This window comes from Myodes glareolus, chromosome X (assembly GCF_982192425.1).
Source record: "Myodes glareolus chromosome X, mMyoGla1.1, whole genome shotgun sequence".
Classification (NCBI taxonomy): Eukaryota; Metazoa; Chordata; class Mammalia; order Rodentia; family Cricetidae; genus Myodes; species Myodes glareolus.
In genome coordinates, this window is record NC_142053.1 from 121,725,220 (window position 1) to 121,797,308 (window position 72,089).

A 72,089-nucleotide genomic window follows, 5' to 3' on the forward strand; every position below is an offset into this window, starting at 1 on the left:
GTCAAATGCCTGGCTAGCACATAAATGCTCCAGAAGCATGAACAGTTACTATTTTAAAACCAGATGTATCCTTCCCAACCCATAACATGGTGTATCTAGTAAATTTAAGAATGAACAAATGGTTCGGTTTCCACATCTACCTCACCCCTGAACACTTCTTTATGATATTTTCAAATTTAAACCTTCCCATAAATCTTTACAAATGCCATAGGCTTTCATGAAATTCCTTTATCTGTTTTCCATCTGCCCTCTACCAACAATAAAACCTTGGGGAGAAAAGCAATGAGCAATCATATAAGCCAGCAGTGGTAGCACACACCTTTAATCTCAGCACTCAGGAGGCAGTGACAGGTGGATCTCTATGAGACTGAGACTAGCCTGGTCTACAGAGTGAGTTTCAGGACAACCAGGGCTAGATAAACCATCTTGGGAAAAAAATGTGTTAGACTTTGTTGAGTCCCCATGGGAAACCTTACCATCCCTGAGGAGTAGATTGGGTATTGGTTGGGGGGAATGGGGGGGGGGAGGGGAAGGTGGAAGGAATGGGAGGAGGGGATAGAGTAGGAACTATAATTCGTATGTAAAATGAGAAAAGATAGTTTTTTAAAAGTAAAAAAGAAAATAGTCAAAGAAACAATAAATAAACACATAGCATTTGTGGGATCTTAGACAACATACGGAAACCAGTCAGGCTTTCACTCAAAAGAACATGCCCAACTATATAAAAAAGACAATCGGCTGAAATGTTTAGCACACAGGGGCCATAAGTAACATGGTAGGCTCACAATTCACAGCATTGTAAGAGGATTTATTGTTTAATCATTCTATCACTCACTCAGCCCCATCCAGCCACTCATTCTGCTTTTCTGATCATTCTGAAAGCTGAATATAGTCCCCTTTATGAAAGATGAAAAGCCATACAAACATCAATACTTTACAGCATGGCTTTATTAGGCACTATGCCACTGTGCAGGAACTGCTGGTTTGCAGCAAGTGAAATTTTCCTAGGGCTCCACAGGGTAGTCCTTTTTCAAGGTCACTGGGACACTCATGGACTTGAAATGACGATGTCCATCTAAATACAACATGGACTCTGAAATACAAGAAAGAAACCTCTGGAGAAATGTGTAGCACCTTGGACAATCATACAGAAGAAGGACTACTTTGGAATACTGGGACAGCATTGCATGTGCAAAGCCAGCAACAGGATGCACAACTATCCTGAGAGAACAGATCCTGACTCCACCTTTTTTGTTGGCTGCATTAGTCTTTCATTATTAATGGCTGTTTGCAGTTCATACCAGGCCTGTGTACAACAGCCAAGCAAAGTAACAACAGCCATTTCTGGGGCCCAAAACGCATCTCTGGCTTTCAGGGCTACAGAACATCAAAAATCCACATCTCCCAAAGACATGCTCCTGGGCTAACAGGCTTGGGGACAGTGGTGAGGACAATTTAAAAGAAGAGTGATAGAAATCTAACTCAGTGGCAGAATACATGTTTAGCTCATGTGAATTCCTAGATTAAGGGATAATTTAAAAGATGGAAATATAGCTCAACGGCAGAGTAACTGCCTAACATATGAAAACCCCTGGGTTCAATCCCCTGCCATGGAAAAAAAAGAGAATTTCTTTCTTAAGAATTTCTTTCTTTCATTAGGAAGAAGCAGTCGTCATAACTTACCTCCATATGTTTTGGGGAAAACCAAGGGTACTTCTTTTTCTGACATGAATGTAAAATGAAATACATTGGTGGTCATATGTTCCTTACACTGAAGAGAGGACACTTCACTATGTACTCTGACTTGAATGTAATTGTCCTGAGTAAAGCATACCTAACAGATTATAGACATAAGATGTAATCAGTTGTTTTAGGAACAAGGGAAGAACCCAGTCATAAAAGAAACACAGAAAATAAAAACTTCTTTTCTAAACCCAAATGACAAAAAATACTTTTCACATTTCATGACACACCTACCTGTGAAGAAAGAAAGAGCAATGAGCCAACTTCAACGGGTTTCTGAAACATGATATCATCTACTGTTACCACAAATGGCCGGGAACCACTATTGGAGAAAGACCAAGATTCGCGTGAACTGCAAAATTGAGGTCTAAAATATTTCCCTTAACAATTTCCTGATGCAAAATAACAATGGTGAAAAAATAAATGTAAAGAAAGGGAATATTATCAAATGCAACTACTATGAGGGTGATATTCACTACAGTAAAAGTCTGGGGCTTGATTTGTGTATGACATTACCTAAGAATATATAATAAAAGTTTTTCATTAAAAAATTATCTGAGGCCTTTGACTTTGATTTCAGAATGTTAGCCCATTAATTAAAAAAATACAGCAATATGAAAAACAGAAAGCAAACTGATTTGAGATCTATATGGTCTCAGTGTCATCTTACATAATTTCCCCATTTGAAACTTGAAGATACACACACACACACACACACACAAACATGTGAACACAGCACACATAGATCTTATAAAAAGCATAATCCTATAGTGTAGTTCAGAGTGGTTTAAAATGTTTTCATTCAGTGGAATAAAATAAGTTGTTTCTCAGAAGTTAACTTAAGTCAAACTCACCCAAAGCTACAAGCAGTAGCCCAAGCAAGTTCATATGCTTTCCTCATTAGAAAACCACCAAAGATTCGATTGAAAATGTTCCGCTCCTGTTAAAAAAATGAGTATTAACAAATAGAAGTTTGTGGCTACCCTTTCGTGGGCCATTTAAAGGCGTGTCAGATTTTAGACAATTATCATGAATGCAATCCAGCACATTCAAACGATTGCTCACGAAGTTCTAGTACCTGAGGGTGACAAATATCCAAGCTCTTGAGTTTTGTATCCTCCATCCACACTGACTTAGGCGGCAATATTCGACTCTGAAAACTTATAGTCCTGTGCAAGGAGAGATGAATTAAACCTGGTTATTGTTATGCTTTCACTCTTGAGAAGAAACTGGTTCGAAACACTCTCCATTCAAGTGTGGCTCTGGAGAAGACCTTGGACTCAAATACTTTCTCAACTCGTAGTCTCACCATCTTAACTTACTTTGGATCCAGCGTGCTAAGAAACATCTCATGTATGGTATTCCTCTCCTCAGCACTGGGAGCCATTTTCAGTAATGAAGCAGAGCTAAAGGCAATCCTTCGTCCCTTGTTCACTGGAGTATGCAAGAACAAAGAGGTATGATCAGGAGGGTCATCTCACAGTATCTAGGCTGCCTTGCAGCAAACAATTTATGTCTAAGTTTCAAAGCCCACCAGAATATACACACACATGTATATATGTACATATGTATATGTATGTACATATATAGACATATGCATATGTATATATGTACATACACACACATACATTTATTCATCCACGAGAATGTTGCAGAGAGTGCAACAATTTCCAGAGATGGGACCAGGGACACAGTTCAGAGGTACAGCACTTTTCTTAAAGTACAAAGCACTGGGTTCCAAACTCAAACCACAAAAGAAACCTTGTTTTTCTAGTGAGTATTTTCTTTTATTTTTAAGACTTTTTTAGTCTTTTGTTTTGTTTTGTTTTCAGAGATAAGGTCTCTCTATGTAAACACCCTGGTTGTCCTGGAACTGACTCTATAACCAGGCTGACCTCAAACTCACAGAGATCTGCCTGCCTCTTAGTGATAGGATTAAAGGCATGCACCACCACTGCCCAGCAGAAGACTTTTTAAAATAGTGATTTAACTTATTTTTATTTTATGTGCATTGGGTTTGCATATATGTCTGTATGAGGGTGTCAAGTCCCCTAGAACTGGAGTTACAGACAGGTGTGAGTTGCCATCTGGGTGGTAGGAATTGAACCCGAGTCCTCTGGAAGAGCAGCCAGTGCTCTTAACTGCTGAGCCCATCTTTCTTGGAAATTATATCAGTTTAGCATGAGAACACTGGTTATCATACTGGTCTAGAACCCTGACATGTCTTGCATTTAAACCACTAAGATACACTTCCCATTTCATAAAAAAGAATAGCTACCCACGTTCCAGTAAATGGTCCTGCACCCATGCACATACTGGCAATATTAAGTGAACTCAGTTTTAAAAAGAGTATATAAAATTAAGAGGGAAAAGTGGGCAGTGTGTAGGAAAGGAAGGAAAAGGGGTAGGATTTGATAAAAATACACTATATGTATGTATGTAATTCTCAAGCAATAAGAAAATGAAAAGAAAAATTGCTTTATTTAATACTGTCTCATCAATAAAACTATTCAAAGCATTAACTCCATGGGACAAAATAAAGTATTTTTTATTATCAAAAAACACATCTGATTGATATAAGAATCATATAATCTTCAATAATCCCTTCTAAAGTAAAATTAAAATGGTTAAAATTTTTATTTTACTATGAACAAATTAACATACATTCTCCTTGTCTAAAGAGTTCTTCTTCTTCTGCAGTTTCAGGGATGAGTGGATTTACAAATGCCGGCCTAAACAAAAGAGAAAAACTTAGTTTAAGATGTGGCCTTGATGGGTGTAATCCTAAGATTAGGGATGCTGAGACAGGAGGATGTCAAGTTTAAGGCCTACCAAGTACAGAAAGTGTACGCTATTTATGCTATTATCTAATTAAGAATTAAGATGAGCAACTGCCTGCCAGTTTGAAAGTCTTCATCAGGGTTATGTCTCAGTGATGGGGTGCTGGCCTGGCATATGTAAGGCCTGAGGGCCAGCACTGTCAACATGAAAAGGTCTTCTTTTGCCATTTGTTTTAGGTAATACTTACTGACAGTCTCATACATTGACAGTGGAACAACTGAGCAAGCCCTCTCCTTATAGGCATAACTATGCACTAGAAACTTCACAGTGTACAGATACAGATGTTGGGCATGATGGCGCATGCCTGTAATCCTAGCATGTGAGAGATAGAGGAAGGAGGGATAGGGGTCCAGGGTCATCATAATAATGAGTTTGAGGTCAGCCTGACCTCCATAAGGCCTGTCTTGCAAAAAGAAAAGGCACAAAGAAAACAGGATATAAGTACTTGCCACAAAGTTAAACCTGATTCTACTCATTAGAACACAAATATGGGTTTAGAACATTCTGCAGGACAACTGACTTGAACTCTACAAAAATCTCAGTATCTTCAAAGGCAGAAGGCAGGAGGGGTACTTCTGTTAAACAAATACGATAACCAAATGAAATGCAGGGTCCTTTAGTGCAGCAGTTCTCAACCTGTGGATTTCAACCCCACAGAGTGTCACATCAGATATCCTGCATATCAGATTTAACATTATGATTCAAAACAATAGCAAAATTACAGTTATGAAGTAGCAATGAAAACAATTTTATGGTTGCGGGTCAGCACAACATAAAGAGCTGTATTAAAGGGTCACAGCATTAGGAAGGTTGAGAACCACTGCTTTAGTGAATACTGAATCTGGGCTGGGACTTCATAAGGATATTTTAGGGACATCTGGTGAAATCCAAATATGGACCATGTATTAGATAATATAATTGCTTCACTATTAAATAGGTTGGAAACATGATATAAAGGCATTGAAGTCATATATGAGAATTACGTTGTTCTTAAGAGACATACACTAAACTATGAAGAGTTGAAGTCAGCAAAAACATAAATTTAAATGATTCAGGGAAAAATTATCCCTGTGTGTAATTTCAGAGGGTAAGAGAGGAAGATGAATTAGGTACCATGTTGACCAGGGAATTTAGGTAAAAGGTATAGGAGGATTCAATGCATCTCTCAAAACTCTTCAAAAATAAAAATAAAACAAATAATTACAATAAATCAACAAAAATGATAAAATAAAATAAAAATTCTTTGAAATAAATAAGTTAATTTCTCATAATTAAAAAATAAGGATAAAAGAGTTCTTCACTGTAGCGAAAGAATTCAACATGTGTATCATTTGTGAATCTCAGGATTTCAAATGGAAACAAAATTATCTATCTATCTATCTATCTATCTATCTATCTAACTAACTAACTAACTAACTATCTTAGAAATGAGACTATTTTAGAAATGTAGAGGAAGGAAAGGGAAGAAAAAAGATGGTTGGGGTCAATGTGATTCAAGTCTATAATATACTTGCACAAAATGTCTTTATGAGATCCATCAATATGTAGAGTGAATACATACTGTGATGGTTAGCACTGTCAATTTGACAGAATCTGGTATTACATGGATGTTAGGTTCCTGCATGGACATGTGAGGAATTATCTAAATTACATTACTTTCTAAGTATGTCTATAAATGATTATCTTGACAACACTAATTGAGGTGGGAAGACCAGCCTACTATGGGTGACATTGTTTACTGGCTGGGCTCCCAGACTATAGCAAACAGAAAAAGTGAGCTGAACACTAGCGTTCTTTCACTGTTATCTGCTTCCTGATTGTGGATGCAATGTAACCCATTGCTTTAAGCTTCTGTTGCCTTGATTTCCCTACTATGACAGACTGTACTCTTGACCTGAAAGCTGCAAGAAATTTTTTCTCCCCTAAAATATTTGGTCAGGGTATTTTGTCATACCAACAGGAAAAGTACATATCCTAGCTCTATACACTGAGGCATAGAAACAAAGGAGAAAATAATACCAATATAGCTCCAGTACCCAGATTTTGGAGTAAGATATCAGTTCCCACTAAAAGGAGTCTCAGAATTTTATAGAAAAATGGCTGACTCCGGGGCTTCAGAAGAAAGGGTATTAAGATGAGAGAGAGAGAGAGTAGTAGGAAAGATGACTGGAATTACAGGACATTGCGGGGGGGGGGGCAGTCTATGTAAAAACCTAGTGCTGTGAAAACTCCCTGGAATCTATGAGACTGACCCCACTGAAGTCCCCTAGCAATGGGGGTACAGATCCCAAACCGTCAATCTTCTATAACCAGACAATGCTTCTAGCAGTGGGACTGGAACATCAACCCAGCCACAAAACCTTCGACCTACAATCTGTTCTGCCTATAAGATGTGCAGGGGTAATGGTGGTGCAGAACTTGTGGGAGTGGCCCACCAACGACTGGCTGCAACTTGAGGCCCACTCCACAAGAGGGAGTCTATGCCTGACACTGCCTAGATGGCCAAGAACCAGAGGTTACATATCCCGAGACCTAGGAGAGAACAAAGCACAACTGGCCAAAGAAAGTCAATGAAATGATTCCTAATGATATTCTGTAATACTCATAGACTGGTACCTAGCCCAATTGTCATCAGAGCAGCAGTATCTAGCAACTGATGGGAGCAGATGCAGAGACCTACAGCAAAACATTAGGCAGAGCTCAGAGAATCCTGCAGAAGAGATCAAGGAAGGATTGGAAGAGCCAGAGGGGTCAAGACACACCATGAGACCACAGGCCACAGAATCAACTAAGGGCTCATAGCAACTCACAGAGACTGAAGTGACAAACACAGACCCTGTATGGGTCTGAGCTAGGTTCTTTTCCTATATGTTACGGTTGTGTAGCTTGGTGTTCTTGTATGACTCCTAACAACTGAAGTTTTTTTTTTGGGGGGTGGGCATCTCTGACTCCTGCTTGCACTTGGGACCCTTTTGCCAAGTCTAGCTGTGATTTGAGGGTTTGTGCCCCATTTTCGTGTATCTTGTTAGGCCATGTTTGGTGCATATCCCTGTGAGGCCTGTTCTTTTTTGAAGGAAAACAGGAGGGAGAGGTCTAGGGGAGAGGGGAGGTGGGAGAAGGGTCTAGGAAAAGTGAAGGGAGGGGAAACTGCAGTTGGATGAAAAGTATGAAATAAAATGAAAGGGAAAGGAAATAAAATTCATTTTATTCATTAGTATTACTATAAAATAAAAGGGAAAAATGTGAGCCTAAACCATCTCATCAAACTAGAGGGCAGGAAGGTATAAGGGACTAATGGTGCAGATAAGTGTTCATCTTAGCCTTTTATGAATATGAACTGTCTTGTATCCAGAAGACAGTGTTTCACAGCATTCTTCCCAGTCTTCCTGCTCTTATATGTGTATCCTCATAGTTCCCAGAGCCTGGAATTACTGATAGAGAAACCTCATTTAGCGATGACTCAACAGTCATTTATTCTCTACACTATGAATGGTTATGAGTCTCTGCATTAACCGTTGATCTCTACACACAAACAGGATGTTATTGGTGTTAAAACACATAGATTAGTGGAAGAGAACAGAGATATTAGAAGTATAATAACATGTACATTATGTAGTACAAAGGTGAGTCTTCTCAACAAATGGTGATAGGAAAATCTGGTCTCTGTATACTGAAGAAAAAATGAGACTCATCTCTTAGCACTTACAAAAAACTGAACTAGCCTGGTGGCAGGGGCACACGCCTGTAATTCTAACAATTGGAAAGCAGAGGCATGCAGATCTCTTAAGTTGGAGGGCAGCTTGGTCTACAGAGTGAGTTCCAGGACAGCCAGAGCTATGCAAAGAAATCTTGTCTCAAAAAAACAAAACGAAACAAAAGAATGAACTAAACACTCAAATCTAAGATCTGAAACTATTACAAAAAATATCAATGTAATGATGTCTAATGATATTCTGGTATACCCATTAACTGGTGCCTAGCCCAACCGTTATCTGAAAGGCTTCATCCAGCAACTGATAAAAAGAGATGCAGAGACCCCATAGCCAAATATTACACTGAGTTTGGGGTATCCTGCAGAAGAAGGGGAAAAAGAGAGTAAAAGCCATAGGGGGTCAAGAACACTACAAGAAAACTCACAGAATCAACTAACCTGGGTGTGGAGCCCCAAAAATGTAAGCCTATTGCCATCCTGACAGATGGTCAAGATATGCAAGCATACTTTTGCTCTGTCTTTTGTAAATGGAGGTTACCTGGGGAAGGGCTGCCTTCAGGATACTTGGTCTAGAGTGGTTTCACTTCCTACAACAGAATGTTAATGACTTGATGCCTCTAAGTGTTAAAGCAATTAACTGTTCTTTGAGTTGTCCTTTGTATCATGTTAAAGAAGTCTTCTGTTGCCTTCCTCCCCCTTTTGTATTTTAGGGGTATAAAAGCGTATGGAAAATTAAACCTGGACAATTTCTGTTTTCACTGGTATGCCCTCCTGGTACTATTCTATAGTTTCTGTTTTATTATTTTCAAATGCATCTTCATATTCTTTACTTATATTTCTAAATCTCCACACCCCTATGCTGGCAAGAGGTGCTTTTGTTGAGACTGGTCCTGCTAACAAAGATATGGAGGAAGAGGAATGTAAATGGTCTTAGAAGAAATGTAAATTAGTACTGACATCACAGAGAACTTTTTTTAAGAAACAGATGTGCCATATGGCCCATTTATCTCTCTTCTATATAGATTCAAAAAAATTAATTTAGCATACTAGAGATACCTATATACCTTATGCATTGTAGCACTATTAGCATTCACTGAGATAATTGAGCCAGCTTAGGTATCTATCAACTAATAAATGGAAAAATTAAAATGAAATACATATATACAATAGAGTATTATTAAGCTGCTTAGAATAAAGGTGTTATCTGCAGAAAAATATACTGAACTAGAGTGCACTATGTTAAGTGCAATGAGCTGAACGTGGTAAAACAAGCACCACTAGTTCTCTCCAGTCTGCAGCAGCTAAACACAAGTCAACCTGAAAGGAAAATGGTGACTACTGCAGCGAGGAGTATGGAAGAGGAGTTTAATCAGGAAATAGTGTATGCAGTTAATAAATAAAATAAAATATCTACATTCGTAAAAAGATTCTTACATCATTGTAAGGTAAAATGCCATCGTGTATGAGATTTCTTTTTAAAATATTATACATCTCCTTTAGAGAAAAAATATGAATTTGGCAAACATGTTCAATTAAGTCTGTTATATTCAGGTCATGGGCATATGGAAATTCATTAGTTTTTCTCTGAAGTCTTGCATATTTTTGAAAATTTTCAAATTAAGGAATTATGAAAAAGCAACAATTACCCTTTATTTTCAGAATCTCGAGCTACCATGACAAAGGTTGCATCCAAAACAGGCCAATATTCCTCATTCTTTTGTAGCTAAAGAACAAAGAAAAGAAAAATAAAGTTATAAGGAATGCATTTATTGAGAAGACTGACCACAGTTCTGATGGTATTTATTATTGTTATTCTTTTAGGTTATTATATAGTATAGTCAACACCATATGTGTGAATATGGCTAAAATGTCATATTCCCATGAACTAAAAGTATTCTAGGTCTAGGTGTTATCCAAATGTCAAAATTAGAACCCACTACTACCTCTGAAGACTAAAAATGCTGACTGGGTATGATAACATAGGCCTGTAATCATAACAACTGGGGAGGCTGAGGCAGAAAAGTGCCTGTGAGTCTGGGGCTAGCCTTGGGGGTTTCAGGCTACCTTGTGTGATTATAGTCTTGTGTGACTGTCATCCTGTCATATACATACATATATCCTCTTAGCTTTGTGTGTGTGTGTGTGTGTGTGTGTGTGTGTGTGTAGTGTGTGTGTGTTATAGTTGTTATCTGCAGAAAAATATACTGAACTAGAATGCACTACAATAAGTGAAATATATATATATATATTTATATATATATATATGTAAGAGGACAGCTGGTATTTTGATCTATGCATTTCAAGGTCAACCAAGACCCAATGGTAAACAGAAGCACTCTAAAAGGGCCCTAAAACTCCAGTCCTGATCAGAAAGGCCATAGGGGATCCAGAGGTTAGGCACTAAGCAGTACATATCCTGTAGAGTGAAGAGACACTGGACAGGGAAACTCTTAAGGGTGGAAGAATTGCTAACATTAAACTGAACTAAATAGACAAGGTTCTGAGTTCTATGCTAGTTATAAGGATCTACTCAAATGGTCAAATGGATAACATTAAACATACTGTTCAAAAAAACCCCAACAAATTCTAATGGTCTCTGACCAAATCTGTGGTGCTTTAATCAGTTACAAAAAGTCCAGATTCTCTGTCCTACTATTTCTGTGCATAATATATGCTCCAGGCCCTCCTGTCTTGATCCTAAAACTTTCTCTTTTTTGCCTATTTAATGTAATTTATTTCTTTTTATCATACATTTATTTATTTTACTGTAACATGAGGACCGGTTTGTTGGGGTATCTGTCCCGCCTGGTACCCCACAACTGGCATGCCCCAAAGAGAAAATCAATCACACAGAGATCTCTATAAGTTATAAAGCTGATTGGCCCATTAGGTCAGGCTACTTATTAGCTCTTATAACTTATGTTACCCCATTATCCTTATCTACGTTAGCACATGGCTCAGTACCTTTTCCAGTGGGGCAGCTTACATCTTTCCTCTCTGGTGGTCTGGGCAGAACTGGCAGAGGGAGCTTCCTAGAATACTCCCAGTCTCTTTGCTCCACCTCTACTTCCTGTCTGGCTTTCCTGCCTATACTGCCTGCCTGGCCAATCAGCGTTTTATTAAAATATGATTGACAGAATACAGACAATTCTCCCACACCATTTTACATCCCAGCCAAAGTTTCCCCTCCCTCCTCTCCTCCCAGTACGTCCCCCCCCATTACCCCGCCTGTTCCTATCCCCCAATCCACTCTTCCTCCATTTCTGTTTAAGAAAGGGCAGGTCTCCCATAAATATCAACATAACATAGCATATAAAGTTGCTGTAAGACTAAGCAGCTCCTCACGTATTAAGGTTGGACAAAGCAACTCAGTATGAGGAGCAGGGTCCCAAAAGCCAACAAAAGAGTCAGAGACAGCTCCTGTACCCACTGATAGGAATTCCACAAGAGGACCAAGCTACACAATTGTAACACATACGCATAATGCCTCTCTCAAACAGTAGAGAAACACTTAAGAAGCTGTTCGACATCCTAAAACTTTCTTATCACCACACTCTCCTTTTCCTGTTTTAATTGCTTCCTGTATATATCTTCAGAAAGTCTACAGATCACAACCAAAACATCCAGTTCAAGCATAGAACTCAGCCTCATAAATTTAGAAGCAAAATTTAGCCTGCTACAATTATATTTTACAAAAACAAATTCTATCCTCCGAACATGGCGTGGCCGCTGTATCCAGGAACTCAAAGAAGAGCTGGTGAACAACACAAGACTGTACCCATCAACATTCCACCAGGAACAGGGGAGGGTCTTATGAGGCCCACCTCTCCATGAGGGGCTACTGGCAGTTAATGATTGCTGTAGAAGGTGCAGTCACATTTTTCCATGGCATAGCCATGGCTAAGCTGTCCATGTTCCAGGAACCCCCCGCCCCGTGCTTATGCATGCAAACCTAATTACACCCAGTGGGTCATGTAAAACTCACATGAAAGGAGGAGGATGACTTGAGAAGAAGAAAGGAGGGAAAGGAGAGGAAAATGGGTGGGGTGGTGAATATGTTTGAATTATATGATTGTTTATAAAACTGTGAAACAATAAATATAATTTTATGATCATATATTTATTTAAAAGGCTCTACAGGATCCTAAACAAGATTGGTACTTGGGCCAAGTTTGCTCCTAAACACTTAAAGACAGCCACCTAGGAGACAGACTTCAGCCCATTTCAAAGGGTGTACTATAACAGCTGCCATCTCCAAAGAATTACTGACAGGGTTTACCTGTGAAGAAGAAAGTCCAATTTTCCAGTAAGGGTTTAAGGTGAGACACAGGGACCCTACCGAAACAGTTAAACAACCAATCGAGGGCTTGTATTTCTCTTCAAAATGGACTAGAGGGGACCAGTTAAGATGATCTGAGGACCTGGGTTTCATAGTTCCTGCTTTTGGAGCTGTTATTATTATTAATTAATTGTGTTCACCATTACCTGTGCTCCATCAGGTAGATCCTTTTTCTAACTGCCATCAAAATTCTTAGACATTATATTCTTTTATCTAAACGTGTGTTGAGGTGGGATGATGCACCTGGTTCTTTATTTCCTGATTGCCCTGCCTTGTCTGATACTCTGGCTTTACAAAGATTCCTAAACGTTCACTCTAGTCTCAATGACCTGGGATTTTTTTAGGCTACCTTATGCAAAGAGAAGTGATTTTCCAGTTCTCCAGTAATGAAAATAAGTCCTTTTTCCACTAGATTGATGCTGTCATGTATTTTGTCACAGTAACAAGAAAAGTAACTGGGGCTGGAGAAAGGGCGCCATGGTTAAGGGTCACTTGCTGCTCTGGCAGCCATATGGTGGCTCAAAACCATCTATCCACAACGTCAGTTTCATGATAGTCAACAGGCATGCACATGGTGCATATATATGCTCAAAGGCAAAAATTATAAGCATTCATGTACATAAAATCAAACAAAAATTCTAAAAAATAACAATAGAAGTAACTAATACAAAAAAATCTGGTATCAAGAAGAAAGACAGTTGTGACAACCCAGACTATGTTGTTCTTGGGCCTTTGGAAATAGTTTATAGAAAGAACTGAGAAAGTTGAGAGCATCGGGATAGTTTAATGAACCATTCTGGTGGGAGTTCAGCAGACCAGAATGTTATTAAAACTATGGATAGTAAAACTATGCTCATGGAGCTTCAGATGGAAATAAAGATCCTATCAGAACCTGGACTAGAGGCCATTCATGTTACATTCTGGCAAAGAAGAATCAGACTCTGTGTGTGTGTGTGTGTGTGTGTGTGTGTGTGTCCCCTGCAATTTGAATGAGCCTAGATTCAATAGTAACGAGATAAAGACAGGAACAATGGCATACACCTTTAATCCCAGCACTCAGCAGGCAGAGGGAGATAGGTCTCCATGAGTTCAGGGCCAGCCTGTTCTACATAGAAAATTCCAGGACAACCAAGGAGACATAGATATTGTCTCAAAAAAGCAAAACAACAACAAAAATTAATGAAGTCCAGACCTATTCAGGGTATCTGTCCATCACCCAACCCAAGGAACACAGCATAAGAAAGGACAAAAAGAATGTAAGAGCCAAAGGGCAGGAAGGAATGCTGTAAAATGATTGACATGTCAGAGCTGTTGCATCTGTGAATTCACAACAGCTGTGGTTACCTCTACACCACTGACTATCCACACTGGCAATCATTGATAGGGAGGAGCTAATGGCAGTTAATAGCCACTGGCCGGGAAGGAACCATTATTTCCAGGGGTATATTCACTAGTATGCTGCCTATGCTCCAGTAAATAACCTCCCATCTATGCTCATGCAAGCAACTCGGATTAAACACTGGATCATAAAGGATGGGAACTTGTTTAAAAAAAAGGGTTCAAGAAATAAAAGCCAGGAAAACAAGGTGAAAGTGATCAAAATACATTAGATACAAATATAAGGTGTACAATGATGCCACCATGCCTCAGGCACTAGACATGAAGCTACAGAGTTTAATGGTTGGTCTGCTGGGTTTCAGTCTTGTTACCTTCTGTTCTTCTCTTTTGAAATTTGAAATGGGAATGCTTAGCATGTACCATTTATAATAGAAGTATTGTTGCTTTATGATTTTACAAAAGCACACAGATAAATGTTTGCCCTGAGTTTCAATAAAAACTTCGGAATTTTAAAAAAAGATTTAATTGTGTGTTTGTGTTCATGTGTGTCTACCAGAGGCATTAGATACTTCTGGAGTGTTCTCTCTCTCTCTCTCTCTCTCTCTCTCTCTCTCTCTCTCTCTCTGTGTGTGTGTGTGTGTGTGTGTGTGTGTGTGTGTGTGTGAGAGAGAGAGAGAGAGAGAGAGAGAGAGAGAGAGAGAAAAAGAATGTGTACATATGACCGCTGATGCTAGCAGAGTCCAGAGGCATCAGATCTTCTATTGTGAGATATCCAGAGTAGGTTCAGGAACTCAAACTCCATTCCTTTGTAGTAGTAATCACGCTTAACTGCTGAGCCATCTCTCCAACCCGAGACATGGAACTTTAGAACAGAGTTGAAACTGTTCAGGGTACTTTAAAGTTAGACTAATTGCATTTTGCTTTATGAGACAGCTATGAGAGTTTGGGGATCACAGACGAAATGATACAGTTTGAATGTGAAATGTGCTTGCTCCTTTAATTAGGACTCCAGTCTTTAACACTTGATTTCCAGCTGGTGGCACTGTAGGAATGTTGTGGAACTGTAGGGGTTTGGACTCTAGATGGCAGGATTATTTCACTAGAGTGGACTCTCAAGGTTCTCCTCACTTCTGCTTCTGGACTGCGCTCTCTCATTTGTCTGCTGCCAAGATATGAGAAGCCCCAATCACATTCTCACTGACAAAAATGCCACCATGCAGGATGGACCAAAATGCCTCTGAAATGGATCTAAAAATTCATCCTCTCTCTTTTACTTTAAGTTGCTTTTGTCAGTGTATTAGTTAGTTTTCTATTGCTGGAATAAAAAAAAAATCAGAACCAAAGCAACCTACAGAAAGGGTTATTTGGGCTAATGGATAAAAAGGGATAAGAGTACATCATGGAGGAAAAGCATGCCAGCAAGCATGGTGGCTGGAACAGTGAGTTGAGGGCTCACTGCTCGAACCACAAACAGGAAACAGAGAGACCAAACTAAAAATGGTATGAGTCTTTATATCTCTCAATACCTACCCCCCAGTGACATTCTCCAGCAAGGCCACTCTTTTAAACCTAACCAAGTAGCACCATAAAACTGGGAACTGAGTATTTAAATGCTTGAAACTGTGGGGGATATTACTCAGTCAAATCATCAGATAGGCATTTTGTAATAGCTACAAGAAAATGATGCAGAAAGGAATCAGGGAGTTAAACATCTCACAATGCACTGGTAGGTCTTCAGAACTAAGAAATTTCCTGGATAAAATGCCAAAATGCCTGTTCTGAGAAATACTGCAAGATATGCTGCAATTATATATTTATGTGGCTGCTTCCCTACGATATAATGAGTGAGGATCATGTAGACTGACACCATTTTCCTCATATTTTCACTGCCACCACTAAGCACAAATACTGGCAGATACATATACAATTAATGTCTCAAAAATGAATGAATGGGGCATTACATGAATGGGCTTTTGTAAAATATACTCTCTAAGAGAAAAGGAACCTTCTGTGTCTTGCTCACTGTCATATACCCAGACCAGAAGAGCTGTTCAATAATTATAATTGCCAAATTGATTTTATGCACAGATATTGAGAAATGGGCACTGCTGTTGATAAGCGTATCATCTAGTGGAGAGAAAACAATGTTTGTATACCACTTGTAGGACAGAGAGTAGCAGGTGCCAGGAAGGAGAGACAGACTAGGTCTTAAAGACTGAACAATTGCTCCAAGTTGGAAGAGTCAAAGAAGGGGTGACCCTAAAGCACAGTGGGAATGTACAGAATCGGAACACAACACATTCCAGGTAAAGAAAAAGGCATTAACAGACATTTGGTTGCTAAATGTTTACTTTGTGTTTTACTACAACTTACACTTGCTAGTGTCACACACTAATAATGCCAAGATATGTAACTCCATACTCGCAGACTACTCAATAACCAGCAATGAGCACTAAGAAGGTACGCAGGGCTGGGAAGTGGCTCAGTGGTACAGCATTTGCCTATTACACACAAGGCCCTGGATTCAAACTTGGCATTGAAAGAACAAAAAAGAAAACACATACATGATAAAGGGAATAAAGTTGAAAAAGTAGATTGCATCTAGCTTATAGAGTACCTTGGGCACTACCTAATCAAAGGAATATGAATTCCAGCCCAATGGTCACTGAAGGTTTTTATAAAGTGGAATGACATGATCTAAGATTAGCTTTGGAAATTTTACCTGGTAAACCCAGAGAGAAAGGACAGGCTAGAGAGAGAGGCATATGATGCAACTTTTCATTTTCTCTCTCCACTCCCCTCCTCTCCCCTCTCCTCTCCTGTATTGTTTTTCTAATTTACTTACAGGAGAGTCAAATAGCTGTGATTCCCTGGAATGCAGGCCCTAGGTCAGGAAATCTACAGTTCACAGCACTGAGTAGGACAGAAATTAACCAAGAAGTTTGGTTAAGTATCTACAAGTCAGAAGCATTCATAGCAACTTTATAAATGTGTTGCTTTATTATTATTATTATTTTGGTTTTTCAAGATAAGGTTCCTGTGTAGCTTTGAAGCCTGTCCTGGAACTCACTCTGTAGACCATGCTGGCCTTGAACTCACAGAGATCCATTTGCCTTTGCCTCCTGAGTGCTGGGATTAAAGGCATGTACCACATTTTTTTGTTTTATAATTTTTAAAAGGACAATAAAACCAGCATTACTGCCAATTGCATAAATATAGGAATACAATCCAATCACTTTGATACAGTATTTATTTTTAAAAAAAATACTGGTAGTTAATGCTGACACATGTATCTTCTCAAAAGTGCTGAGAACTAAGTGGCTGTTGAATATAAAGCCCTATATAGAGACATCTTTGTCACCCCCCTCTAAAGCTTAAAGAATACCCCATGAGAGGGGACAGAAAAGCTGTTAAGACTCAGAGGATGTGGAAAAGTTTTGTACAATGATGTCTCCTATTCAATATCTGGTCACTGCACTCATGAAGTCACAGCAGCTATGGTTACTGCATAAGACCACTGGGCCCTTAAACATTCCATCGGGGAATGTTTCACCTTGGGTAGCTATTATAGGCATAGCTACCAGTGGGGAAGGAATCATTTTCTTCAGTGGTGTAGCCACTATTTCAGTAAATAATCCCGGACCCATGCTCAAGCAAGCAACCCTAATTAAACACAGTGGTCCCAAAAGATGACATAAAAGTATTAAGGGTCCTAGTTGTAAAGAAGAGAAGAAGTGGTTCATTGGGACTTAAAGGGGACCAAAAGAGGGTAATGGGGTACATATGCCAAAATGCCTTATATGCATGTTTAAAATTATCAAAGAATAAATTTTCAAAATTCTAAAAGCAATTTCTAAACAATTACTATACATTGCAAGCTTCAGACTTTTCTCAAATCTGAAAGTTGATTTTACCAAGAGGTGAAAATGCTTTTGAATTCTATAGCAGAAAAATAATAATAAATTTATTATTTATAAATTTATTATTTATAAATAATAAATTTATTATTATGCATCTGAATAATAAATAAGTCCAGTGATTACCACAGCGCAATTAAGTAAATCAATGCTTATGTTGTCTACAGTGAAATGCTGGGCATACTCTGTTATTCGGTCTCTGCATTGATTATCCTCTGGATTCTGCTCATAAGAGGAGCTGTTTCAACTGCACCCAAATGACTATTAACAATTGAGGGCTGGGTATGTAACTCAGGTGTAAAGCACTTGCCTAGTACATGAAAGGATATGAGTTTGGTCCCCAGTACCACACGAAGAAAAGAATTGAAGTGTGTCTTTCATCCCCTAAAAGGTATGATGAAGGCCTAACCTCCAGACCTATAGGTGAGAATTACTTGAAAATGGGGACATTACAGGCATAATTAGATAAAAAGAAAACCAATAATAGCAACTCATGCATGTAATCCCAGTATTTGCTAGGCTGAGGCAGGAGGATTGCTATGAGTTCCAGGACAACCTGTGCTACAGAGTGAGGCTCTGTCTCAAAACAATAAATAAATGAATAAATAAATTCAGGCATGTGACACATGCCTATGAGAAGTGGAGGCAGGAGAATCAGGAATTGGAAGTCAGCGTAGACTACAGAAAATAAACTTGTCTCAGAAAACTAAAACCCCAGAACAATAAATAGTAAAGCCTCCCACTGCTTCTGTAAGGTTGCCTCATCAGTTGTGCTGATGACAAAGCCACCACTAACTAGTCCTCCATCGGATACTCACTCATTCTTGAGGACCAATTCAAGGCCAGCCTGGGTTATATGAAGCCCTATCTCAAAAATAGAACAAAAACAATGAGTTCATATTGGAGCAGAGTGGGCCTTCAATCCAATATGATTAAGATATTAGTCAGAGAAAAGACAGAAATATAGGAAGCCCGCCTTTTTATTTGCGAGGTCCTTGGAGCCCAGCAAGAGGTCCTGCTCCTGTACTGAGTGGATACAAACAGATGAGTGACCAGCCAGTCCCTGGGAACTGAGTACAGGCCCCCTCCAACTCCCTAAGCTTTTCTGGCCATCCAGCGGGATGTTTCCCAGCTGCTGGCTTTCTTTAGCACATTCCAGCCTGCCCCCAAGCACCCCTTTTAATCTGTGAGGTCCTTGGATCCCCCAACTCAGCCTGCTCCGGGGCTGAGAGGTTGGGGAGCCAGGAGGAGTGTCCCTGCCCTCTGGGGCTTCTTTGTATGGCCCCATCCTGCCCCCAAAGTCCACCTTTTTGTCTACAAGGTCCTAGGAGCCCAGCATAGGCCCTGCTCCTGTGCTGAGAGGATCCAGCGGGGTGTTTACTGGCTCCTGGCTTTCTTGATCACATTCCACCCTGCCCCCAAGCACTCCTTTTCATCTGTGGGGTCCGTGGATACCTGAACTCAGCCTGCTTCAGGGCGGAGGAGATCTGAGAGGCAGCTAAAGTGCTAAGGGGACCTTAAAGAGGGCAGACCAAGAAAAGCTCCCAAGTACACAGTCAACCACAAAAAAGGTTGGAACAAGACACCAAGACTCTCCTGGCCTCATCTGAAGAAGTGATGGGAAGGCGCCAATGCAAGAATTCCTCCAACAATCTCAAAAGCAACATGATAACACCAGAATCCAGCAAAAATGTAATGGGAAGACTTGAACACCCTAAGCCAGAAGAAGTAGAAGAAACTAACTTTAAACATAACCTTATGAAAATGATGGAGACCCTTAAACAGGAAGTGAAAAACTTCTTTAAAGAGATGGAAAAAAAGAAAAACAAAAAGTTAGAAGAAATTAATAAATCCCTCAAAGATACCCAAGAAAAGCAAGAAAAAGTAATCAAACAGGTAAAGAAAACAGTTCAAAACTTAAAAACCGAGGGCTGGGACTGGGCTGGAAGTGTAACCCAGCAGGAGGAGTGCCTGTGTTTCAATAGCCTGCCTGCCGGGGGTGGAAATGTAGGCCCTGCATCAGCTCAGCAAGAATCCTGGCCACCAACGGGCACTGATCATCTCGCAGCAGAATCATCATTGGGGTGAGTTTGCTCTGACCCGCGGCAGAAGCCCGACAAGGAGGAGCTCAGACATCCCCGGTCCCCCTTGACTCCCTGGTCACTCTGCAGGGGCTAAGCCCTCTCACCTCCTAGCCCATCCCACCTTTCATCCAGGAACCCCTTCCTTTATTCCTCCCTTCCTCTTCCTCGGGGCCATAAAAACACCCAGCTCAGCTGGCTTGAAGGCTGGGACTGGGCTGGAAGTGCAACCCGGCAGGAGGGAGTGCCTGTGTTTCAATAGCCTGCCTGCTAGGGGTGGAAAGGTAGGCCCTGCATCAGCTCAGCAAGCATCATGGCCAGGAAGGGGCGCTGATCCTCTAGCAGAAGATTCATCAGAGGGGGGAACCTGACACAGTACCAGAAGATCCACTAGAGAACAGCTGAAGGAAGAGATGGGCAGACGCCAAGGCAAGAATTCCTCCAACAATCTGAAAAACAACATGAAAACACCAGATCCCAGCGATCTTACGACAGAAGGACGTGAACACCCTGCTCTGGAAGAAGTGGAAAGCAGTGTCATTATGAAAGGAATAGAGTCCCTTAAACAGGGTATGAATAACTCACTTAAAGAACTGGAAAAGAAATATAACAAAAAGATTGAAGAAATGACTAAAGAAATGGAAGAGAATTATAACAAAAAGTTTGAAGAAATGAGTAAATTCGTAAATGATACCCTGGGAAACCAAAAAAAAACCAATCAAACAGGTAATGGAATCAGTTCAAGAATTGAAAACTGAAATGGAGGCAATGAAGAAAACACAAAAAGGGCCGGCTGGATATGGAAAATCTACGTAAATAAAGAGAGACTTCAGGAACAAGCATAACCAATAGAATACAAGAGATAGAAGAATAAATCTCAGATTATGAAGACACCATAGAGAAAATAAATGCTCTGACCAAAGAAAACCGCAAATCCAACAAATTCTCATCACAAAACATTCAGGAAATCTGGGACATAATAAAAAAAACCCCAAATCTAAGAATAATAGGGGTAGAAGAAGGAGAAGAATTGCAGATCAAAGGTCCAGAAAATATATTCAACAAAATTATAGAAGAAAACTTTCCCAACCTAAAGAACGATATTCCTATGAAGGTTCAAGAAGCATACAGAACACCGAATAGACTGGATCAGAAAAAAATATCCCCTCGCCATATAATAATCAAAACACAAAGCATTTAGATTAAAGAAAGGATATTAAGAGCTGCAAAGGAAAAAGGTCAAGAAACTTATAAACCTATCAGACTTACACCAGACTTCTCTATGGAAACCATGAAAGCCAGAAGGTCCTGGATAGAGGTACTGCAGAAACTAAGAGAACATGGATGCAAGCCCAGACTACTATACCCAGCCAAGCTATTGTTCACTATCAACGGAGAAAACAAAATATTCCAGGATAAAAAAAATTTGAACAATATATAGCTACAAATCCAGCCTTACAGAGAATATTAGAAGGAAAATCACAACCCAAGGAATCCAACATTCCCAAAACTGCCTACAATAACTCACATATCTAGCGACCCTTCATGAGCACAACTCAAAGAAGGAAAACACATACACTCTACTACCCCCAAAAAAATGTTCGGAGTCAACAACCACTGGTCATTAATATCACTTAATATCAATGGACTCAATTCACCTATAAAAAGGCACAGACTTAGAGATTGGATACGAAAACAGGATCCAACATTCTGCTGTTTACAAGAAACATACCTCAACCACAAAGACAGACACCTACTCAGAGTAAAGGGTTGGGAAAAGGTTTTCCAAGCAAATGAACCTAAGAAACAAGCAGGTGTGGCCATTCTAATATCTAACAAAATCGACTTCAAACTAAAAACAATCAGAAGAGATAGAGATGGACATTTCATACTCATAACAGGAACAATTCATCAGGAGGAAGTCTCAATCCTGAATATCTATGCCCCTAATATAAAAACACTCACATATGTAAAAGAAACTTTTCTAGAACTCAAGGCAGTCATCAAACCACACACACTAATAGTAGGAGACTTCAACACACCTCTCTCACCAATGGACAGGTCAATCAGACAGAAACCTAACAAAGAAATAAGAGAATTATTGGAGGTATTGAATCAAATGGACTTAACAGACATCTATAGAACACTCCACCCAAATAGGAAAGAATATACCTTCTTCTCTGCAGCTCATGGAACCTTCTCGAAAATTGACCACATACCAGGTAACAAAGCAAACTGCCACAGATACATAAAAATATTAGTAACCACCTGTGTCTTGTCAGATCACCATGGATTAAAGTTAGAATTCAACAACAATGCTACTCCCAGGAAACTAACAAACTCATGAAAGTTGAACAGTCAACTACTAAATCACCCCTGGGTCAAGGACGAAATAAAGAAAGAAATTAAAGTCTTCCTTGAATTTAATGAAAATGAAGACACAACATACTCAAACCTAAGGGACACTATGAAAGCAGTGCTAAGAGGAAAGTTTATAGCACTAAGTGTCCAATTAAAGAAAATGGAGAAAGCACACATTGAAGACTTAACAGCACACTTAAAGCTCTAGAAAAAAAAGAAGCTGATTCACCCAGGAGGAGTAGAAGACTGGAAATAATCAAACTGAGGCCTGAAATCAACAAAATAGAAACAGAGAAAACAATCCAAAGAATCAATGAAACAAAAAGCTGGTTCTTGGAGAAAATCAACAAGATTGACAAACCCCTATCCAAACTAATCAAATGGCAGAGAGAGAACATGCAAATTAATAAGATCAGAAATGAAAAGGGGGACATAACCACAGACACAAAGGAAATTCAGAGAATCATTAGATCTTACTATGAAAGTTTATATGCCACAAAGTTGGAAAATGTACAAGAAATGGACATTTTTTTTAGATAAGTACCATATACCAAAGTTTAACCAAGAACAGGTGAACAATTTAAATAAACCTGTTAGTCGCGAAGAATTAGAAGCTGTTATCAAAAATCTCCCTACCAAAAAAAGCACAGGACCAGATGGTTTCAATGCAGAATTCTACCAGAACTTCCAGGAAGAGCTAATACCTATACTCCTTAATGTATTTCACAATATAGAAACATAAGAGTCATCACCAAACTCCTTTTATGAAGCTACAGTTACTCTGATACCAAAACCACACAATGACACAACCAAAAAAGAGAATTACAGGCCAATTTTACTCATGAACATTGACGCAAAAATTCTCAATAAAATCCTGGCAAACCGAATCCAGGAACACATTAGAAAAATTATCCATTATGATTAAGTAGGCTTCATCGCAGAGAGGCAGGGCTGGTTCAACCTTAGAAAATCTGTCAATGTAATCCATCATATAAATAAACTGAAAGAAAAAACCATATGATCATTTCATTAGATGCTGAAAGCGCATTTGACAAAATTCAACACCCATTTATGATAAAGGTCTTGGAGAAACTAGGGATACAAGGATCATACCTAAATATAATAAAAGCAATATACAGCAAGCCGACAGCTAACATCAAACTGAATGGAGAGAAACTCAAAGCCACTCTACTAAAATCAGGAACACGACAAGGCTGTCCACTCTCTCCATACCTCTTCAATATAGTGCTTGAAGTTCTAGCAATAGCAATAAGGCAACATAAGGGGATCAAGGGGATTGGAATTGGAAAGGATGAAGTTAAACTTTCGTTATTTGCAGACGATATGATAGTGTACATAAGCGACCCCAAAAACTCTACCAAAGAACTCCTATAGCTGATAAGCACCTTCAGTAATGTGGCAGGATACAAGATCAACTCCAAAAAATCGGTAGCCCTCCTATACACAAAGGGTAAAGAAGCAGACAGGGAAATCAGAGAAACATCACCTTTCACGATAGCCACAAATTGCATAAAATATCTTGGGGTAACTCTAAGTAAGGAAGTGAAAGACCTATTTGACAAGAACTTTAAGTCTTTGAAGAAAGAAATTGAGGAGGTTACCAGAAAATGGAAAGACCTCCCCTGCTCTTGGATTGGGAGAATCAACATAGTAAAAATGGTAATTCTACCATAAGCAATCTATAGATTCAATGCAGTCCCCATCAAAATCCCATCAAACTTCTTCACAGACCTTGAGAGAACAATAATCAAGTTTATATGGAAAAACAAAAAACCCAGGATAGCCAAAACACTCTTATACAATAAAGGAACTTCAGGAGGCATTACCATCCCTGACTTCAAACTCTATTACAGAGCTACAGTATTGAAAACAGCTTGGTATTGGCATAAGAACAGAGAAGTCGACCTATGGAATCGAATAGAAGACCCGGATATTAACCCACAAACCTATGAACACCTGATTTTCGACAAGGGAACTAAAGGTATACAATGGAAGAAGGAAAGCATCTTTAACAAATGGTGCTGGCATAACTGGATGTCAACCTGTAGAAGAATGAAAATAGATCCATATCTATCACCATGCATAAAACTCAAGTCCAAATGGATTAAAGATCTCAACATTAATCTGACCACTTTGAACTAGATAGAAGAGAAAGTGGGAAGTAGTCTACAAGATATAGGCACAGGAGGCCACTTCCTAAGTAGAACCCTAGTAGCACAGACAATAAGAGAATCAATTAGTAAATGGGACCTACTGAAACTGAGAAGCTTCTGTAAAGCAAAGGACACTGTCAGTAAGACAAAAAGGCTACCTTCAGACTGGGAGAAGATCTTCACCAACCCCTCATCAGACAAAGGTCTGATCTCCAAAATATACAAAGAACTCAAGAAACTAGACACTAAAACTCTAATTAACCCAATTAAAAAATGGGGTACTGAACTGAACAGAGAATTCACAACAGATTAACTTCGAATGGCCAAAAGGCACTTAAGGTCATGCTCTACCTCCTTAGCGGTCAGGGAAATGCAAATCAAAACAACTTTGAGATACCATCTTACACCCGTCAGAATGGCTAAAATCAAAACACCAATGATAGCCTATGCTGGAGAGGTTGTGGAGTAAGGGGAACACTCATCCATTGTTGACGGGAATGCAAACTTGTGCAGCCACTTTGGAAATCAGTGTGGCTGCTTCCCAGGAAATTGGGAATCAACCTATCTCGGGATCCAGCAACCTAGGTAATATACCCAAGAGATGCCCAATCATACTACAAAAACAGTTGTTCAACTATGTTCATAGCAGCATTATTTGTAATAGCCAGAACCTGGAAAAAACCTAGGTGCCCCTCAATGGAAAAATTGACAATGAAAGTGTGGTACATCTACACATTAGAGTACTACTTAGCGGTAAAAAACAATGATATCTTGAATTTTGCATGCAAATGGATAGAAACAGAAAACAGTATCCTGAGTGAGAGAACCCAGACCCAAAAATATGAATATGGTATGTACTCACTCATTTGTGGATTCTAGCCATAGATAAAGAACATTGAGCCTATAGTTTGTGATCCTAGAGAACCTAATAAGGTGAACCCAAAGAAAAACATATATAGATCCTCCTGGAAATTGGAAGCACACAAGTTAGCTTGGTAAAAGTTAGGAGCATGGGGGTGGGGTGGGGTGGGGGGAAGGGGAGAGGGGGAGAGAGAGGGGAGAAGGGAAGGATTGGGGAGAGCTTGGGGGAGTGAGAGGGTTGAAATGGAGGAAGGGTGGATATGGGAGCAGGGAAGAAGATATCTTAATTAAGGGAGCCATTTTAGGGTTGGCAAGAGACATGGCTCTTGAGGGGATCCCAGGTGTCCATGGCGATGTTCCCAGCTAGGTCCTTGGGCAGTAGAGGAGAGGGTGCCTGAACTGGTCTTGTCCCATAGTCACACTGATGACTATCTCAAAAAGCGTCATAGAACCTTCATCTGGCGATGGATGGAGATAGAGACAGAGACCCACATCAGAGCACTGGACTGAGCTCCTAAGGTCCAGTTGAAGAGCAGAAGGAGGGAGAAGATGAGCAAGGAAGTCAGGACCGCGAGGGGTTGGTCCACCCACTGAGACAGTGTGACTGATCTAATAGGAGCTCTAATAGGAGCTGGACTGGGACTGAGCAAGCATGTGATCAAACAGGATTCTCTAAATGTGGTTGACAATGGGGGCAGATGGGAAGCCATTGATAATGGCACTGGGACTTCTTTCTATTGCATGCACTGGCTTTTTGAGATCCTAGTCTGTTTGGATGCACACCTTCTGGGCCTGGAAGGAGGGGGTAAGGTCTTGGACTTCCCACAGGGCAGAGTATCCTGCCCTCTCTTAGGACTGGAGGGGGAGGGTGAGTGGGGCAGCAGGAGGGAAGTGAGAGGAGGGGAAGAAGTGGAAATTTTGATTCCTATTATTTATAAATTAATAAAAAATTACCAGAGAGAGAGAGAAAGAAATATACACACATGAAAACTACTGCGTACTGGTTGGTTTTGTGTGTCAATTTGATACAAGCTAGAGTCATCAGAGAGAAAGAATCCTCTGTTGAGGAAATGCCTCCATGAGATCCAGCTGTAAGGCATTTCCTCAATTAGTGATCAATGGGGTAGGGCCTAGCCCACTGTGGATGATGCCATCCTTGGACTGGTGATCCTGGGTGCTAAAAAAAAGCTGGCTGAGAAAGCCTGGAAACAAACCAGGAAGTAGCATTCTTCCATGGCCTCTGTATCAGCTCCTGCCTCCAGGTTCCAACCCTGTTTGAGTTCCTGTCCTGACTCCCTTCATTGATGAACAGCAATATAGATTTGTAAGCCAGACAAATCCTTTCCTCCACGACTTACTTTTTGGTCATGGTGTTTCATTGCAGTAACTAAGATACAATGACAAAAGTAGAAATGCCTCCTGATACTAAGAAGAGGTAGGCAAAGATAATCTCCTGCAAGTTTAAGACAGAAAATGACCCTGCTGACAGCTTGGTTTGGAAATCAGAGCCTCCAAATTCAAACAATAAATTGCTGATATTTTTTTTAAATTGCTGATATTTTTAAGCCACCAGTTTGCAGGACTTTTTGATACAGCAGTCCCACAAAAGTAATACAGTAATCAGTTCAATTCACATCTAGTACAACTCAGACTTTTGTGAAATCCTCCTGGGCAAAATCAGAAACAAATACCTTAATGTACAGCTGTATATGATTACAAAATAATATATATATATATATATTAAATGCAAATAGCAAAAGGAAGATGCTATTCCTCCTTTGGATTATTAATTATATTTGAATAATTAACAGCTTTTCTGCAAGTGAGATTAGCTGATTATATTTGAACAGTGAGGGATCTTCATGCACATACATACCTGGAACATTTTCATCTTCACTTCCATGGATGTCTTTCCAACCCAGCTAACATGGCCAGAGAACTTAATGTCCTGTTCAGGACTTAAGCTCTGTTTACACATGTCTGCAAAACAGAAAATTAAGAGCCACGCAAACTATATCAAAAAAGTCTGTACTATAAGTGAACAATAACATCTAAAAAGCTGGCAAGTTGTATTATATTTTTCTTCAAAACCACAATAATTTTTGACCCACAAAATAAATCTAAAAATCTGAGACCATACAAGGACCATAAAAACTATAATTAAATTAAACTCTTCCACTTAATTATATAAACATCATGTTATATTCTAGATAGTTTCATATATACATTAAAATCCCCTTTAAAGGAAACCATTTCCCCCCAATCCCAATAATAGTTCATAATTACTGAAAATTATAAGTATGCATAGAAGCTGATCTTGCTTACCAATCTTGTCCACTAGGGCTGTCACTATTGATAAAGGAGACATCGTAACAGAATGATTTCTGTTGTGCATGTAGCAAATAAGAACTGTAGAAAACCAGAAGAGTATAAAATAATAGAAAAGTAAAATTATTTCTTCCATTTACAATTCTCTCCCTTAAATTCACAAAAGGTCTTATTTTCAATAAAATACAGTATTACTCAAGTAATGATCTTATTCTAGAACTAAAGACTCCTCTTTTGGTTTACTGAGACAAGCTCCCACTCTGTTGCCCAGGCTGATTGGGAACTCACTATACATTCCAGGCTGGTCCCAAACATGTGGTGATTATTCTACCTCATTCTCCTACATACAAGAATTGCAGATGTGAACCTCCAGGCTTAGAAAGAAATTTTTCCTCTTTTTATGTGTGTGTGCTTGCATATATATATTATTGCTAATGCTCTTAACTACTGAGCCATCTCTCCAGCCCCTGCTTCAAGTCTCTTAGGTGCCAGGATTACAAGCCACTCAACTATACTTGGTAGCAAAGACTTTTATGAACTGAATCAATCTGAAGATCCTTTAATCTAATTATTCCCTCAGTTATAGATTAAGTAAGGAAACAAAATTCCAAAGCTCAGAGCAGCCAAGTAGCTTATCACCACCCTGAGGAAACAGTGCTAAACGAGAGCAAGAACTTAGGGCAAGCTGACAGTATCAAGCAAACACTCTCAGAAGAGAGGAACTAAGCAAAGGCCTCAGTTACATGCTTTCCTCCCAATTCTTCCGCAGTCACGAAGCTGTTTTCCTTAGTTATCCCTCTTTCCTAACCACACTCCTGACTCCCACACTGTCCTAGAATCCTGTGTACACATTCTGTATCTTAACATACATTATATATTTTCCAAGTATGGCTCCATGTGCCTTAGGAATATGAACTCATTCAAATTTGTATTGCAGTTACACATTGGTTGGTGTCCCTGCTTTTTCCACCATGATGTACTCAAATGTGTCTCATTCGTCCTCAGGTCAAAGTCTGTTGAATAAATACTTGCTGAATGACAGTTAATTCTTCCATCCATATACCTGTTAAAGGCATGCAATATTACAGGCAAGAAACCCCACTTAAAAGCCTGTCAGGTTCCCAGAAATGTTGTGTTTGACCTGTGTCACAGTAGTAGAATAAAAGATTTAAAAAATTCAAGAAATAAGAAAAAAGTAGATCTGACAAGACTTGAATAAATGCAAGTTTCTAGCTTAGATAAGTGGGAAAATACAGCAAGAACACAATGGGCCAACTGCATTGAAATGTTTGCTTGTTTATTCAGAGCTAGAAATTGACTCCCACCATGCTTAGCTTGCACTATGCCACTAAGCTATAGCTCCCAGCTGAAGATTTTAAATTTGAGAAGTCTAAAAGTACATTAAAAGGAAGATATCCAGCAGACAGGAAGACAACCTGGGACTCAGAGGAGCCCAGGAAATGTAGTTTTACAGGTATTTAGTATATTCATAGCAACTGAAGGGCTGAAAATAGATGAGATTATTTATACAGAATGTACAAAGGCAGTTTTCAAAAATGCAGAAGATAAACACTCTGGAACAGTAAACATTTAATGGATCAACAGAGAAAGAGGAACCTATGAAGAGTACTAGAAAAGAGATGCCAAAGAGTCAAGAAGAAACAGAGACCAAGAATGAGGGGAACACTATCACAAATCACAAGAGAGATCAGGGAAGCTGGGGGAAGAACTTAGTAGACCGTGCAGTGAAGGAGACAAGGGTGAGTGTGGCAAGAATACTGTCAACGGCACAGAAGCGGTGAACCCAGGCCTTAGCAGCCAGACAAGTAATCAACAGTTCACAGTAAGGAACAGCAAAACAAACAAACGTTTCTAATTCTTTCCAGAAATCAGCAATGAAGGGAAGGGGAAAACTGAGAGTGTTTATAAGGAAAGGGGATTTTATCTGCTTTTCATTTTGAGATGGAGAATCTTGATGTTTATAAAATGTGGGGAAAGTAAAGTTGCGAAATGGCTTGGGATACAAAGAAAACAGCTTAACTGGTATGGCTAGTTCCCCAAAGAGGGAATCAAAAGTATTAAGAGAATAGATGGAAGAGATTGGCCATCAACAGGAGGTCACGAGAGAGAATACAAGGGTAGGGTCAAAAAGAGAGCTCAGTCACTAAAGGCACTTGCTGCTAAGCCTAAGAGCCTCAGGTCAATCCCCAAAATCCACATGGTAGAAAGGTAGAAACAACTCCCATAAACTTTCCTTTAATTGCCTGTTCATGCACACACAAATAAATTTAAAAATTTAAAAAAGAGAACTAAGGGCAATGGCAAAGGTGTTTGTGTATATAAGGATAGCTAAGAAAACCAAAGTAAGATATGCAAATATAAATGTGTATAATTTTTAAAGACTACCTAGAATTTCTAACTAATGTAGAGGAGAAGGGCAGCTGTATGTCTTGTGTTTGTATTGTAAGAGACTTGAGAGTCTTTCTTTAAGTCCTTTCCCAACAGTTCAGTTTAAAAGTCATTATGAGGGAGTGAGAAGGGCATGGAGGAATGAATGGAATGAGCAGGATATTCATGTAAAGGGGAGGTGACAAAAGTATGGTAAGCGTGTTGCAAGCCAAAAACAATGAAGATGGTGACCATCGAGAAAGGACCTAAATTTTTAGGGTGCCAGAGTCCAAAGGATGTGACTAAGAGGATTTGGGTAGTGGCTCTGGTAAATGGGTTACAGGCAGGAACCTGGTCAAGTTAATAAATATATTAAAGATAATGGAGCTAACTGGAAAAGGGAATTATAAATATTGAAGTACAAACCATAGACTGCTAAACAAAAGTTGAAGGAACCAGTTTAAAAGCATAGTCTCCATATACATAGATCAATAAGTAAACAAATGTAAATGGACAATCATGCACATACATATCCAGGATCGTGACAACCAGTAGCAACAACTACTCCCAGCACATAGACCTTGGTTTCTAAATGCCATTCTCCAGTAAAAAGAACTACAGTCCCTTTGAGACTTGGCTAACTGGCTGTCTGGACCAGAGAAAGGATAAGATGAATCTAGAATATCTTACTGGTCAGAAAGTTTAAAATGCTCATAGAATGATGGAGGATACATTTTTAAAATTCAGGGAGCCATGGAGATTGCTCAGTTTTATAAAGAGAGGCCAGCCTGGGCTACATAGCAAGTTCTAGGCCATCCTATACAACAAAACGTTGTTTGAAAATTTAACAGCAAATTGTGAGACTAAGAATGTAGGTCAGTGCTGGAACACTTACTGCCATGTACAAGGCCCTTGGCTCAATTTCCAGCACTGAAACATCATGAAGAGGAAAAAGATACTAATAATAATAACTGAAAGTCTGGCAAAGAATGGGATACTTACAAGTGTCCTTACAATGATGCTAATTTGCTACAAAGGGGAAAGGAGTAATTTTACAGAAAACATGTCAGATATCACATTCACTATGTGAAAGTTTACCTTATCAGAAACTGGACAAATAAAAAGCTAAGTATCATTTGATGAGCCACAGTAAGAACAAAGCACCCCTGCTGAAGATACAAATCCTGCTGAAGATACAAATCCTGACACTAATCATGAGAACTCATCAGATAAGACCAACCAATGAGAGGGCTTGTCTATAAGAATCTATAAGAAAAGCAGCCCGCACACTTCTAAAGGGCTAAGCTTACAAAAACCATGAAAAGGCTGGGTGTCTATTTCTAACACAAGTACCAAATGCATTTCATGCATGGAAAGTGTGCCTTTCTTTAATAAATGACCACTAGTGAATACTGACTAGCCCTGGGGATTAAAAAGTGTTAACTTTCTGATCATGATTGTGTAGCATTATGGTTATATAAGAGATGTCCTACTTCATAGAAAATATACACTAAAATATATGGTGGGCTGCAATTTAATTTTTCACACAGGATTCATGGAAAATGCTTCTTTACATGGTATCTGTAACTTGTCTTTAAATACCTTTTAAAAACTGGGTGGTGGTGGTGCACAGCTTTAATCCCAGCACTTGGGAGTCAGAGGCAAGTGGATCTCTGTGAGTTCCAGGACAGCCTGGTCTACGAAGTGAGTTCCTGGATAGTCAGGGCTTTTATACAGAGAAATCCTGTCTCTAAACACTCCTACAAAAAATTTCTTTTAAAAAGTTTTAGTGACCCATTGAGTTTAGTTGGGGTGCACATACGGGCACAAGTGAGGGATTATTTACAGGATCATAGCTCAATTTACCTGTGACTACACCACTTAAGAAACCACTAACTGTCTATAGATCCTCAGGGAGGAGTGGAGCTTCATAAGCGCCTCATACCTCTAATAACAGTTAACAGCACATAAAGGTTCCGGGAGAGCTGGGGCCTGCTAGGTAGTTTACTCCCCTATGATGGATTGCCAAAGGGCCCAATCTCATACAGGTCTTGTACACGCAATAACCTGAGTACAATGGCCATGTCATGCTTAGATAACAGTGTTCCTCGACATTATAGATAAAACTGCATCTAGAGTGCATGCTTAGCATGCTCGAGACCCCAGGTTCAATCCCCTGCATTCAAATTAAAATTTAAAACTAAAAAAAAATCATAAAGAAGGTTCATTTGGATGGTAACTCTGTTAAATGGAAATCCATATGCATAAGAAAAACAGTATGACAATGAAAAACCTTTTTTGTCCATTTAGAATAGCCTCATCTGTGTGGTATAAAGAATAAAATGGCCCTTTCCATCAGGGATTCGCTGTCTACCTGTAACTGTTCTTAGAAAGACAAATACCAGTACCTCCTAAGCTGTCAAGGTCCTCAAGTATCCGGCCGAATCTGTGAAATAAAGCCAAATGTGAATTAAATGAAAATCACAATGACTTCCCTTTCAAATTTCATAATATCCTTTGGGATAAAGAAAGAGCCCTAAGATTGACTATAGTGATACTTACCCAAGTCTTTCACTGTACTGAACCTACACAGTCATACACTTCAAATAGATGGACTGTAAGGTTTATGAATTATACTTCAAGTCGTTATTTTAAAAGGGAAAAATTATAACAATTTTTTGACAATAATGAAAATAGTACAGTGTTACCTTACTGTGTTTTGAACAGTCAAATATTTATCTCGCAGATCAGGATCACTACCCAAAGGTAGGAGAACTTCGATGAAACTGTCCTTCATTTTCCTCGGTGGCAGGGCTTTCTGTGACTTAGCCAACAGGTTATGAAGCAACTTCCTTTCCTCCATTGCTTTCACATGGTCTCTGAGAAGAAAAGATAGGCTTCACAAAACAAGGACAGTATTGTCCCACAATTCCGGTATCCATTCCCTCAAACAGGTCAGTCAGATACAATAAATGGAAGAAAGGAGGTATCAAGGCCTACTTGATCTTCAATTCTTTCTTTCCCTTCCCACGAAGCATTTGGTGAAACAACATTTCTGATGACATTTTTAGGCTTGTGGATATAAGTCTCATGCTCTCCCAAGTGAATTAGCTGTCACTACATATATACATAAGAAACGCATACTTAGTGATATAGATACACCTAAATGAACCACATATTCAACTGATCAAAAAAAGTTTATTCAGGAGATGGAGATATGGTTCAGTGGTTCAGAGCACTGACTGCTTGTGTAAGGTCTCAGATTCAATTCCCAGTATGCACAGTCATCTGTAACTCCAGTTCCAGAGGATCCGATGCCAACTTCTGGCCTCCTCAGGTACTACACACACATGATGCACATACATAAATCCTGGCAAATCAGCCTTACACATGAAAATAAACAAATCTTTTAAAAGGTTTATTCACACTAGCACCAAAGCTTAGTGGTAGAACACTTGCCTAGCAAAGTCCTGGGTTCAATACTAAGCATGAGAGCAGAGAAAGGCAAGAGACAGGGCGCTGACACTCACATCCTATGTCCTGTCATGTTCATCTTCATTCTCATCTTCTCACTCTCCTCTTCCTCACTCATCTGACTCTCTCCCTCCCCTCCCATCACTGCAATCTCAGAAAACAGACAAACGAGATAAAGGAATGATATCCAAAGGAGGTATGCAAAGTGGAATAAAGGGCTAAAAAGGAAGAAAACATTTTTAAAAGACAGAGAAAAAAGAGTAAAGCAGAAGACAACAGAGAAAGCAATAAGAAACAAAAATGTTAGCAGCAACATTATGTAAGAAGTCTTTCCAAATTTAAATGATAAACTATTATTAGTTTAGTTCACAAAAAATATTGAAGTCAGAGAAACAAGTTAAATGGTACCAGATAAATGGAAAACGTGCAACACTCTGAAATCAAACATGTTAGCCCTGTAAAAGTCAAATTCATGGGGAAAAATAGGTGTAAACTATCAATTTACTCTGGATGGGGGAAACTCAAAAATCATCAGCTGTCAGATGCAACTTTTAAAACATTTTTGAATCTTTACATTGTTTTAAAAACTTTAATCCTAGTCTGGCTACCTCGTCTTGCAACCCAAGCAATCTCTAGACTTCTAGCCAGACATGCCCTTCCTGAATCCACACACGGGTCCTTTTGCCCCACCTTCACCACCCTACTCCATATCCAGATGTCAGAAGTTCTCCTCCAGACTCTAGCCTAGTACGTAACCCCAACAACCTGATGTTTGTTTTTCTGTAACCTCCGGGATCAAGCCAAGGTCTCAGAGGCAATGCCCTGGCCTAGTCTGCATGTCAACCAACCTCTAGACTTCCACCAGGAAGCATCATATCCACAAGCTCCTTCTGGGGACTGGCTTGGTGAGCACCCCTGACCTATTCATCTAAGCCTTTTCCTAACCTCCCAGATTGAGCCTGGATCCCACAGACGGTACACAACCGTAGTCTGGCCTTCTATGCCTTCTCAGCAAGGGCATCCTCGGCTTGGGCCAAGATCCATGCTACCCATCGCCCAAACCACAGGACTCTCCCAGGTCATATACCTTTGAATAAGGGAGTCAAGTTACATAAAACAGTAAAACGAGAAGACTTGAATTCAAGTCCCAAGTCTTGACTGTGAGTTTCAGTTTCACTGTGTTAAAAAATGGAATATAAAAATATGCCATAAGAACATCACAAATTTTCTTCTGAGAATCAATGAATATACCTAAACAGTTTTGAAAATGTGCAATATAAAAAAATAACACAGAAAATGCACAATATAGATAAATCCCACTTTTCATGGTGATGATGCATCAACTGATTAAAACATTAAGAAGCTGCTCTTTTTGCCCCAACAGGAAAGGCCCATCTCCACATAGGTCTCCCCCTCCTATAGAAGGGGATCAGCAACTGTGCCTAAATATTACTTAGCATGATCCCTTGGGGATAAAACAACCAAAGAGCTTACCTCCAGTTTGCGGATACTCCTACTATCTCCCGTAACTTATCCCGAACTGAAACAAAAATAAAGTCATTACCCCATGAAACAAAGCAATAGGAAAAATGGGTTAGGCAAAATGCTCAGGAACTAAGCAAAGCTGCTCATGCATTCAAAAGGTATCAAGATTCCTGAATTCCCATTCAATGCTATAACAGCTCAGGGGAGGGATCAGGCCTCTGCTCTCTGAAAATGGGAAACAACTATACTGTCTCCTTAGTGCAAATAAACATACTTTTTTGTCAATTACTGAGGTTCATTTACATAAATCATAAAATTTTCAACTTTTCATTCAAAAGGGCTGATAAAGCCTTTTGATAAAAAGTCAAGAGTTGAGTCTCTTTAGGATGGAAATCTTTACTACATGTATACACACTTGTATAAGCCAGAGAACAACCATAGGTACCACTATTCAGGTGTGAGCCACTTTGTTTTGGAGACAGGATTTATCACTGGCCTGGAGCTTGTTAGGCTAGGCTAGGCTACCCAGCCTGTGAGCCACAAATAGCCATATGATTTCACATCCTCGGTGTTGGGACTACAGTGTATGCCACCACGTGGGTACTAGGGATCAGTCTCAGGTTCTCATGCCTGCATGGCAAGTACTTTACCAATTGAGCTACCGTCCCAGTCTGGGAACAAAGATATTTATAAACAGAATCTCCACCTATCTTCTTATAGGCAGTATTAGAGAAAATAACTTAGTTCAGCAACTAAAACTAATATCTAAAATTGAGTTTTATTGCAATTGATTACTTACATATCTATACCATCCTAATTAAAGCAGCTTAAGCCAAAAAAAAAATAGAGCAAAGACTTAAATCAAGGTAAAGTAAAGAGTGTGATTGAATTTTAATTAGTGCTCACTATGCAAGAGTGAATTAGCTTAAAATAAAACATAGTGCTGAAGGGAAAAATCAATACTAATTACCACACACCATGGTTCACATGGATAGCTGAACATGCTATAAGAAAAGGGGAAAATAATTAGATAATCAGTAGTAATTTGAAATTAGAAAATAAACATACAGTATTTCAAATAATCCGTTTTTTCTATTATTTCAAAATATACATTCCGGTCATGGGAAATTAAAATGTAACTATATTTGGTCCTTCAGTAACAAAATGATCAAAACCAAATATGGTAAGAATAACATGCAGTTCCCTGAAAGTGGTGGATTTCCTATCATACTGTTGTGCATATGTCATATACTCAGTGAACACACTAACTATGGTGAAACCATAAAGAATCGTAAAACATCACCATTAGTAAATTATTCTTATTTCTGAATTTCCTCCCCCCAAAAATAATATATACAAAATAGCCCAAATAGTACAGATTCCTGATGCTCACTGACATAAAATAGTTCTCACTAGTTTGGTCAGTGTAAAGATTGGTAGGTGCTAAAAGCCAAGAAATTTCAATTTTACACATATTCATATTTTCTCTCTCTTTCACTCAGACCCTTTAAAGAGGTGACAATTTTAATTTTTATGAGTATTTCTGGTTCCTAAGACATACCAAAGTCTGCATATAATATTAGTAAGTGCAATTAAAAATACATTAACAATGTCCCTCTAACAAAACTACAGATAAGCATTTAAGGTTGACACAAATGGCAGGCTCATGTCTTCTTCATGACTATATCTCTGTTCCAGTCTTCTGGAGCTCTACACAGAAAGTGGATAGAAGAAACTTCTCAGTCCCCAAGGCTCCTAGGAACACATCAAATTCTGACTCCGATTTCTACATTCAGCTATTATGCAACTATTTTCATTATTTTATACGTGGGATACTTATGAAACACTGACACTTAACACACATCAGGGATAGAGAGATGATGCAGTGGTTAAGAGCATGTACTTCCCGGGTTTCGGCACCAGTTGCGGGGGGCCATCCTGACCAGCAGGAATGAACGCCACTAAAAACGAGAATTCCTTCTCTGGTCACATCTTTATTTGGAGCATTCCCTTGAGGAAAATTGGGGGAAGGGAAGATAGAGCAGGGACGAGAGAAAGCTTAGAGAGAGAGGGTTGGGCCCAGAGGCAGCTGCTTTTAAGCGGTGGAGAGGCTTGAACGCTGTCCTGATTGGTTAATGCCATTCTGCTGGTCTGAGCATGTGCAAGCAAGGGTGCAGGCAAGGGTGCTCAGCCCCACGTGGCTACCTCCAAACTGCAGGACCACCTGTGCCTCCAGGTGGCTCCCAACACTTGGCCATTCTTACAGGTGTAAGATGGAATCCCAGAGTTGTTTTGATTTGCATTTCTCTGACGGCTAAGGATGTTGAGCACTTCCTTAAGGCCAAGATCAAAAACACTGATGACAACTTATATTGGAGAGGTTGTGGGGAAAAGGGAACACTTCTGCATTGCTGGTGGAAATGCAAGCTGGTACAGCCCGTTTGGATGTCAGTGTGGCAATTTCTCAGAAAATTAGGAAACAACCTTCCTCAAGACCCAGTAATACCACTTTTGGGTATATATCCAAAGGGTGCTCAATCGTGCCACAAGGACATGTGCTCAACTATGTTCATAGTGGCATTGTTTGTCATAGCCAGGACCTGGAAACAACCTAAATGCCCCTCAACTGAAGAATGGATAAGGAAAATGTGTAGTTGGCACTACACAGCAGAAAAAAATGACGACAGCTTGAATTTTGCAGACAAATAGATGGGTCTAGAAAACATTATATTGAGTGAGGTAACCCAGACCCAGAAAGACAATTATCACATGTACTCACTTGTAAGTGGTTTTTAAACATAAAGCAAAGAAAACCAGCCTACAAATCACAACCCCGGAGAACTTAGACAACAATGAGGACACTAAGAGAGACTTACATAGATCTAATCTACATGGGAAGTAGAAAAAGACATCTCCTGAGTAAATTGGAAGCATGGGGAGCATGGGAGAGGGTTTAAGGGGAGGGGAGAGGAAGGAAGGGGAGCAGAGAAAAATGTAGAGCTCAATAAAATCAATAAAAAAATAAGCTAAAACTAAAAAAAAGAGCATTTATTGCTTCTCTGGAATACCTGAATTCAGTTCTCAGCACCTGTATCAGGTGGCTTAGAACCAGCTGTAACTCCAAAGAAAACTGACGTTCCTGCGTGCACACGTGTTCTTGTACAAATGCCCACCTCCTACACACATATATGTGTAATTATTTAAAAGCAAATTTTTAACATGCACGGTTCATTACTGCTGCTATCATTCTGTGCACCACCTCCCAAGGAAAATGGGCTTTTTCATCATGTAGGCACAACAGGAAAAAACAATCATGCTTGCCTTCACCGACGTGTAAGGGTCCATGATTTTTGGTGTACTGGGATCCTTGACTCAGTCCTCTGCCATGAGTAAGAAGCCCCCTGTTCAAGGTACAAAGCCTGGAAAACAAAAGAAAGCATACTTAAAATAGTTTCCAGAGCTGCTTCTCTGGGAATTTGTAAGATGTCACTTCTTCCAGAGAATCTAACCACACACCGCCTTTAGTAAATGTTTTCTTCTTTATTTGCACACCTTATTTCCTCAATAAGTAAGATCAACTCAATCACAAACTAATCGTCTTTGAACTTTGAGTCATCCCTTTGCACTCAAAGAAAAGTACTTACAAAACTTGTCGGGAAATTCCTAGGGCCCTAAAGAAAGAAAAATAAAAGCTATGCACCCAAAGGAGCCTTACCAATTCTCTCAAAAATAAGCTGGGTAAGCTGATGGGTAGCTCACTTTTGCAAATGTTGACAACCATATACTACCCGATCAGTAATAACATACAGCAGCCTGGTATGGTGGCAGATCCAGGTGAGTTCAAGGCCAGCCTGTTCTACACAGTGAGTTCCAAGACAATGAGGGCTAAATAGTGAGACCTCAGCCACCCACCCACACATACTCTGAAAGCTGAAACGTTACTGAAGGAATCAAGAATTCTAACCACCATCATCTAGTTCAAGTTACTGGCAAATTCCTACACTACATAATGTTATGATAATAACTAACCAAAAAATGTACATGTTTACCTTTTCTTAGAGCAAGCTACTGAGTTACAGCATTCAGTGAAAGTCATTCAGTAAAACTGATTTATAAAAAGCTACTTACATGTAGTTTTGACAATTAATGTGCTGCTAGAATAAATCTTTGACCTTTCACCAAGCCAACTAATTCAGCTGCAAAACAAGATATGATTATGGATACTTCCTCACAGGAGATTTTTAACCCTTTTGCCACCCGGTCATCTTATTTAGCTGTGACACAATCCCTGTTGGCACACTAAAACAGGAGCGCCCACTGGAGGCTTCAGTCTTTATGCCCTCTTCGTTCCTCATCTGAATGGCTGCCAGTCACTTGGCATTTTGTTTCACACAGTACCCTTTCCCTTTTCTATACTTTTCTACACAGATTAATAATATTCTAGTCTTCTTGATCTTAACCTTAAAATTTGAATTTTCTCACAATGTGATTTAGATTTTCTATTTTCCATCATTGTATACACTTTTATATAAGTTCAAATCTATTAGCCATGGAAGTAGGTTATGTATTCCTGTATTCCATCATCTCATAAACTAGGATTCTGCAATAGAACATACCTAGTTTTAAAGAACATACAGGGGATGGAGGGTGACAAAAATCACAATTTGAGTTCAATCCCCAGGGCCCACAGAAAGGTAAACAGAAAGAACTGACATCATATAAGTGTCCTATGACCTCTACCTACACACCATGGCACACACATGTACATCATGCAGATATACACACATACACAATAATATTGTTTTTAAATAAAAAACACTGGCGAGATTGGGGAGGTAGCTCAGTGGGTATGGTATAACTTCGTTCAAATATCAGCAACCACATAGTTAGGTGTGGCTGCATGGGTGTCTATAACCCCAGAGACAGGAAAACCACCAGGGTTTGCTGGCCTCAATGATCAACTCCTGTCTCATGGGAATAAGGCCAGTGTTAGAGCAGGATACTCAATGGCCTCATCTTGATTCTGCATGCAAATCAACACAGTTGTAAACATACATGTGCATACACCTCAACTCACATGCACTGACAAACATGAAGAACCCACTACAAAAAGAAAATCTAATCATTCCCATTGCTACCATTTGCCAAAAGACAAAATGGCCCTGATTTCAAACCCCAGGGGTAACTGAATTCAGAAAAACACCTGGGTCAACATATTTTCAAAGTGAGTCTCATATCCTAAGTTTGTATGCAGCTTAAAAGATGGGATATATATTTTAAGGAAATTTGAACACTTTTTAAAGAAACTGTATGAATTGAGCATATAACTGAGTTTGCTGAGTGACTGCCTACCATGCTTGAGGCCCTGGGTTCAGTTTCCAGCATATATAAAATTAAGGGTGGTGGCACATGCCTACAATCACATTGAAGAGGTAAAGGGGTGTGTGGGGGGAGGTATGTGGGTATGTGGACATGAGTGTTGCTGTATGTGGGTGCCGGTGGGGTCCAGCCCAAGGGAATGACTCTTATGAGCTGGAGTTACAGGTAGCTGTGGGCTATCTGACGTGGGTGCTGGGATTCAAACTCAGGTCCTCTGGAAGAGCTCCAAGTGCTCTTAACTACACAGCTATTTCTCTAGTCCCTGAACTGTATACCTTAAAACTTGAAAAGACCCAGGCAGTGGTGGTGCACACCTTTAATCCCAGCACTTGAAAGACAGAAGCAGAAGGATCTCTGGGAGTTCGAGGCCAGCCTGGTCTACAAAGCAAGTTCCAGGACAGTTAAGTCTGTTACACAGAGAAACCCTGCTCAGAAAAAAAAAAGAACTTGAAAAAAGACTCATATAACATTGATATGAGAAAGAATAGCTTTTAAACAGCTGTACCATATATTTGTGCTTTGAGCTGACTCACCTAGACCAAATTCTAGTCCTGTAAGCTCCATTAATGGCAGAGGAGTGCATTCTTTTTATTTTCTACACCATATTAATACTCTATCTTTTCCTTTTTAGACATAGAAATAACTCACCACTGTGTTACAACTGTCCACACCATTCAATACAGTACTGTTCTATAGATTTACAACCTGGGAGCTGTAAATTGTAGCATTCGGTCTGGCCTGGGTCATCTGGGTTTGTGTAAGTATACTCTGTGATGTTGTATGACAAAACACACTTAACAGTGCTGTGCTTAGAGGACAGCCCCATTGGTAGATGATGAAGCAGTGAAGCAGAAGAGCAGGAGAATTGCTTAATAATAGCCAGTCTCTCAGTCCCTCAAGATTGTTTTACTCTCCTCCTCATCTCTGATAAAACCACAAGAGCGCCACAACATAACCCCCTGACTTTTCAAGGAAACTACCATGGATCCTTTAGGATACTCAGGCCACAGGACCCCAGGATTGAATCCTTCTAATGAAAGAGGCCTGAGAATTTCAACCTCTCCATGGCTTGCCTAGGGTGTTAGAATCACCTGCAGCTCTGAAAAGAAATGGTTTGGCTCCATCTTAGGTTTCAAATACGGAAAAAATGGCAAAAAAAAAAATTGTCAGTGTATTATCAGATAGTACAAGCCTGGGGGTGTCAGCTCAGGGGTAGAGGACTTGCTTAGCATGACTGAAGGCATGCGCTGCTCTCCAGTACCTCAGCTACAATAGCCCGGCCAAGGTTATTCATATGCCCATTACCCTGAGAAAATACCTCAATATGGAGACTAAATCAAGTGGGATGACACATGTACATCTGGGGAAAAGTCCCACAAGCAAACACCAAATAACCTGATCACCTCAGACAGTCTGTCCTCACATAGGGATTACTTCTCGACTAGACACTGATAGAAGCCAAGGTTTACCAGGACTAACAAGATAGAGTGCAAGGAAGAACTTATAAACTGGGTTTAAAAGGCTCAAGAAAGGAGTTGTTGGAACTAGAGAAATAGCTCAATAATTACAACTACATTTTATTTTTATGTGTATGGGTGTTCTGTCTGCATGTATGTCTGCACACTACATGCATGCAGTCCCTGAAGAGGCCAAATGAGGGGGTCAGATCTCCTGCAACTGGAGTCCTTGAACCTGGGTCCTCTGGAAGAGCAGCCACTACACTTAGTCACTGAACCAACTCTCTAGCCTATTAAAAAGTACTTCTTGCTCTTATAAGAGACCTGGGTTTGGTTAGCAGTACTCACGTGGTGGCTCACAACCATCTATAACTCCAGTTCCAGGGGGATGTGATGCCCTCTTTTGGTCTCCACTGGTATCAGGCATGCTAACGGAACACATGTAGATATGCAAGAAAAACACTCATACACATGAAAATAAAATTTCACAACCCTTTGGAAAGGTCCCGTGGAAGGCACATGGCCAAAGCCAAAAAGCTTATAGAAGCCTTTCTTTCACATTATGTCCAAAGGTAATCATGCCTTCTTGTAATGACTTTCAGCCTGTCTTCAAATAGTATGACAAAGCTTAGGTGCTGGTGGGTGGGGAGATGACCCATTTTGTTCACCTGATAGCGAGGTTCCTAGGAACAGTAAAGGCAGATCAAGGGCCCCTAGAGAATTAGTCAAGGTCGAGTTCACCAACAGCAGGATGACTTCTGAAACCAGAGCAAGTGTCATTCTCTTGGAAACCAGGCAAGCAGAAAAAAATTGCATGTTGTGGATTAGGGCCAGCCAGATATGCCCTTCAGTCTAGAGACTTCAGTTCTTAACTGTGCCAGTTGGAAAGATTACATCTACCAAAAGGCATTCTCATTGCCCATGTGATCCAACAGGGCCTTTCCATTACAAGACCCTCCCCGCTAATCAAGAGTCACGTTCTAAAGAGGGCATGATAATGAACATCTGTAAATCCCAGCACTAAAAAAGTTGAAAGCTGAAGGACCGCCATGGGTTCAAGGCCAGCTAGTATTACTTGGGCTGTTTCTCTCAAACCAACGAATAAATATACAGACAAGAACTGGAAGTGGTGGCACATGCCCTTAACAGCAGCACTAGAGAGCCATAGGCAGGGGGATCTCTTTTAGTTCAAGGTTGATGTACGAATTGAATTTTAGGCCAGCCAAGCTTACATAGTGGAACCCTGCCCCCAAAATAATACAAGGGGCTGGAGAGTTGGCTCAGTAGTTAAGAGCACTTGTTGCAAAAAGTCCTGGGTTTGATTCCCAGCACCCACATGGAGGCTCACTACTTCAGGCACCAGACATGCATGGGGTTCAAAGACGTTAATGCAAGGGAAACACTCATACACAGAGATCCTGCATCTGACGAAGGATGGCGATACAGTCGGAAACCCACATTGCAGCACGGGACTGAGCCCCCCGAGGTCCAAATGAGGAGCAGAAGGAGGAAGAACATGAAAAACGAAGTCAGTACTGCGAGGGATGCCATCACCCACTGATACAAGGGAACGGATCTGATGAGAGTTTACCAAGGCCAGTTGGACTGGGACTGAAAGAGGACGTGATCTAACCAGACTCTCCGAATTTGGCCGGATTCTCTGACTGTGGCTGACCCGAAGTCTTTCTGAAAAGCCATTGACTATGACACTGGGACCTGTTTCCTCTACATATAATGGATTTTGGGGATCCAGTCTGTTTGGACACTCACCTTCCTGGACCTGGAGGGAGGGGGAAGGAACTGGAACTTCCCACAGGGCAGGAAACCCTGACCGCCCTGGGGGACGAAGAGGGAGGAGGAGGGGGAGTAGGGGGAGTGGGAGGGTGTTGGGAGGGGGGGTGGAAATGGAAACTTTTATAATTTAATAAAATTTACTAAAAAAAAAAAAAAAAAAAAAAAAACTAAAATAATTAAAAACAGATGAATCAGCTTATGCGAGCCGAACCCGAACGGTTTGCACATTGATAACATACTTAAGTCAGATTCCAAGTGTGTCAAGCACATAACCTCCAGAACATTTTTCAAAGAGAAAAGGGCTGGCTGGCAAGGCAGAACTGAAAATACTGGCTTTCAGAAAAGGGGCTATCCCAAGGTTCCAGCCACACCCATGGTGACCAAAGGGATAGGAATTTCAAGGGAACACCCTGAGTCTTCCCTTTTTAAAGTGCCAGAGTCACTAGAGCAGAGTGGTATTCTTCCAGGCTAGGTCACTGGGCCCGGGTATGGGCTGCCGGGTGCCTCTTTCTGCATCCATTGCTTCCGTCCCGCCCACTGCTTCTTCCGCCCCGCGCCGGCAAACGGAGGCGTGGGCGCCCTAGGACAGCGCCCCACCAAGCCCTTCCACGCCCTGCCACCTACCGCATCACTGCCCGCTTCATGGTACTCCACTGCCCCGCCAGGGGTGGACAATCAAGTCACTCGCACTCCTGGGCGGAAGCAAACAGGTAACAGAAGAGCCTGAGTGTGAGCTCGAGTCCAAACACCCGGCAACCGCCCGCCCAGGAAAGAATCTTGCTTGGAGCCTACGCCACGAGAAGGCACGGGAGGGGTTGGGCCTCACGATCGGAAGGGCGAGGCTACGCTCTTCGGGGCGGGACTACCGTGTAGAGAACGGCAAGTCCTGATGTTTGATTGGTGGGCAGCTAGAGACAGGCTCAAAGGAACTTCCCATTCAATCAGCTAGGTGGGGTCCTAGACTAACTGACAGGACTCTTCCCTCAGTTGTAAAGGAACCGCTCCTCACAGCTCAGCTCAGCACAGCAGACGGACATAGCGGCTGGGAGCATCTCAGCCCTGGTTGAACTCTTTAGTTCCCAACTCCTACAGGTTTACTGCCAGTCCGTGGTTCTTGCCCTTGACATCATCTGAGCAGCTTTTCAAAATATGGGTACCGTGATTGTTCTCCCAGCAATAGGAAGACTGAGGCTGGAGAATAGTCACCAATTAGAGGCCAGCCTTGGCTAAAGTGAGGTCTAGGTCAGAAGAAATATTGTTGTTGTTTTTATTTGAAGTTTTGGTATAAAAATTCTTAGTGAGGAAAATTAAGTTGAAGAGAATTTTTCAAGGAAGGCCCATGCCTGTTATCCAGGAAATCCAGGAAAGTGAGGCTGGACAATCACAAATTCAAGATCTGCCTGATTACAGAGTAAGGTCCAGTACAGCCTTTGCAGCTCACTGAGATCCAATCTCAAAATGAAAAGTAAAAAAATGGATTGAGGGAATCTAAGTGGCAGAGTGCAAGTCTAGCATGCTGGAGTTCCCGAGTTCAACCCCCAGTATCAAAAAGGAGAAGAAAAAAAGAACATAAAAATTTCAGATATTAGGCATTATGGCACATTCTTAAATGAGTTGATTGTGAGGTCTTATTTACTTAACAAGAATTCCCTCATCCAGACCCATGGCCAGGTGCTGACTCACAAGCTACTAATATAGATGTTTGCATAAGTGACCATTCGTGAGCCTAAGAAACCATTTTTTTAGAAAAGAAGTTCTGTGCAATGAACCCCATAAACTCCCCTGCAGATGATACTTAAAGAGGGAAAACTCTCAATATTTGACTCACTTAATTCTCAAGTCAGGGAAGTCATGTTAAAGCCAGCCAACCTAGCATTCATGTGTGTCTCTATCTCAGTTTTTAAAATCAGGCTGGAAAATGACTCAGGAGTTATGAACACTTGCTGTTCTTTCAGGGGACCAGGGTTCCATGCCCAGCATCCACATGCAGCTCAAAGCCATCCCAGGGGATCTGATGGCCTCTTCTGGCCTCTGCACATGCCAAGCCACACACATGGTACACATACATGAATACATACACAAGCAAAGATTCATACACATAAAATGTATTTTTAAATTGTTTTAATGTCTTACCAACCCTGATGTCTCATTGTTGTTCTTGTTGCTGTTGTTGTAAGGGGCAAAGTAGTCACAAAGCCAGACAAGAAACATGTAAGAACTGTATAATGATGAAAATCTTGTCCTTACCTTACATCTGCCAACTCACCTTTATTGTTACTTGTGTCCCACCTAATAACAGATTTACAGATACATTATCAATGGCTTTACTACAAGCAGAATAATAAATATCATAATCTGATAATGTTATCGTTCATTCATGTACTATGACCAAAAAGTTTTAATAATCATATTTCCTTGGGATGAAGAGCCACATAGATTCTGGGTATCTGGTTTAAGCAAAGCATTTTCCTGGGACACTATGTCATCAGCTTCCAAACTAACTTATTTCAAACTATATTATGATTTCACAGGCTAAAGAAATTGTTTTTAAAATTAGCTTATTTCCCATATTAATTATATAGCTAATCCAAAATTATCAACATGAACCAGACGTGGGATAACATGCCTGAAATACCAGTTACTTGGAGACTGGGGTGCAAGGATCACAAGTTCTGAGCTAGTCTGGGCTTTGTAATGGTTTCAAAGCCAGTCTCCACAAAATAGTGAGACTCTGTCTCAAAATAATCTAAAGGGCAACCGCGTTGCTGAGATGTTAGCTCAGAGGTAGTATTGCCTAGCACGTATAAGGTCCTGTATTTGAACCCTAATGCCAAAGAGTGTGGAAATGATCCAGAATAAATTAGGAGACTGTCTTAGTTACTTTTCTATTGCTCCTATTGAGAACTAGGTGAATGATCCATCTGAGAAGTAGGTCTGAATGCCTTTCTGAAATATATTATCCTTCTCATAGTTTTATTTATTTATAGGAAGATATTTTAAGGTTTTCATTATGTGTGTGTATCTGGAGGTGTGTGTGTGTGCACATGAGAGGACAAATGGGTACTTGTGGAATCCAGAATTGGAGTTATAGGCAGTTGTGAGTCATTGTGGGCCAACAGATTTGAATGTTAGGAACTGAACTTGGCTCCTTTGCCTGCCTTAGTTACTATTCTATTTTTGTAAAGAGACACCATGACCAAGGCAACACCACGACCCTGGAAGGGGCACAAAAGCACATTCCAAGGACAAACCTGAGCTTTGGAGGATTGAGGTCACAGGACCTTGTCCTGTTTTCTTGGAGCTTTTACACAAGCAATGAGAATTCTCCTCATGTAGCTTCATTCCAGAACTGTGTTCCAACAATCTTCAAGGCAGGGAGCATGATAGTAGGCAGGCAGACATGGTGCTGGAGATACATCCCGGGCTGTGGCTGCAACTGCAGCAGTTGCCGGCGCCCGCCGCTCTTCTTCTGGGCAGCCGGCAACTTCCAGTTGGGCGTCAAGGGCCGCCGCCTCCGCCGCCTGCTGCTGCTGCTCGGGGCCTCCATGGCCGCCGCCTCACAGACGCGCGGCCTGCAGTTCGGGCCTGCGCCCTCAGGGAGACTGGCGGGTCCCATGCCCGCTCGACCCTCTGCCACCTCCTACTTGGCCCTGCACGCCCCGCTGCTCCTGCTGTGGCTGGCGGTCGCTGCGGCCCGCGGTGGGGTTACAGCCTGGAGTCCAAAACTACCTACCTGGAAGACCTCCCACCGCTGCCTGAGTACAAACTGAGCCCACCCAAGTTTGGACGGGAGGTGGGTGATATCTTTCTCATTCAAGCTCAGGGCCTGCCTTGGTCTTGCACTGTGGAGGATGTTCTTTTTTTTTTTTTTAAAGTAATTTTATTAAATTATAAAGAGTTTCCATTTACGCCCCTCCTCCCAACGCCCTCCCACTCCCCCCCTCCCTCTTCTCCTCCCTCTTTGTCCCCAAGGGCAGTCAGGGTCTCCTGCCCTGTGGGAAGTCCAAGTTCCTCCCCCCTCCCTCCAGGTCCAGGAAGGTGAGCATCCAAACAGATTGGATCCCAAAAATCCAGTATATGCAGAGGAAACCAGTCCCAGTGTCATTGTCAATGGCTTCTCAGTAAGACTGCAGGCCAGCCACATTCAGAAAATCCAGCCACATTCAGAGAATCTGGTTGGATCACATGCTCGTTCAGTCACGGTCCATCTGGCCTTGGTAAACTCTCATTAGATCCGACCCCTTGTATCAGTGGGTGATAGTATCCCTCGCAGTCCTTCGTCATTTTCTTCCTTCCATTTGGATCTTGGGGGGCTCAGTTCCGTGCTCCAACGCGGGCCTCCATCTGTATTTAGCTATCCGCCAGGAGGTAGGAAATAGTCAAGAGTCCCAGGTAACCTTGGGTGCATGGGGGGGGGGTGGGAGGGTTGTTGGAAGGGGAGAGGGTTAGAGAGAAGGGAGTAGGGGAGGAATGGAGAAAGCTCTGTTGACCGGGATGGGGGGAAGGGAGGAAGGATGAATGTGGGATCAGGGAAGAATATATTTCAACTAAGGGAGTCATATTAGAGTTTACAGGAAACTTGATTATATATGGGATCCCAGGTCCAAGGAGAGATCCCCAGATTGTTCTCTGGACAGAGGAGGGGGTGCCTGAACCGGCCTTGGCCCGTGACCATACTGATGAATATTTTGCTTATCACCATAGATCCCTCATCTGGAGTTGGATGGAGGATGTTCTTAACTTTTTATCAGACTGCAGAATCGGCAACAGTGAAAGTGGAATTCATTTCCTCTTAAATAGAGATGGGAAACGGAGGGGTGATGCCTTAATTTTGAGACTTCAAAGTCCACCCACAGTGATATGCATATTCACACAATCATACCTCCTAATCCTTCAAATTTTGCCACTCACTGGTGACTAAAGATTCAAATATATGAGCCTATGGGGAATATTCTTATTCACACTACTACAATGACATTAACCTCTAAACCATTTTTCCAGCCTTTGCATTCTTTTTTTCTTATATATTTTTTATTTTAATTAAAATATAATCAATTACATCATTTTCCCCTCCCTTCCCCCCCTAATGCCTCCTGTTCCCTCTGCAATTCAGGGCCTCTTCATTTGGATTATTATTGATATATACAAATATATGTATATTTGTTACACAAATATATAAATACAACATGCTGACTTTCTTCAGTGTTGCTTGTATGTGTGTGATTTTATAGCTGACCAATTAAAGGGCTCATTCCTGGGAAAGACTAATTCACCCTTTCTAAGCAGTCCTTAGTTTCCTGCAGTTCTTTGTCTAGAGATGGGGGCCCCTTGAAATTTCCCCCTCCCATATTAGCATGCCTATTAGTGGTCTCATTTTTTTAGGCAGCCATAGTATTGTAGTATGTGGGTGCACCTTCCCTATCATTTTAGGAGATGTAACCTCACATCAAACTTCCTGGTTTTTTCTGTTCTTTTAAGAGCAATGTGCAGGAATTGTGTTATCCGCTGGGGATGGACATTCCACAATAAGTTGTTCTGCATATTTTGAGCAGTTGTGGTTTTCTATTATGGTCTCTATCTGTTGAAAACAGAAGCTTCTTTGATGACAAGTGAGAGCTACACTTCTCTGGCAAAGATGGCTGGTGAACAAACTTATTCTTTAAATAGCAGCCAAAGTAACAGGATTCTTTCCCATTTGCTACCACAGATCATGATTTAAAAAACAAAACCGAATGATGTAGTTCAATGGTTGTGCATTTACTAAACATGTGAAAAGTCTGTGGTGGTTTGAATGAGAATAGCCTTCATAAATTCCTATGTTTGAATACTTGGTACCCTATTGACAGAACTGGAACTGTTTAGGAAGGATTAGGTGGTGTGGCTTTTTGGAGTAGGTTTGTCACTGGGAGCAGGCTTTGAGGTTCAAGACTCATGTCATTCCTAATGTGCTCTCTGCTTTCTGATTGCTGTATGAGAAGAGAGCTCTCAGCTGTTCCTGCCACCATGCCTTCACTCTGATATCATGGACTCTACCCTTGAAAACAATAAGCCTAATCAGACATGCTCTTTAATAAGTTCTGTTGGTTATGATTTATCACAGCAATAAAAACCCAACCTTATACAAAGTCCTAGGTTCAATCTCCAGAACTCCAAAATGAAATTTAAAAAGTAAAACTGTAGGTGCCGTTTCCCTGGATAAAAACTATTTCTCTAGGAACTAGAGAAATGGTTGAGCAGTTAAGAGCCCAGGCAGCTCTTCCAGAGGACTCAGGTTGAATTTCCAGCACCCATATGGTAGCTCACAACTGTCTGTAATTCCAGTTCTAGTGGATCCAGTGCCCTGGCCTCCTCAGGTACAAGGCATTGCAAGCAAAACACACATACACATCAAACAAAATGAATTTTAATAAAAAACATAGTTCTGAAGTACTATGACGAATACAGTAGGTCACAAGTTACCCAAAACTATCCCTTGCCCATTAAGCCTGACTCAAATATAAGTCCTGTGGACAATTGATGATGACCAAAACTCAAGCCTGTGTTCTAACGCAGAGAAATAACATTTCAAAGTTCATGAACAATGCCTGGAGCTATGAATGTCCCTAAAATCTAATGGCAAACATAGCATGCATAACTGCACTACTAGATATGCTGCTTGTATTACACTTGAGGGCCAGCATCAGCACAACATGCAAACTGCTAGTTTGAAGAAAGAGTGAAAAGTGAGCAATTAATCTGATAATAATCCTAGATTAAACATCATTCTATAAGCAGTTCCACCCAAGTGATCAAGATACTATTAGCTGGTTCATTTAAATATGATTTGCTTAGATTTCATACTCTCCTCAGTGATTATCTAATCCATATTGTCAAGCAATATTGAATTGGAGGTGAATAGAATTGGGATCAAGAAATGAATGAGTTTGGCTTAAATCAGTTTAGCAAGTATGCATACATTAAATTCCAGAACTGTAAAGAAAACCTTCGCATCCCAATCTTCTGATCCATATTTATCTTAAATCCCCACTGTCCATGTTTCTGGTGGTTCCTGATCTCAACAATTACTTCCTTTCTTATTAATTACCCATAAGTAGCAACATCAATATATATTATAACGATTTTTACAAAATAAATGTTTAGAGAAGTGAGAAGCCATACCTAAAGCAATAGTGACATAACCAATACTTTAGTCCAAGGCTCCTAAGATCAAAACCAGGTATTTTCAGTCACCCACCCTGTCCCTCAGAGTAAAAAGAGAAATTTGCATGGGTGTGAAAACAGAGCACATTTTCCAATTGATCAAGTTGTGATGCCTTAAAAATGAAAGATACAGTGCAAAAAGCAGAGAAAAAGTTATCAAACCATTTTCATGAATTAGTTGAGCAAATTTCATTTGCAACTTGAGGCAAAGACAGATGGTATAATTGCATCTTAATGTTCCCTCTAGCTAAATTTTATGGAATTAATCTAAAACACATATGAATAATATAGAGGTGTTGAATATTTCCTGAGAACCAATCTAGGAAGAAACAAAATAGGAATTTGCAGGAACTTTAAAACATGGGTTCCATTAAATCTGTCCCATACATCTAAATTGCCATTCTGTGACCATTTGGCTCAGAATTTCCCCATTTTTAGAGAAGTTATTTGGGGAATACACACACACACACACACACACACACACACACACACACACACACACAACTGTGTGCCCACAGAGGCCAGATAAAAGAATCAGATATGGAACTGGAGGTACAGGTAGTTGTTGGTCACTTGGTATGGGTGCTGGAAACCCAATTCAAATTCTCTAGAAAAGCAGCCGGAACTCTAAACCACTGAGATATCTCTCCGGAGAGCAATTCTGTCATTAAATGTAATGCTGAGCTCCTTGGAAGCTATCCTTGATACAATACAGAGAAACTCTAGTGCCATTCTTGTATACAGACTTTCATGTGCTTTAAGTTCTTGTCATGTTCCTACTTCTTCTCCATTGTTTCCACTTCACTGCTAATTTCAATTACACTGCAGTTTCTTTCAAGTGCTACAACAGAGTAGTATCCACAGGGATATTCTAGAAACTTTCTTTACCCAAAGAGATGCAAGATGCTATTGTATGTGCCTTGTGGAGGATGTACCTGCCATTGTAATAATAATAGCATTGTCTATTAAAGTACAGATGTTAGGCAAATGTTTCCAGAAATACATAACAGGGAGAGATGTCCTTCCAACACAGTCTCTATTCCAGACTTTCCTTAACTTCTTACCCCACATGTCACTTAGAAGGTTTATCCCTGATTTTTCCTGATGTCTGAAACCTAGTTGATGGTTGGCCTCATCATTCATCCCCTTTGTTACTAAGTAGGGAAACCACCTATGTCAAGCATTGTGCTGGAACTAGGCTTAAGTGAGACAGGCAAATGCCTTGATTGCAAATTTTGATTCTCAAAAATATTACATAGAAATATTTTTACCTTTGTGTTAGGGTTTGAAACACCATGACCCAAGAAAGGGAACTTGGGGAGGAAAAGTTTTATTTGACTTACATTTCTACATCACTGTTCATCATTGAAAGCAGTCAGAGCAGAGCTCAGACAGGGTCGGAAACTGGAGGCAGAAACTGATATAGAGGCCATGGAAGGGAGCTGCTTATTGACTTGTTTCCCCATGGCTTGCTCAGCCTACTTTCTTATGAAACCCAGGACCACAAGCCCAAGGATGGCATCACCCACAGTGGGTTGGGCCCTCCTCCCCCATCAATCACTAATTAAGAAAATGCCTTACAGTTGGATCTATGGGGGCATCTTTTCCGTTGAGGGTCCCTCCTTTCAGATAACTCATTTATGTGTCAAGCTGACATAAGACTAGCCAGCACAATCTTCATTATCTTTTTTGTTGCTGTTTTCAGTGTTCCCTTAAATTTTGCAAACTAAATAAATGACACACTTTCCTCACCATCTTAGCTACATTTCACATGTTAAAATGATGACTTACGCCAAGAGCTTGTATTAGCCCAGATGCCTCAGTTTGTTTCCCAGACAGATTATCATTATATTTCCCAGCTGGCCTTGAACTCGAAATCCTCCTGAATCAACTTCCTGAATAGCTAGGATTACAGGTGTATCACACTATACTCTTATTTACAATTCATTTCAAATGATAGCTTCTAATTCTACTGACTTCTCCCCAACATCCTACCTTCATGTACAAAGAATTTGTTGAATTTTATCCAAGAATCAACTGTCACCTCAAATCAAAGACCAAAACTCTAGTGGCCAGATTCTGCCTTGTTCTAGAACATACTTAGCTAATAACTAGGCAAAAAATAGATCCAGAAACAAGGATGCCAAAGCTTACAGATGGAGGAAAAATATCTGGTACTTTCCATTGCTCGCTAGTGCATTAGTCCCAAGACCCTAGGATCTAAAGCCTTTTAATTAAAAAACAATGGATTTTCCATTCTAAAGTGGTGGAACTTGGTTTTGTTTTGTTTTTTGAGACAGGGTTTCTCTGTATATATATCTCTGACTGTCCTGGAACTCACTCTGTAGACCAGAGTCCTGGGATTAAAGGCGTGTGTCATCTAAAGTAGTGGAACTTGTGATAGTTAGCTTTAGAAAACTCATTTAAAAATACCATCAGAAGCCATTCTTAAACATATATAATTGGGCTGGACATATCTTGGTTGGCAGAATGTCTGCCTAGTATTCACAATGCCCTGGCTTTGTTCCCCAGATGAGTTGCAATTCTAGTGCTCAGGAGATGGGAGCAGGAGGGTAAGAAGTTCCGGATCATCCATTCTCAACTACATATTAGGTCTGTAGAACCAGGCCAGTCTATGATACATGAGTATGTTTCTTGAAGAGTCTACTTTTAAAGAGGCTCCTACTGGGTTTTCTACATTTTGATGAATGGTTAACATAATCAGTTTAAAAATAGTACAAGACCACACATCCACAAGTAAAATGACAGATGGATCTGGTGATTCATCATCTTTTTGCAGATGGAAAGACATGCAGACTGAGAAATTCCCTGCATGTCTCACATTGAATTTTGCAGGGAGTGGAGGGAATTGTTGAGAGGAAATAAGAATTTCATATTCTCTGCCAAGCAGAGAAAAAGAAACTATTGAGGGTTAGAGAGATAGCTCAAACCTGGGTCCATTTCCAAAATCTTTGCTTCTGTGTTGTTTTTGTTTTTAAAAAAACATGTGTGGTAGCACTTGTAATCACTGTGCTGGGATTGCAGAAGCAGATAAATTCCTAGGGCTCAGTGGTCAGCCATCCTAGCATACTTGGCAAGGTCCAGGCCAGTGAGAAGCCTTGTCTCAAAATAACAATATGGACAGTGCCTAAGGAAGGACTCAAGGTTGACTTCTGAACACCACAGTAATGTACACACTCAAAAAAAAGTATTGAACCATGATAGAAGCCACGAAGTCAAAGGCGAAGATTGTGTGGCAAAAACCTTTGCCTATAAAAGTACCGATTTTTAATTTCTAAAAAGCATTTCAAACCTTTCACCACCTGCTGTCAGCCTGCCCTCATGTGGCTTCCTCCTAGTAGAGCCATTCTTCATCCACTCTTCGACTTCTTGATCCACTCTTCACCTCTCCTGCCCTCCTCCAACACAATGAACTGAAAGCAAAATATAATCATACGACTCTTCCACTTTAAAGGTTGGCCACTGATTTTTGAATAAAAACAGAACTGTTCTGCACAGGCCACTGATCCTTGCTTATCCCCTCACTCCCAGCCACCAACCTATACCACTGCTGCCTCCTCCTCCTCCTCTTCCTCCCTTCCTCCTTATCACCCTCCTCCTAGCCTTCTCTGAGCTTCCCAATTACTAGGCTGCTCCACTGCCCAGTTCCTGATTTCATACCCATTGTTCCTTTCCATGAAAGCCCTTCTCTTCACTCTGTCCTTGGCCAACTTCTTCAACTCATTTACTGAAAGCAGGCTGCCCTGAATACCACTGACCTACCCCCAACTTTACTGACTCCCAAGCTATGATAAGCACCTCTTAACCTTTCTTTCATAGCAGTTAGGACTGTCACTACCATCCAGAATATTCTCTCTATTCCAAAAAGAAATTGCATGTCTCATATCCCTGAAGTCATTGCCCAATCTCTTTCCCAGAACAATTAAGATTTCTTCTCTATCTATGGATTCTCCTATCCTGACTATGTCATACAAATTGAAATATCCAAAATGTGCTGGTCCTTCATGGCATATCTTTCACTTAAAAGAACATTTCTGAGGACCATCTATGTACAAGTAACTCATTAGTTTTGTATTTTAATTTCATTTAGTGTGTATGTTAGAGGGAAAGGCACATGCGTGTGCATAGGTGTGTGGATATGTGTCTTGTAAGTGTGTGTATTTGTCATGGCTCATACATGGCGGTCAGAGGACAAATTTGGGTAATGATTCCCTCTCTCTCCCATTCAGTTCTGAAAAATCTAACTCAGGTCATCAGGCTTGCCCAGTAAATGCTTTTGCCCACTAAGCCATCTCATCAGCCCCCACTTCTTTTTAGCGTGGAATGAAATGTCATGTATACCTTATTTGGCTCATCTACCCTTCAGTTGATAGACACTTACCTTGTTTCTCCTTTGGGGCTACCATGAATGATGCCACTATTTTAAATGCAAATTTTAAAATCATTTCTTATCTATAACTTTAAGCATTTACCATGGAGATATTCTCCTAGGTCTCTGTCATTTATAATATGCCAGGTCAAGCGCAGAAAAAGAAATTAACTTATTTCAGATTTTTTACCTGAACACTATAATGCAAACTATATATTAAAACTTGGATGAGTCTTTTGACTATTTGTGATACAACTAATTTAACTATGTGAGTATTAATTAACTAGCTAATTAGTTGACTAGTTAATCAGCACTGTGTTTTTCAGCACCAAACAATTCTCTCCAATGACATCTAGAACTTTGCATCTAAATGATATTCCTCTAAATTTTTAATTAGTATACCTTGGGTTGGTTTTTCTCAGGCTTTTGTGTCAATGTCTGAACTCATAGGAATTAAGTCAAACTATTAAATTCTCTCTTTCTCTCACTCTCTCTTCTCTCTTTCTGTGTCTTTCTGTCTCGTGTGTGTGTGTGGGGGGGTGCTTTTGTTCTTGCATGTGTGCATGTGTTAGTGTATTGCTGGGAACAGAAGCTAAAGCCTTGTGAGTGCTGTGCACACGTTTATCTGTTTTGAAACTCAATTTTTCTCTGGATTCTGAGCACATCCCACAAAGAGCCCATTCCTCCTTCACTCCTCTGCTCAGAAACATTTGTAAAACAGTTCCATGAATGGCTTATATTCAGTCAAGAGTTACTGATGATGTTATAAAACTCTAATCCCAGAACTGTGAATGTTGAGACAGGAAAATTATGAGTTTAAAAGCCAGCTTGAGCTATATATTGTGAGATGACAGGAGAGTAGGGAGAAAAGAGAGGGGAGAAAGAGAATACATATTAAAATACATATTAAATATAGAGAGCCAATATAGTAATTCAATTCTACTGAATTGTTTTATTGAGTCACTATATATTAAGTCCTGAGCTGGGTACAAAGCCTACACAGATCAAGAAAGGAGAGTTCATGGATCAAGTCCCCAAGCTGTGGGAGTGTGGATAAGGTTTGGAGAGGAGGGGAGAGGGAGAAACCCAGATAAGGAGTGCTGAGCATAGAGACAGCATGGGGCAGTTATTGGCTCCAAGCTGTGTGGGAGGTTGTGCTCTGTGAGCTAAAGCTGCCCGTGTTTCAAGGGAAAACTACAGTTCTATGTGAATAGCATTATTTCAAAATTCACTCAGTTCGGAACACACTGCCACGTTCTTTATGCTTCACAAATTTCTCATACTTGGTAATTAGAAAAGATAAAAATGACAGTCAGAAAGATGGACATAAAATATTAATTTAAAAAGAACAGCCTTTATCTGTTGAACTATCATGTTCACAGGCACGCACATGCACACGCGCGCGCGCGCACACACACACACACACACACACACACACAAATTTTAAAAATAATGATTGGAGAGATGGCTCAGCAGTTTAGAGAACTTCTTGCTCTACCAGAGGACCCAGTTTTGACTCAAAACCATCTGTAACTACAGTTCTAGGGGATCTAACACCCTCTTGACCTTCACAGGTACCAGACAGACACATAGTACATACATATAAATGCATGCAAAACACTCATAATACACAAAATAAATCTTAAAGACAAAACAAAACAAAAACAAACAAAAAAGATAAGAAGAGTTCCTAACACCTAGGAGTTCATCATCACCTAGAGAGAAAAAGGTGAAAATGTAACCAAATGTATTATAACTACTCTAGTGCACAGTGTGCCACCCTCTCTCGGAAGCAGCAGCATATAATTCAATTTGTTCTATCATGACAGAGCATGGAAGGCATCTAGGTGATGACATAGAACAGTGACTTATAAAGCCACACTGAGAACGCGACATCTGAGGGAATTCTGCACTTAGAAAGAAATTAAAAAATTATCCAAACTAAAATCTCCAGTTTCTTAAATTCTTTATTTAAAAAATTAGAGTTTTCCAATATAAGATTTTATACTTAATATACCATGCCACACACTATCATACACCTAGATGCCTGGCTAATTAAGGAATGTCATTTGAACTAAAGGTACCAATGAAACATGGTCAGGTACCCTGTACTTTTATAACCCAGTCCCCCACCTCCTGACAGCAGGGTTACCATCACTGCCAACCCAGATGAATCTTCCATGTAAGCAACTAGAGCTATGTGTCCTCAGCAGAAGTGACTATCTAAAGGCAAGAGACTTCCTTTGCCTGACTGTTGAAGAACTTAGCTTGATGCTCTGGGAGAATTAACAAACCTCTGGCAGGGTAACTCTGAACTAAGTGCCAAGTCACTGAGGGAAATTGACCGCTTACTCATGTGATCTTTGTCCCAGGTAAAGTAGCACCCAAACCTTCTCTTCCATGCACTGTTTTGTTCTAGACAAATCACATAGAACACACATATCAAGTGACTGTCCTAGGTGAGAAACTGCTGAATACTGGAGCAACAGGAGTGAAAACAGGCTACAGTATAGTACAATGGTACAGGGCTTGTCTAGTATAGACAAGGCTCTGAGTTCCATCCCAGCACTAAAGCGCGCGCGCACACACACACACACACACACACATTCGAAGAGGTAAAAATAAACAGATGGGACAAACAGAAGTGAAGGATTACTGTTGTTACTGGTAAGAAATGACCAAAAGAAAACCTAAATCAGCATGGAATTCTGAGGTAATTAGGATGAGATGAATAACAAGTAAACAAGTATTTGCATAAGACAGTGTATCAATTTTGCTAATGCTAACATCTGCTACTTCTTATGACTCAAACTAGTAAATCAAATCAGTTCTGTTTATCTGCTTCTAAAAGAGACAATTTGTATTTAGAACTGCTTACAATTTTGTATAATGTGCAAAGATTTAAAATTGGTGACAGATCAGAGGAAGGGAGCCCTTGTGCTGTTACAATTTGGGGGTTTTGTGGTTTTTGTAATGGAACTGGAACTGAGTAACATTAGAACACTGCCTGAAAGTGAGACTTAAAACCAACAGTCAAACAGGGATGTTCAAAATGAATCCCAAGCCAGTTAATATGTAAATATAAACTGAATGAATTCACATATCTTAGGAGAGAAGGTATGTTAGGTTATAATACTTTAGTTTGCATAGTTTAAGGCATAAATAGGTTTTTCTCTGAACCTAATTAAGAACCTCAAAGTTGCCAGTTACAGGACTCATCTGCCATTAAGCATGCTATCAAAAGCTGTTATTATTATTAATTTTTGTTTAGCATTTTAAAATTATTTTAACATTAGCATAAAAGATATAAGATGTTGTGCCATTTTTAACTTTTTTGAAACAATATTTCACTGTGTAGCCTAGGGAGTCTTGGAAACTTTGATCCTCCTGCCTCAGCTTCCCATGTGGTAGAATTACTGGCATGTATGACCACATCATACCAAGATATAGGAACTGGGAACATTTTTCAGTGTTGGGAATTCAAGTATTTTAAACCTGAGCTATAGCCCCAGCCTTGTTCTAGTTAATACTGATTACCAACCTGATCAGATTGCGAGAATCCTTGGAGATTAGCACACCTTAAGATGTGTCTATGAAAGTATTTCCAGAGATTATAAGAGCATGAAGGCTTTGACCAAATAAATCATTTAATCTACTCATAGATTAAAAATTTGAATGGGATATTATGAAGTGGTGGATCTGTGGAAGACGAGGCCTGATGGGAAGAAATAGGCCCCTGGGACACGTCTTCTAGTGCTGTCTATACACTGCCCTGGCCCCTTTTTGTTGCTGCTGTGATCTCCTTCATGACTGTCTTGAATTAAGCACATCTATTACACCATGTCCTGTATGTCACGATGGACAAAACCTCTAAAACCACAGGGGAAAATAATCCTTCCTCATTTTCAGTTGTCCTGTGACAGCAGCAGAAAAGTGAACACACATGCTGAGCACATGCTGTATTACTGTGCTCCTAGATCAAAAATCTCTGTTTTCAAGCCTGGGGAGTAATATCTCTCTGGAAATATGCCTCCGATCTCCTCTTTATGTGACACTGGATAGTACCAGATCACATGGCTGTGCAAGGCCTCAAGGGAGACAGGGAAAATAAGTATCTGGTAATGATAAAAGGGGGTGTGGTGTATCTGGTTCCATTTCTATTGCTGTGATAAAATATCCTGACAAAAGCAACTTAGAGAAGAAAGGATTTATTGTTAACAATCCCAGGTTATTGTCCATCGTAGCAGGGAAGTCAAGAGAGCAGGAACTTAAAACAGTTTCAACACATCCACAATCAAGAGCAGAGAGAAAGCAATCAATGCATGAATGCTTTACTATTCAGGTCACTTTCTTTTCACATATACAGTCCAGAACCCAGTCCCAAGGAATGACATTGCTCACAGTGGACTGGGCTTTTCCCGTAAACTAACATAATCAAGATAATCCCTCAAAGACTTGTCAATAGGCCAACCTCATCTAGACAGTCCTCATCGTAATTTTTCCCTGGTGATTCTAGATTGTGTCATATTGATACCCATCACACTACAGTGGCCAAGAACAATTAAGATACTTTGAGGTTAGGAACGTTGCAAAATAATTAGAATAGCTCCGAGGTAGACATCTAAATGTGTTTACTAGGTTCAGTCCTAGATGCACAGAAAAAGGACTTCAGAAGCCAAAAAAACACTGCTCCATAATAAAAATGCTCTGATGCAAAAATTCTAGTAGTATGGGGCTCAGAGTTATATAGCTCAGTGATAGGGCCCATTGCTTTATGAAACTCTAGAGTGTCAGTATCCAGCACTGCAAACAAAAATAAACAAGCCCTCCAGTAGCTGAATCTTGAGACCAGTATATTTAAGTTGGTTTTTGTTTTGTTTTGTAGCATGTGTTGTAGTCCTTGCATGTATAGCAGTGGGAAAATCAGATAAAATACTTTGCCATCATAGTAATCATATTCTTGTAAATATATTTTAGCAGAAAGCTATGGATTCTATGCACATCAGTATTTTTTTTCTAGTTATAATTAGGCTTTTCAATCAGGAACTGTAAAACATGCCTGTAATTCCAGTAGAGGCAGAAGGGTCAAGAGTTCAAGGCCATCTCTGTCTACATAGCAAGTTCAAAGCCAACCAGGGATACAGGAGACCCAGTTTGAGACAAATAATTAGGCTTCTCATGGTCATGGACCAGAGCTCCAGTGCTTCTCTTGGTATGAAACTATAACAAGAATACTATAATATTGAAAGTAAAGGTTAGGGGGAAAGATATAGCTGGTAAATATATAAACAAAGCTGTATTGAAATACTCACTTCACAAAATGTTATTCGAATTAAAAAAAAACTATGAAGATCAAAGGGACCAGTGTGTTGACACATATTTATCGTCCTGGCACTCCCAGACTCACAGAGTAGCAATGCCTTGCTGTATTTACTGTGGGTCAGGTACTGGATTTTATGTATGCAATTCAGAATGCTGATTTTTCATTCCAAGCAGTCACATACCCCATTGTGAATTTAAAAAACAAATATTCTAGGGCTGAGAGATTGCTCAGAGGGTTAGAGCTCTTGCTGTGAAAGCATGAAGACTTGAATATGGATTATATCTGTACTTCCAGTGTTGGGGGGATAAAAGACAGCAGATCCAGGGAGTTCCATGGTCAGCCAACCCAGCTAAAATGATGGCTCACATGTGAGTGCACATGCACACATGTGCGCACATACACACACACACACACACACACACACACACACACACACACACACACACACACACTTCAGACTGCATGACTCTGGGATTGACCTGACTGGGGTGATGGAGGAATAAGAAAATGACAGACACGTTTACAGAAATCTGGGATTGGGTGGGCTGTGTGCTCTAATTGAGCTGCACTAGTAGCATACTGGACACTCAACCCATTTATTACATACAGTATGAAGGAGGAGGAGATGGGCTAGCAAATCTCAGTAGGAGGTCTCTATTGGAAAGCAGTCTCAGGTTAAAGTATGCCAGAGGGGAAAGCTTTGATTGATAGTTTCTGCATACACTGATTTTAGCTAAAGGTCAACCATTTATAAACATCTGTATTTAGACCAGGGGAAGGTTTTGCTATTTGTCTAATCCTGGACTGGGGAAGGTTTTGCATTTCTATGGGTTTGAGGCACTGGGGTCCGTGACATGGCCATGCTTATATCAATAATACACATTTACTCTGGATTTCATCTCTCTATTCCCCCCAAATTTTAAAGAAATATATATTCTAATTTCACATATCAGTACCTTGGCTTCTAGGTCCTCCAAGAGACACAGATACACCATGGGTGAATTGAAAATCAGCTTTCTGAGTTGCATATACAAAATCCAGTACCTGACTCACAGTAAGCATAACAAGGCATTTCTATTTTTGGGCATGGGAGTACTGGGATTACAAATATATGCCAACACACTTGGTTACTTTGATATTTATAGATTTTAATTTGAATAACATTTTTGTGAAGTGAGTATTTTGATACAGCTTTATATTTGTAGATATTTGCCATATCTATCTTTTTTTCCTTAATCTTTACTTTTGACTTTATAGTATCTTTATAGTGTCATACCAAGAGAAGCCCTGGAGGGCTACTCCATTCAGTTTGCAGACAACAGAGGCCCAATACCTCCACTGTCCATTCACACGCTTAACATTCTGACTTTGAGTTTTATGCTTATTTCTTTCCCATCTTTACCTACTGCTTCCATGGTGGATAGGATTATAGTGTAGATAAAAACGACATAAATAAGGATCTAACCAATACATAAGACAAACTTAGACCTGCCCTGCCTAAAAAGGATCAAGTGAAACAGTACAGAGAAATTTGGAATCTAGTTTTGTTAAAATACACTAGAAAAAAACGAAAGTAAAGTTCCTTTCTTTAGTAGTTTGGGATAGGAAACATTTCGAATTAGGAAAACCCAAACACAGACAGGAATTTCTATTTGTGTGTGTTTTTACTTGTTTGTGTGTCCAATGCATACTATGCTGTCATCAAACTTACTACGTAGTTGATGATGAACTTGAACTCTTGAAACCACAGCCTCTGCTTTCCAGTGCTGAGATTACAGGTATATATCATAGTGATTAGCACACAAAAGAGTTTAAGATGACAGTTTTCTTGCTTTTGCCTGTCTTTTTGGGGTGTGTGGGGGTTCTCACTAAATAACTCAGACTGTTCTGGAACTCAGCTTCTCAAGTGCTAGAGGATTCCAGACATGTGTCACCACATCTGCGCTGACATTTTCCAGGCCGTTCTGTTTGCAATATGTTGATCGTCAACCATCAGTTAGGCTGAAACTATGTGCCTATTCATTACCTTATAATTTGCTAAAGTAAGAAGACATTCATCTCTAAGCAGAAACAAGTCAAAAGGGGGTAAACATTGCTTGAAGGCCTCGAAAATGCTGAATGTGTCCATGGGAGAGGAACTTGAGGGTGACAGCCTCCAACCCCATGATCATTTAGGTTTCTAGATGATTTCTTGTTTCTAAGTTTGGAACACTGATTTTGCAGAACCCTGTTTCCAGTGGTGGTGGTTGTTATAGACAGCTGTGGTCATGAGCCTACCAGTTCCTCAGAGTACTCTCAACACCAGTTTACTCCCGATAAGTCTGAGCTGTCAAGCCTGTACCTGCTGGTGGAAAAGGGTGTAACTAATTGCATGTCTGATAAGAACAATTTGGAAAATAGTTGATAGCCATTACTTGTTATGCATATTGACTTTGGGGACCATGAGTTAATGTTTTGGGGATATTATTTCTTCATCTATAAATGGAGATTCAAATTTCTATGTTTAATTTTTTGTGAGATTACATGGGATAATTGATCAATGAGTGCTCAATTAATACTGTCTACTGTTAATCCCTCATTTACTTAACATGCATTTATTATGTAGTCTCAGCATGTAAGTACTGAGCTAAATACTGAATATATGGGAACTGTTACTACTTCTATTTAGTCATTTGGCCAATCCATAGTTTTATGAAGTTACAGTGTGTCTGGGCTCTGTGCCACATATAGAAACTATAGTAGTAAATGAGATAGATCCTTCAGGACTTTAGACACATATTTTGGTTCTACCAATAGGACACTTTTCTTTCTTATTAATTTTTTTGGATATCTTTGGTGAAATCTTCCCTTTTGGCTTGGATATAGCTCAAGGTAAGAGTACTTATTTAGTATACACAAGGTCTTGACGTCAATCCTCAGCAACACAAAATATAATGTTGGGCACCATAGCACACACCTGTAATCCCTGCACTAGGGAATTGAAATCAGGAAAAATTTTAAATGAAGGCCATATAGGGAGACCCTGCCTCAGGAACCAAGGGCTGTGGCTTTAGTTCAGTGATAGAGTGATTAAGAATCTAGTATATACTAGGCCCTGGGGTCCACCCCTCTCACCACAAAACAAAACTAAAAGTTGTTCAGTGAGAGAGTTCTCGGTCAGATGCCTTCCTACACCATACCTGGTTCTGACTGACTATTGGGACACAGCAGGGGTTATCAAAATTCAAGAAGCCTATGCCCACATAGGTTAATGGGAGCTTTAGTTTTCTGTCCTCTTTTTAGAAGAACCTCGCATAGTGGGGAAGGAATTTCACTGACGAACTGAGGGGAGAAATTCTGCTGTAAGTCGGAGAAAAAAATATAGAAGCAATACAAACCAAAATGTCTGCTCCAGACTTCCCTCTAGACGCCAGATCAGGCTAGAGGACTTGTCTTTCCCCAGTAAAGAGGGGGAAAACCATGCTCTTACAGTTGTCTTCCTATTTACAGCCTTTAATTGAGTGTTATTCATCCTGTTCTTTCCGGCTGGGAAGGACGAGGGGGTAGAAAAGTGGTAAGGATTTCATTGAGTCTCAACCCTTCAAGTAGGCAGAAGAAGGAAAGAAAGAAGTCTTTATGGTCCTCTGTCACAGAGAGAATAAACTACAAAAGCTGAGCTTTTTCGCATTGCCAGCACTCATGTTCTCTCACGCATTGTAATGCCACAGAGGACCGCTGTCTCTTTCCTTGCTCAATGCCCTCCTCTGTTAAACAAGCTTTCAGTAGGAGGCATTGAAGTTCAAGAACAGGAGCAATATATAGAGGAAAAAACATTTAAGGCAGTTAGAAAATGAATTCTTTTCAATTTTAAAAACCTTGAAGGGTTTAGGTTTAGGATGATGGCTTAATCAGTTCCACCAAGGATGCTCTGAATATGTATAATGGACACAGGTTATGAAATAGTATATAAAAGACATTGCTTTTCTAGTTCTAATTATGTCATGGATTTTTTGTTTTGTTTTTGGTGGTAGATAAGTGCATAAAATATATTTGACACTGAAAGTGTAAAATTTAACGTGAAACTCGATGGCTCCCACTCCAAATGCCTGTTCTAATTGTGTTGAATTGTGTTGAACTTAAGTCTGGTTAATTTTGGTGTGTGTGATGCTTTTGATTTATTATAAAAACATTTGTAATGTTTTTAAGTAAGAAAGTTTATAAAATTAAAAAATCACGAGGTTCTGGGAGTGCTTTTGAGGTTGGCATAGCACATAAGATGCTGTTTTCTCATGCAACAGATCATCCTTCCTGCCACTGTAGTGGACCTAATTTTCAATCAGATGGAATGTGAATGTTATTTATAATGTAGATTCTCCCAGTTTTATATTTTGCTCATGGAATTTCATTATTCAAATTCATCTAGTTGAGAATTGAAGACTGGATTAGTATCAAACTAACCTTTGAAAGAGAATTGTTCAGCATCTTTGTCTGTTGAAGATCTGGTTTTCATCACCCAATCAACTAAGTGTTGTATTTTTTTTTATGTTGACACAGTGTCTTGATTCATAGCTCAGGCTGCCCTTGAATTGATCATTCTACTTCAGTCTCCTGAGTGCTGGCATTACAGGAGCATGCAATAATGTCCAGGCCCCAATCAAGGAAGTCTTGTATGTTGAGAATAAACTATGTCCGACACAAAGTTTAAAAGGCGACCCTGCCTTTGATAAGTAACAGTATAACTGCTGTCCTGAGATGAACAATCCAATTATTAAATGAAGAATACAAAGAAAAATTACAACACAGAAAATTATCAGGTACAGACTTTGTGAAATAAGAAATTGAGGACAAGTAATAGCTGATCGTGAATAAAAGAGTCAGAAAATCCTCTTAGATCTAAGACTTTATTTGGGCCTTTAAAAATATCCACAAAGCCTGAAAAGCAACTTAATGAAGGGTGTACAGTATTATCAGACCAGAGGAAGAGATGAGAATTTCAGATTTTGTTTCCCATCTGTAAAATGAGCCAAGAAGCCAGACATAAGCCCCCTCTGTGGCTGAGATTGTTGCCCTTACTTTATTATCATCATTATTATTATTGATATTATTATACTTTTATTTGTGTGTGTGTGTGTGTGTGTGTGTGTGTGTGTGTGTGTGTGTGTGTGTGTGTGAAGTATGACCCCAGCTAAGAACCTAAGCAATAGAGGAGAGGGTGTCTGAACTGGCCTTGCCCTGTAGTCAGATTGATGAATATCTAAATATCACCATATAACCTTCATCTAGCAACTGATGGAAACAGAGGCAGAGACCCCCGACAGTGGAGCACTGGGCTGAGCTCTCAAAGTTCAGTTGAAGAGTGGGAGGAGTGAGAATATGAGCAAAGAGGTTAAGACCATGATAGGGACACCCACTGAAACAGTTTACCTGAGCTAATGGGAGCTCACCAACTCCAGCCAGACAGGGAAAGAACCAGCATAGATCCAAACTAGGACCTCTGAATGTGGGTGACAGTTGGATAGCTGGAGCAGACTGAGGGTCCACTCTCAGTGGCACCAGGATTTATCCCTACTGTTTGTATTGGCTTTTTGGAACCCATTCTCTTTGGAAGAATACCTTGCTCAGCCTAGATATAGTAGGGAGGGCCTTGGACCTTCCTCAAAGCAATGTGCCTTACCCTCTCTGAGGAGTGGATGGGGAATGAGATGGGGAGTAGGTGAAGGGGATGGGAGGAAAGGAGGGAGAGGAAACTGGGATTGGTATGTAAAATGAAAAAAAGATAGTTTGTTTTCTTTTTTTAAAAAAAATGTGTGTGTGTGTGTGTGTGTGTGTGTGTGTGTGTGTGTGTGTGTATGCAAACGTGTCATGTATGTGAAAATCGGGGGACAAATTTCAATAGTCAGCTTTCTCCTTCCACCAAATCAATCCCAGTGATCAAACTCAGGTGATCAGGCTTTCTAGCAAGCACCTTTACTCTCTGAGCCATCACACCAGCCCCAAGGTAGGATACAGAGAGCGAAATGGAAGGGGACTTATGGGATTCCCTATAGTGAAGCTCCACCTCTAGCCCCTCTTTGAGATTCTTGGCCATGCTGGTTTATCATCAATGAACTTGGAAATGTGAATTGTGTTACGTTAATATGTACTAGCAAAAGTAAATGAAGGGGTTGGAAAGATGGCTCAACAGTTAAGAGCATTTGCTCCTCTTCCAGGGAATCAGAGTTTGATTCCAGCACCCATGTCAGGCTACTCACAGCCATCTGTAACTCTAGTTCCAGGGGCTCTGCTACTTCCGGCTCCTCAGGCATCTGCATTCATTTTTCTCATCCCCCCCATACCACAACACACACATGCATATACATAATTAAAAATATTTTTGACTACTGAAGCACTGTTGAGAACTCTTTAAGAACTTTTCATTTTTAAGCACAGAGAGAATCAGAGAGTAGGTCTGAAGGAAAGTTTGGGAAATTGTTCTTGATGCTATCCTGTTCATATTCTAACATTAGAACCTCATTACTTCTACCCCAAGCTAAAATTTGGTAGACCTGAAGAAAATCAGTAAGCGAGAAAAAGGAAAAAAAAGTAGAATGAATTAATATATTCCACATCATAGGCTTTTAAATGTATTCTCCTACTACGTCATTTTCGCTGTTGTTGGTTAAGACAGGGTCTCACAAATAACTCTCAAAGGAAACAGTTGATGAATTAGTATATTCCATATCATGGGCTTTAAAATATATTCTTCTACTTTGTCCTTTGTGTGTGTGCTTTATTTGTTTGTTGAGACAGGATCTCCCAAATAACTCTTATAGGCCTGGCGCTATTTATACAGCCCAGGTTGGATTCAAATTCACCATCCTACTGCTTCGGTGTCCCAAGTGTTGTAATTATGGATGGTAGTGTTACCAACATACCCAGATACCCTTGTATTTTTCTCTCAACTTTCTTTAAAATTATTTCCAAGTGTGACTGACAGTTGACAGTTGATTACATTATAGATGAGATTTGATTCTAAAGTGAGACAGGACTGTAAATAATTGATCCTCGGTAATATGTTCTTGATTGGACCTTGTACACGTGATGTCTGGCCAGGCAGATAAAATGCTCTAAGAAAAGAGCAGTAGAACTGATTATGTGACCTCTGTGATAATTCCCCAGTTTACTTCCTTTAGGACAGACCTCATTGATTGGTTGACAGACATCAAAATAAGAATAATTGCATGTTTATTATTCCTGAAGAAGTTCAATGTCACAAAAGGGCAATGATTATGACAATGAGGAGAGAAAACAAGAAATAGTGATGGAATATTATGGCATGAAAGCACAAGGAGAGACAGTTTGTATAGAGGAAGAGAACCAGCAAGGAATATGCCAAGGCAGTGAAAGAGAAATAACAACCAAGTATAATAATATTAGTGTATGAAAATGTCACATGGAAACCCATTATGCTGCATGCTAATTTAAAAAAACTTTTTAAAAGAAAACAATGATCCTGTGTAAGGCCAGGGTAAAAACAGGTTGAGGAATAACTCCTAAACCAGTTGTACTATTCACAACTATTCTTTTTAACAGAAAAATAGATGACATCCTTATGTCATCAGGTAGCAATGAAGGGACAGATAATTAGAGGATGCCCACTTTATTCTAAACACTCTTGTGCTTTAAATCATTCAATATTCATAACCAGGGGAAAGAGGAAAGCATTATTATGAGCTTTATGATATATATGTACATACACACACACACACACATATATATATATATATATATGAGCTCACAATTATACTTTCCTCTTCATATATTATATATAATGAGATTAAATAATACTATATATAATTCATTAAATAATAATATATGAAATTCAGGAACATTGTCCAAAATCATAGTCACAGGCAGCACTTAGATTTGTACCTAAGTTAGTCTGACCTAAAAACTCCCTGCTTCTTCAGTCACTGCACACTCAGGTCCATTCTTCAAAACCTACTTTCTGAGTCCATGTTGGCATGCTCTCAGTAACTTGCTTGAGTGGGAACACTCATACATCCACTGGATGAAAAATGTGTATGTGCATTCTATCATAAATTAAGGGCTGTGGACCATGTCTATAGTGTCAGTACAGTGCTTTCCTTAGAAAGAATGATGGTTCTGTGATGCCTAAACTCACCAACTAGATCACCCATCAGTTAAAAGCCTGTGTCCTCCAGAATTCTCCTTCTGTAAAATGATGTAGACAGGGGCAGCTTCTGTGGTAGCATGCCTTTAATTCCAGCACTTTGGAGGCAGAGGTAGGCAGATTTCGGTTTGAGGCCAGCCCAGTCTACAAGAGCTACTTCCATGACAGTCAAAGATACACAGAGAAACCCTGTCTTAAAAAAAAACAAAAATTAAAAACAAAAATAAAAGAAATAGTTTTTAAAAGCCACATAGAGATGAAAATACAAAAAGAGTCTGGATACTATATATTATTATGTTGTCTTTGAATTGTTTGACTGCTGAGGAAGGAGAAAAAGCTGCTAAAAGACATTTGATTATAAATGCTGCAGGATTAATCCAACATATATTTTAAAAATGCCTTGACTTCAAAATTTAAGTCAAATATATGTTACTTTGGAGAAGAGGTTTTGCTTTTGTTTCCACAGGAAATGAGAGGCTATAGATTCATTCTGGGTTAAGATAAGATTTGATCAAGGAAGACCCCATGAAAAATCTCCAATGGAAACAGATGGCCCAGATGATCTAACATTTCAGAGCACCTCTGTTGCAGTTTTCTCTGAGTTCTACATCCAGAACAGCCTCAAGACTTCTGGTTGAGATGATCTAGGCTCACAGAATACTCCAGTCAGGACTTGACTATAAACCTAAATTTTCTTTAGGCCCCTATAAGATTATCAACACCCCCAATCAGCAGGAAATTGCCTAGAAAACTATGCTCACATTGCTAAAAAATTGATTATGGATGTTTGCCTTTGTTTAGAGTATTGGTTACAAGTTGTTATTGATAGTCAGGAAATAGGCTAAACAAAGAAGATTAGATTCAGAGTTCTTGTTTTGAAAAGAAAAAAAAAGGGACATTCTGTGGTATAATGCTCTTATAGCCTGTAAAGATTTGTCACTCATACTGGCTGAAGGTCCAGTAGCCGGGCAGGAAGGTATAAGTGGGCCAACCAGACTAGGAGAATTTTGGGAAGAGGAAAGGCTCAGTCTGCAGTAGTCACCCAGACATGAGGAAGCAAGATGATAACGCTGCACTGAGAAAAGGTACCAAGCCACAAGGATAAACATAGATAAGAATTGTAGATTAATCTAAGTTGTAAGAGCTAATTAATAATAAGCCTTATCCAACAGACAAACAGTTTATATTAATATAAACCTCTGTGTGCTTCTTCGGGACTGAATGGCTGCAGGATCGGGTGGGACAGAAACTTCTGTCTACAAGTTTCTGTAAGTCTCTTCAAGTAGCAGGGACCTACTGGTATTGTCTGTTTACTCAGTCTGGGCTATAGGCATTAATGATTCATAATGCAAAATTTTACTAAACAGTTTCATTTGAGGGGGCAGTAGGAAGTAAGTAAGGCAGAGGAAGAAGGCTTAGGAAGATGAAGGTGTGGAGACTGTCAACTACATTCCCTGTTGTAATTTTTTAAATGTGCGTATGTGGAACACAGTGGACTATAATATCAGTTCTGGGGAGGCTGAGGCAGGGGTCTCAAGTTAAAGGCCAGCCTGAGCTATATCTTTGTACCCCATCTCAAAAAACAAAACCTAGAAAAACTAAGACCCATACAGAGCTGAGATTTGGTTTTGTGATACACATGAGTTCATGCTTCAATCTCCCAGCACCACAAAGTAATCACAAGAAAATGAGACATATTCTAGAGAAACTTAATTTGTGAGATATGGACCAAACATGTTGGTTGTTTGGTTTTCATCTTAACTCTAGCTCAATATATTATTTGATACAATATCTCTTTTTATGCTTATCATATTGTACAAGGAGATATATGATGGCTGCAATTGCACAGGAGTATAGCAAAAGGTCAACTAAATAAAAGTCAGGAGACTAACTGTATTTATGACTTTGCTACTGTCTAACTGCGTGGCTACATGGTATGGAAAGTCCTTCTGTATATGTGTTACTTTTATTGGTTAATGAATAAATCTCTTTCAGCCAGTGGCTTAGCAGAATAGAGCAAGGCTAGAATTCCAAGCAGATAGAGGAGGAAAGAAGGCAAAGTCAGGGGGACTCCATGTAGCCATGCCAGAGACAAACATGCCAGAAACTTGCTGGTAAGTCACAGGCACATGGCAATACACTTTAATAGAAATGGGTTAATTTAAGATGTAAGAAGTAGCTAGAAAGATGCTTAAGCTATTGGCCAAACAGTATGCAAATAATATAATTTCTGAGTGATGGGCATCCAGGAACAAACAGGCAGCCTCCCCCCAACAACCACAGACTAGTAGTTTCCCATCTTTGGACTTCAGTTTTCCTTTGGGAATTGATGAGGAATTTAGATAAGATAATCAATCACGAACCCTTCATGTTTCTGTGATTATAGAAATCTCCACAACAGACATTGGAGGCACTGGAAGGACCAAAATAGACATGATGTTGATCTGATTTCCACAACCATCTCTTTATTGATTGCTAGTATTGAATGGGGGGAAACCCCTTATGCTTCTAAATAATATCCATGTAGATTACTCTTATTTAGACTGACAATTCACTTCCTAGTTTTTCTGAAGCTGCCTAATAGAAATGTATGCTCTCTTTCTTTATATAACATCAAATATTTTTCCTATAAAACAATCATTTTGAAATCTTAAATGATACCAAACAGAGATCCTGATAAAAGGACATTTAGGAAACTCAGAGTTGAGACAGCTTTACACAAACACAGAGGCATAGATGACCTCATGAGGGAAATGACCACAACAAAATTCACTAATGTCTTTATGTCTGTCAAAATCTACCAATGCATAAGATATCAAACATAGTTTGAAGGTTTCTCCTTAGGTTTATAATAAACATACTTAAGGCTTCTTATACAGTGCATTTATTTTTATATGTTTCTATTTAACAGCATATGCCATATGTTTACGTACATGCTGGTATTTTACTGCATAAATTATATTTATCATTTTAAATTGGTGACTTTTTTACTTAAATTAATATATATTTTATTTCCATTATAGGACATTTAATGTATTTCTAATGGCTCATTTTAAGCAACATATACATAAAATCTTTCTTTTTTTTCTTCCATGTTTGGGATAATATCCAGAACTTCACAAATATTAGGCAAGTGACTGTATCCTCAACATAAATTGGAAATTTAAAAAGTATATCATATTAGTGTTATAGAACTATGGGTTTGATTAAACAGTAGAAAAAACAGGGTATCAACATTAGACTTTTAAAACTAATTCACAACTGTAAGAAAACATTTGATTTAAAAAATACGATCAATATGAGTGAATAATTATGGAAAGGACAATACTAGAGACTACTGTATGAGTTAGAA

General features: G+C 39.8%; 1 protein-coding gene across 2 annotated transcripts; it reads right to left on the reverse strand.

Annotated features, from left to right (window-relative positions):
- Positions 1-930: 930 nt before the first annotated feature.
- Acot9 (acyl-CoA thioesterase 9) lies at positions 931-44,498 on the reverse strand. 2 transcript variants are annotated; one of them, XM_048440735.3, is made up of 16 exons: positions 44,297-44,497; positions 38,364-38,461; positions 36,020-36,046; positions 35,052-35,097; positions 32,792-32,962; positions 32,492-32,529; positions 27,693-27,776; positions 27,244-27,347; positions 9,943-10,019; positions 4,408-4,475; positions 3,066-3,177; positions 2,822-2,912; positions 2,598-2,683; positions 1,978-2,065; positions 1,684-1,834; positions 931-1,093 (listed from the first exon to the last, which is right to left on the reverse strand). In XM_048440735.3, exons 1-16 carry the CDS (start codon positions 44,314-44,316, stop codon positions 1,005-1,007), a joined length of 1,350 nt encoding a protein of 449 aa, XP_048296692.1. In that variant the 5' UTR covers positions 44,317-44,497; the 3' UTR covers positions 931-1,004. The 2 variants fall into 2 exon arrangements, with proteins under 2 accessions (XP_048296692.1, XP_048296693.1); XM_048440736.3 differs by lacking the exon at positions 36,020-36,046 and having other exon boundaries at positions 44,297-44,498.
- Between the last annotated feature and the right edge of the window lie 27,591 nt (positions 44,499-72,089).

Coding starts and splice junctions, on each gene's coding strand:
- Acot9 (XM_048440735.3), bottom strand. CDS start 44,316: ATGAAGCGGGCAGTGATGCG. Junction 27,777..32,491: donor GGACCTTGACAGCTTAGGAG/GTACTGGTATTT, acceptor GGTTTTCTACAG/TTCTTATTTGCTACATGCAC. Junction 2,066..2,597: donor GCTACTGCTTGTAGCTTTGG/GTGAGTTTGACT, acceptor TTTCTCCAATAG/TGGTTCCCGGCCATTTGTGG.